Here is a 72,089-nt window from a genome sequence, read left to right on the forward strand (position 1 = left end):
AAAAAAAAAATCCTGCCATCACACAATCAAACCACTCCTAAACTGAGTGAATTATTCTAAAGAGGCTGAGGTGAAGTCCCGGCTGAGGTCTTAAATAAGATTGGTGGTCTTGTCCAATGCCTTATTTGTAAACATCACACATTGCTGGAAGCCTCTGCTCCAAGGAGGCCCAGAGCTCTTGCAGGTCAAGATTAAACTGTATTAACAGAGCTTCATGGGGGAACTTGCACTGCACCTGTTTTTTCTGGTTTTGCCACAAGCCAATGATTTTATTCTGTTTTATGAACACTAAATTTACTGGCAAAAAAGTGTTTAGGAGAATCAAATGGGAATGTAAACACTGTATGGTGTTATCCTTTGGGCTGAATAACTGTGCAAGATAAAGGAATTTTTCAAACAAGCACGTACTTGGCAAAGATCTGATCATTCCTGAGCAGCACACGTTGTCATGTAGCAGAAACAGTTCCCTATGCAGGGCCAAAGGTATCTTTTAAAAAACTAAGGACTTTTCTTCACCTCTTTGAAGAGGTGGGATGGGCCGTGGCTTTTTGCACTGCCTCACTGGTAAGAGAGGTACAATGGTTTGCTGCCCTGTATATACAATAATATTCTGCCATCCTTACTCCCGTAGAGTAGTAAATGTTTGGTGTAGTAATTTAATTAATTGGGATTACGGTATGCAAGAAAGGTGGCTCAAAGTGACCCATAATAACAATAATATTAAAGGTAAATAAATGATTGTTGCTATATTGTACTGTATTAACAGAAATGCAAAGAGATGAGGAATTAGAAATCTTGTAGGGTAGCGAGGGAAGTAGGGTAACTGGTAATTCAGGAAGTTATATCCGGCAATATGCTTGAGTTTTTATCAACATCCGTTGTCAGCAAGGGCCCATTCGCAGCAAAAGCACAGCTGATTTGATTACTAGCTTGGACTGTAGTGCGATGCGTGGCGCAACCAAGGAAGAGATCAAGATTTGAGGCTGATGCAGGAGCTTATTTCTGTGGATTAAAAATTCTCTCTCAAGCTTGAGTGCACCGGGCTCAGTTGTGTAACCATTGCACACCTGGGACTATTTGTGTCAGTTGGAGGTCACCAGTATGTGTAGAGATTGAACAATCAAGTCAGGTGGATGGACTTAAGATGGTACTGTTTGTTGTGAGGGAATTCACACACACTGATCTTTTGGGGACCCCATTTGATCCTGCTGCTACGGCTGGAGTATCAGTGCTCAGTAGGTGGTAATCAAGCTTCCTCTGTTTGTTACAGAAGCCACTGCAAAGACATCAGCTATCCAGCATATTGGCCCTTCAGCTGAGCTATTCTAGCAACCAGCTGGTTACAGAAAGTGACAGGATGGAGCAGCAATGGTTTTGTATGATTTGCTTCTTTTCACATTCCTACTTGTAAAATGGTACCTCTAGACATTTTATATTTTTATTCCCAAAGAGCCTATAATGTTCTTGGCAATCTAAAAAAAAATCTCTTCTGCCTGTGGAATAGCTGATGCGCTCTGGTGATGTGGGAAGATTAATTCTGTTGGGTGTGGATGCTGGTAACATTCCATTCATTATCAGTTTATTAAGTGTGGTGTTACTCCTGAGGGCATTCTGCACCAAAAATTTAAAAATTCTGTGCACAATATTTTAAAATTCTGCAAATTTTATTTGTCAAATAAATGTGGAGGTTCCAGCATGGCATTGGGGAGCATAGGCCACTGGCTGCCCAGAGGTGGGAGATCACTGTGTAGCTTTCCCCTTAGGACATGGACTCAGCAGTGAGGCTGAACACAACCCTGACACAACACAAGGACAAGGCCTGCCCCAGAAACACCCCAGAGCCCTGCCCCTCCATGCCAGGTGTGCCAGGTGTGGGCAGGCAGGCTCAGCAAGACAGAATCCAAGTGTGGAGGGGTTTAGTGTGTGGGGGATCCCAGGTGTGGGTTGAGAGGGTTCTGTGTGGAGCAGTCTGGTGTGGGCAGCTCAATGGGGTATCTGAGAGCACGGGGGGGGGGGGGGGAATTAAGATGCACAGGGGCTTGTTGGGGGGGTTCTGGGTTCAATGGTAATGGGACTCTGCAGGGGGGTCCAGGTGAAGGTGGTTGGGTCTTGGTGGGGAAAGGATCCGGGTGTGGGTGTTTCATCAGAGTGGTCCAGGTGCTGGGGGAGTGGGGCTCATTGTGGGGGTTCTGAGTGCTGGGGGTGAGGCTCGGGGGTAGGGTCTGGGTATGAGGGGATCCCATGTACAGGGATCCCTCCCCCTGCAGCTGAGCAGCGATGGGTGCAGGAGTTTGCAGAGCTTCCTGCAGCTGAGGGAGAAATCTGGGGGTGGGTCTGACCCGGCCCTGGATGCCATTCAGGGGAAGAGGAAGTCCCATCCTCCCCAGCCCAGCTGAGACTAGCAGCTGAGCCCAGCAGAGGGTAGGAGGCACCAGTCCGGTCTTCCCCAGTCCCGCCCCATGCCCCATAGTGATTTACCTTACTGCTGGCTGCTCTGGGCAAGGTCACATGATTATTCTTATGGCTTCCCTTTGCTTCCCCATCAGGGAAATCTGTGGGGATACAAATTCTCCACCTGCGCAGTGGCGCAGAATTCTCCCAGGAGTATAGTGTATATTGCTCACACCAGGAGTGAAGCTTATTTCTCCTTGATTTATGCTGTAGGGTCTGGTGCTGTGTGGAGAGTCAAGAGCCATACCCCCATATCCAATCTGCTCCTGCCTCTCAGCCTCTGATGACCTTTATTTTCCAAAACAGTTTGTTCAGACAAGGATCTCACAGTCTATGAGTAGAGCAAGGAACAGTGTGCTAGAATTCACAGTGTTGCCTTCTCGCTACAATGTACATTATTGTACAACTCAACACCTTTATTATAGAACTTTCACATTCTCCTTCTTTTTGGGACCATGCTGTCTCTGGGGATCTTGCCAGAATCTGAAGAGAATTAAATGAATTTTGCTGTGTGGCTGTAAGCGTTTGTGATGGGAAAAGCTTCAAAGCTACATCTCTGGAATAAGCCAAGCAGTGTGTGGACTTCTTCAGAAGCAAACCCGCCCACACCTAGTTATAATCAGGGCAGCATATCTGAGAACACCTGAAAGCTATTTGGCTGAGGAAAGTTCCAGGACTGTGTGTCAGAATATCTGAAAGATCGAGCACACCATGTTTGTAAACTGGAACTTAATCAAATCCAGTAGCCACCCACTACCCCACACTCCAAAGCCCTAAATATAAGGCTTCACTCCTAATGAGCTTTTAAAAAATCCCAAAGCCTTCCCTCCCTCCATGGAACCCTTAAGAGCATTATGAGAGATAGTTGCATTTTTTGTTAATGAAAAATAAAGTTTTGTTGAAAATGAAATTTATCATGGAAAATAGTTTTTGAGATATTTTTGGAAAAAATTTGAGAACTTTGCCCCCTGAAATTTTTCTGCATTGTTGAAATATTTTGTTTTGAAACTGAGGAAAACTGCCCATCTTCTGTTAGTGTTTTACTTCCCTTCCTATCTTTTCCATTAGAAGTGTGTGTGTGTGTGTGTGTGTGTGTGTGTAGTATAAAAGGAGTTAAAAAATCAAACCAAAAAAAAAAAAAAAGGAAACAAACCAGATGTGATAGGAAGTAACACTTTCACTTTTAAAATGAACGCTTTTCTCATTTTTGTTGTAATTCTCTCGCTTTAAGTGAGGACGTAACAGTTTGACTTTCCTACTAGTGGAAAAATTTTAAAGTAAGAAGGAGCATGGATTTTTGCCCACTGTTTTACTTTTTTTATGCCCTTTCCCTGTTCCTTGTGGAAAAAAGAGACATTTTTAAAAAGAAAAGAAAGTGGGATATTTCTCACAAATGAAAAATTTCAAAACAAAACATGAAAATTTTAAACAAAATCAAAGTCTTTTGGGGGAAAAAAGAACCAGTTTTGACCATCTTTAATTACCGTTGTACCGAAAGTATACACTGCATATGCATATATTGGAGAGACAGCTCAGGAGCTTTCATCAGTACTGCTGGGTGGAGCTGATTGGAAAAATTCCAGTTCAATGGGTATTTTGGGTGTCAATTTGTCAAAATCAAAATATTTTGTGGAGATGCTTTGATTTTGATGAAGTATTTCCAGAAACCAGGCAGGTGGATGGGTGGAAACCTGCCCGGTTTCTTGCCATTCACCCACCCAGCTGCTTGGCAGCCTCCCTAGAGGGCTGCTGTCAAGCCCAGGCTTCCAGGGTACACAGAAGCCAACTATGTGGATTACCTCAGGGCTGAGGACACTGGGGCACTAGGGCCTGTGGCTTTGGTACAGCCTACTAGGTGGACTGCCTGTGAGGCAGGGACCTCAGGAAGGTTCCATGGTTCATGGCTCCAGGACAACCTATCAGGTGGACTGCGCTGCTTTGTTCTCTCTCATTTTCTCAGAGAACTATGAAATTTTTGATTTTGTTCCAAAATGGAACAAAGTCAAATTTCAAAATAGTGAACTTTGCTGTGAAAATTACTCTGCCTAGCAAAGCTGTAGGGCTCTCGAATCCTCCTGGATGTTGTACTCCAACTAGTGTGACGGGAGACGGTGGATCGCCAGAAAAGCTCAAGCCATAGGTACAATGGAGACAAGACTCATATTAGCAACAGTATTGCCATACAGATGGAATAGCAGGGAATCAACACAAAGAGGAATACTGATTTAATTTATACAAGTGAACACACAAGTCACAATTTGATGGTGATGTTGGCAGTAGGGAATAAGGAAAAGAAGATGAGGAAATGGAGGTAGAGAGTCTGGTCAAACAATTTGTCCAAGGTTACACAGTCAGTCTGTGATAGGATCAAGAATGGAACCCAGGTCTCCTGAATCTGTTGTAATCAACAGTCTGTAACTGCTTAATCCGGTCTACGGCTTAGGGATACCCCCTTGGGGTGACAGTAGGCACTATAGGTTGTGAGCTAAAGAGCCAGCCAAAACTACAAGGTTTGTCTGTATCTATCAGCCTGCATGAAGAATCATCTTTGCATTCAATAAAACAGCTTTGTCTCTTCTGTACTGCAAGTGAATGCTGCACTAGTTTTATGCTTTAACCACTATATTTTATCGCCCCAGAAGAATAAAGACATCTTCACAAAGAAAAAACAGACTAAAAAGGAAGTAAAAATTATTTGGCAGAAAATATAGAATATAACAAAATGGTGCCTTTTTTGCGAAACTGTGTTAAGAAACAGTCTTGTATTGCAGAAAAAGGGCCGGTATGTATTTAATCCTTTGCCCTAAAGTAGTAGGCAGCCTGAAATTTAAACATTTGTAGAATTCCTTTAGGTACCTTCAAAACAAGGCCATACACTGCAGGATGAGAAGGTCGAAAGCTGTTCAAAGGTGAAATAATAAAAGTAGAACCATTTAAAAACAGCACAATTTTGACAAGCTACAAAAAAGCAAAATAATGCAGCCAAATAAACTGATTCAAATGGAGAGACACTGAATCCTCTTAATCTTCTTATTTCATCAGGGGAAGAATGTTGGACAGGAGGAAACATTTTCTGTGTAGCACTACAGTAAGTGTTCCGCTCCGGGCAGCAGGCTGAATGGTGACCTACTCAAATTACTTAGACTAAAAACCATGACAAGAATTTCACACTTTGTCTAAGAAAACAGCTTTATCAAGCACATGATCTAAAATGTGCTGAGATTTCTTTTTACCGTCCTGTTTCACTTGGGCTTCTACAAGAAAAAATAAATAGCGGTTGTTGCCGCTAATGTAGATAGTGTGGGAGGAGGAGAACAGATGAGATTTATATGTTTTGCTGTACCACATGTTGCTTTTTGAAAATGTGAATAATTATTTATGCTCTTAATCGAAAAATCTTCTTGTTCCCACCTGTTTATACCATTTTTAAGAGAAATTATACAGGAAAACTATTCAAAGGCAGTTTTCTGGTATTGTCATCTTGGCAGATCTGGCTTTATGTTGGTCAGTTTCATAAAAGAAACAGTGATACAGTTTGCCCTCTTTGTCTAGGCCACAAGAAAATGCTTCCCTAATGAATATAAGTATTTATCTTACATTGTGATATTACAAATTGTAACAATGTTACGATTCTGTCTCTTTAAAAGGATGGAGTATACAGCGTTCCCACAGTCATGCATTACAGGTTCCACAAAGTCTCTCACACACACCAGATTTGCTCATTCCCCTGTGTGCAGAGGAAATAATGGTAAGTAATTAGTGTAGGCAGTGATATAAAACACAACACCACAACTGGCAAGGATGACACAGAACTCAGAATGGAACAGCAGCCGCAAGGAGGAGCCCATGGTAGAGATTGCCACACTTTAGCAATGAGGCAATGAGTTGGCAACATTATCTAGCAGAAGGGAAGGCTGAAAAGAGACATCAGAGAAACAGAGTACAGTGGATAGCTGGAAGGAATGTGCATGTCTCAGAGTACAGGGCCTAGTGCACTGAAACCCAGCAGGACCATGGGATAAGCAGGAGCAAAGTCAGCCACTTAGGGGACACATGACTACCAGTTCTACTTCTTTCAAGTTGGTATACACATGCTTCACACCATGCTTTATTTCCTCAACCTCAGAGGCACAGTGGGATTTCAATAACCATGAATAAAGCTATAGGCTTGTATAGAAATGTAATAAATATCTATAGTAATGACTGTAAAAATATATAAAGAATAGATAGAGAATTATAACATTACTATACCCTTTGTTGAACCACCCTGTAGAATTCTATAGGGATACAATTTAATTTAAGTTCTATAGGCCCAATAAAACTATAGAAAGGATATAATTTTATGTTCAATTCTATATGACTTTTCCATAATGGGTCATGTAACTGGATGTGCTCACTAGAACAGGGTGAAATTTTTTGGCCTAAACTTTTTTTTTTTTTTGGTCAAAAAATGCAGATTCAGTGACATCTAAATGTTTTGCAAATTTGTATTGGTTTCACCAAATCTGTAGAAGAATAAACTAAAAGTGTGTCCAGTTAGGGAGAAAGGGAAAGGGACATGAGTAATTTGCGTGATAAGCAATTTAGAGAGAAATTTTGCCAAAAAAAAAAAAATCAAGGGTATGTGTCCAAGATCAAGCCTGCTCTACATCAGTTGTCTCTGGGTCAGATCTTGTGTTCTTTATACAGCTAAAATTCCCATTGAAAAAGAGTTGCAGAATGTGGATACCAGCTTTTAAAGCGAAGACCACAGTTCTTCACTTACAATTCCCACGTGGTATTCTCTGCTCTTCACATGGCCATATTATGACCCATGATACCCCCATGCACAAAGGAGTGAGTTATATTGGCATTGGTTGACTGATCTGCCCTAACTGATTATGTTTTTAATTGAAAATCATTTTGATTATCACAAACAAACAGTACTCTACACAAAAAGTCATACACCAAAAGAGAAATATATGAAGGACTAATGGTGCTCACCAATACGTTGCTAAGCATGATTTAGCAGTTTGTGAAGATGAGGCGAATGCATGTTATGTCTTAATCACAGTTAGCTGATATCACACTGGACACAGTTTGATCTGGTCTTCACTGACTGCTAAACCACCTTCATCATCCTGTCAGTAAACATGACTGCTGACAACTATGGTCAAATGTCCCAGTGTAGACTGGGCCAAATAGCAAATGAGGTGAGATGGAAAACAGAACCCAGAAGGAAAGAAGTAAGCTGTTGGGCAAAGGAAAGACTTTTGAGACAGTGTTAGTCATAGGCAAGTAGACCTAAATTTCTTTGCTATTATGTAAAAATAGTAAATGAAACCAATTTCCCACTTTCAGAATCTCATTTGATATTTATTTTAAGTAACTCTGGCCAGGCGTACATGCTTCAGAAACCAAAGGAAAATATTTTAGAAAATTTGACCGGCTTGTACATCAGGTGCATTCCCCCAATTGTTTACTAACGTTTGAGAATGTAAGTGAAAATACAGGATTCTCTTCACACTTTTATTTTGAAAATATGCTTCTAGAAGATTGTGTGCTTTAAACATAGGCATGATCCAGCAGTTGTCTACTGTGAAAATGTATTCCATAACACACTGAGCTGCTGTGGAGAAATCAGGGATATTATTTTATGTTCTCTGACAAAGCAAGCAAGGAAACTGAAATATTGGCTTAAATTGCTTTTTCAAGAAATTAATTACTTATTCCAGGACTGATGTTTGTATTACTTATTCCTGTGGATAACAGGGAAGTCCTCTTATGGATTGGTAACTGGTTAAAAGATAGCAAACAAAGGGTAGGAATAAATGATCAGTTTTCAGAATGGAGAGACGTAAATAGTGGTCCCCTAGGGGTCTGTATTGGGCCCAGTCCTATTCAATATATTCATAAATGATCTGGAAAAAGGGGTAAACAGTGAGGTGGCAAAATTTGCAAATGATACAAAACTACTCAAGATAGTTAAGTCCCAGTCAGACTGCAAAGAGCTACAAAGGGATCTCTCAAAACTGTGTGACTGGGCAACAAAATGGCCCATGAAATTCAGTGTTGATAAATGGCAAGTAATGCACATTGGAAAACATAATCCCAACTATACATATAAAACAATGGGGTCTAAATTAGCAGTTACCACTCAAGAAAGAGAACTTGGAATCATTGTGGATTGGTCTCTGAAAACATCCACTCAATGTGCAGCAGCAGTCAAAAAAGCGAACAGAATGTTGGGAATCATTAAGAAAGGGATAGAGAAAAAGAGAGAAAATATCATATTGCCTCTATATAAATCAATGGTATGCCCACATCTTGAATACTGCGTCCAGATGTAGTTGCCCCATCTCAAAAAAGATATATTGGAATTGGGAAAGCTTCAGAAAAGGGCAATAAAAATTATTAGGGGTATGGAGCGGTTCTCATATGAGGAGAGATTAATAAGACTGGGACTTTTCAGCTTGGAAAAGAGATGACCAAGGGGGGATATGATAGAGGTTTATAAAATCATGACTGATGTGGAGAAAATAAATAAGAAAGTGTTATTTACTCCTTCTCAAAACACAAGAACTAGGTTTCACCACAGTCAGACTGTGGAACTCTTTGCCAGATGATGTTGTGAAGGTCAAGACTATAACAGGATTCAAAAAAGAACTAGATAAATTCATGGAGGATAGGTCCATCAATGGCTATTAGCCAGGATGGGCAGGGATGGTGTCCCTAGCCTCTGTTTGCCAGAAGCTGGGAATGGGCAACAGGGCATGGATCATTTGATAATTACCTGTTCTGTTCATTCCCTCTGGAGCACCTGGCCACTGGCCACTGTTGGAAGACAGGATACTGGGCTAGACGGACCCTTAATCTGACCCAGTATGGCCATTCTTATGTTCTTATATTTGTTGTTGTACACAACAGTCATTTCCCTATTGTATGTATGAATTTACTTGAGCTCTAACTGTGGGTTGAATTTCGTGGACAGTAACACATTACAAAAACAAACACTCATTGTTATTACTTAAACGTCACAGTTTGGTAGTACATGGACAAAAAGTACACACATTTAGTACATATTAGCTCACTTTGAACACTGTTGAGTATGTAAGACTTGTGTGGAAAAAGTCTCCATAGAAATTAAATGAATAAATACATTTATAATGTCTAATCCAGCTCTAGTTACACTTTTTAATTTCGAATAAGGGACTGTGAAACATCTCTATTGATGATTCAAGTAGCCACAGCTGAACACTTTGATTCTGTATTCCAAAATTATCTTACTAAGAACAAATCTATGTAGGTGGGTACTGAAATACCCAATCTTCCTGAGTATTCAGCTGTGGGTAAGAGATAACTGCTCATAATGTAATATCCCAAATAGAAGGAGTGACTTGTGTCTTGGAATGCTTCCCTGAAAGAGATTTGAGGAATCTAAACTGTGTTTTATCCTTTGTATAGAGTTAAAGGATTTTAAATGTTCATGTGTTGCACTCAACTAAATTTCTGGAGCAAGAGTGTAAAAAGAAAGAGTGAAAAATGTCTGTGAATATTCTTTCTAATTTGTAATAAATTTGCTTTGACTGTATTTGCTTTCCATAATATTCTAGCCAATGAGTTTGATAGGACTCTGCAGAAACAGCTCATTTTAGGAAATTTTTGCAGAATATTTGTGGAAAGTGGATTTTGAATTTGTAATCAATTCATAGCCAAAATAACAATTCTCAGAGGAAACATCATTATTGGAGTTATGCTAATACAATAAGGAAATAAACTGTCTCCAGTTAAAATAATTTGAATTTCTAAAATCAAATAACGCAATTAACTGATTATGGATGAGGTACAGAACTAGATCCACCTAACAGGGCTATACATTCTGTTCATAGTTATATTATAGGGAGATAACAGTTACCCCCTATATTTAGGTAGCCTAATGTGTTTCATTACAGAGGATTCTCACAGCCTTTTCATGAGTAGCGCTAATATTTCCATGCTTTGCAGCAGGTCTTTGGAACTTGGCAAAGGGAAGGTTGAGCTAGAAATGTGCCTTTTTATTGTTCCTTGAAGTTATGTATAGGTTTTGCTGAAACTTTGGAAAATCCCCATTTATCTTCTTTTGTTTGTGTTCTTCAGGAACATTTTTGGTATCATGCCAAATGAACACACAAATGTTCCAAAGTACCAGGATCATGCTGCCACTAAAGCAGCAGCAGCAACACTGGGAATTCCGGGGACCTGGTGGAGCTGTAATGTGTTTGTGGAGGGAGAAAGAACTGGACTGGGATCCCTGCAAACACCCCCAGAGCCACCATGTGACTCCCAACAGTCCCTTTTTTGTGGGGTGCAATGGGTCAGAAGCTCCCATCAGAGGACAAAGAGTCAAGCCGGGCTACCCTGACCACTCTCCAGATCTGGCCTAAACAGCCCCATCCCCCTGAAATAACAGCCTTCTCTTTATGCCAGCTGACTTAGAAATCTGTGCTGTGGGTGCTCCAAAACCAAGATGTGGTGTTATCACTTATCTCAAATAGCTCCTCGGGAGTACAGGATGTTGACAGAAGGCATTACATCAGGAAGTGGTTTCAGTTTTCCCTGTCACATGGTACCTAGAACATTATACTCTGAATGTAGGGTTCTTCTGGCCCTCTTGATTGCAGGTGATGTGGTTTTGCAGCAGAAGAAGAGAGGCAAGGGGTTGAAAGGGCAGAGAAGAAAGCAAAGAGAAATTTCTGCTTAAACAAATTAATTGACAAGCAACTAATGAATACAGAAGAATAAAGAGATTAGAACAAAGGGGGAAGTTTTATTAGTTTACGTTGCTTCAATCAGTGTCCTTTTGAATATCATTTGGCTAATTAATTGCAGATTATTATGAAAATGATTGATAACACATTTTGTTTTCTATTCTATGATAGGAAGGTAGTACTGGTGATACTAGACCAGCCATCTGGTCCTTCTAGTTCAATATTCTGTCTCTGACAGTGGCCATTACCAGATGCTTCAGGAAGAGGTATCAAATGCTCATGTCTCCTGTGATAGATATACTGAAGTCAGATTTTGTATTATAAATATACTGTGTGCAAATAGATATTATATTTTATATTTGTGTTTGTGTATATAATATATAACATAGGAGTTGCCAGACCAGCTCAGACCCAGGGTTATCTAGTCCAGTATCCTGGCTCTGACAGTGACCAATGCCAGAATCTTCAGAGGAAGGTGCAGAAAACCCCACAGTGGGCAATTATTAAATTACATGGCCCATAGAGGAAGCTTCTTACTAGCCCTCAAGCAGTTAGTGGTTTATAGCCCCTATACATTTTAATCTTGTCTAAGGTACAGACACAAACAAAATGAGAATTAAAATGTTGGGCTCTGGTTTCATTATCTAATATAAATCAGTGTTGTCTTATTTCACCAAGTTGGCAAAAAATTACCTAAAACAAGAGATTACACATGAACATTTGCTTTCATTAGTAGGGAAGATGTGCTGAGTTCTTTTGAATGATATAACCTAGTGTGTAATGTTCTGAGAAACACTGCAAAATGGGACTGGTGGTATGTTAGTTATCAGTGAAAAATGTCTGGAAGTTCACACGCAAGCAAAGAATTAAAAACAGAGCCATGCTGTTTTGTAGGTCAATAATGAAAATAATAATAAACCTCTCTTCAGTGTTACAACTTTTTCAGTTGCATAAGATGTTGTCATTAGCTTTTTTTCTTTTCTTTTTTTTTTAAACCAGGGAATATCCTGGTGCTGTCCCTTTTCTAAATGTCACGATACTTTGCACTTATGCATTTATCTTTAATCTCTAAATCTCAGTAGTAAGTAACCATTATTATCCCTGTGGAACCCTTTCCCAGGTATCATTAGCAGTAGTAAGGGCCAGGTTCAATGAAGTGGAGGGCTCCTTTAAAAATAAAATGATTGGCTTGTGCCTCCACCTAAAACCTTATCTGCTTCCATGTTTTAGGAACTTAAAATGTAAAACCCCAGTCACCTTTATAAGGTGTTTCTTCCCCATTCACAAGGTCTTAGAGTCTCTAGGGATATAAAATCACTTTTTTGGGGGGAAAACAAGATAAGCATCTATACACATGTCAAAATTATATTAGCAAAACCCTAACTAACAGCGTCTGAAGGGTACTGAGTCTGAAGTCTCCATTATTAATTACTTGGCTTGTTGAGGCCCAGAACTGTTATTCACTAACCAAGTCCCCAGCCACCTGAACCCATAGGTGCTGGAATTAGGAGTGCGGGGGGAGGGAGGTGCTGCAGCACCCCCTGACTTGAAGTGGTGTCCGTCATATATAGGGTTTACATTTTAGTTCAATGGCTCTCAGCATCCCCACTATAAAAGTGTTCCAGCTTCCCCGCCTAAACCTCACTTATGAATCCAGTTAGCTTCAGTGATCACCAAGAGGTGGTTTCCCCTGGCTATCTGCTGCTCTTCAGTGAAAACCCATCCTAAAAAGTCCCTCTCAGGCCTGTTACTGAGAGGTTGGGTTCTGAAAAGTCAGTTCCTCCTGACCTGCTACCACAGGTCCTAGTTCAGTGAAGTCAGGTCTCCACCACCCATTATCGCCAAGTTTTGGTTCAGTGAAGTCAACAGCTACAGTCCCACACAATTAATTAGTTAACAGCTACAGTCCCACACAATTAATTCTATAAAGGAGCCAGAATCTCAGGGCAGGAAACCAAAGCTAAGCAAGAGCCCTGAACAGAGGCACTAATAGTTTCTTGTACCTTTTGTTGAATTTGGTTTCACTACACAATCAGAGTCCATTACTTGTTAGCAGAAGGTGACCCACATTCTTCAGGCTATGCCTTGCACAATTTCCCCCATTCCTATAATAACATTTACGTGCACCATTTACTATTATTTCCAAAAATGACACACAATCTTCAACAGTACAACATCAAACCTGTGCAGAACTGCACTAGGGCAAAATTTTTATATGTAAGTTAAGCCTGTCAGAGCTAGCTTTTCCTCTTTCGGTCTAGAACAGTGGTGGGCCACCTGTACCCCATGGGCCGCATGTGCCCCATCAGGGTAATCTGATTGCGGGCAGTGAGACATTTTGCTGCCATTCATCGTCCGCAGGCGTGGCCATGCTTTGCCGTTCCCTGCCAATGGGAGCTACAAGAAGCGGCGGCCAGCATCCCTTCAGCCCACTGCTTCCTGCAGTTCCCACTGGCCAGGAACGGCGAACCGTGGCCACTGGGAGCTGTGGGCGGCCATGCCTGCGGACAGTCAATGTCAGCAAAATGTCTCTCTGTCAGATTACCCTGATGGGCTGCATGCAGCCTGTGGGCCACAGGTTGCCCACCACTGCTCGAACGGCATCAGAATGTTCTTGTTTCATGTAAGACTTCTAGCTCTGGGGCTTACACCTATTCTACAGGTAAGGAAATAGGCAATTATGCAGTAGATGTTCCTCTTCCTATCCCATTACCAAAAGCTTTGACCCTTTCAACTGTACATATGGTTTAGGTCCTGGTCCTGCAAACACTTAAACATGTGCTTAACTTTACACATGTGAGCAGTAAAGTTAAGCACATGTTTTTGTGCTTGCAGGATAAAAGCCTTAATCCCCACCTCAGAATTTGCGACTGGTACTGCATTCCAATCCAAAGGGGGATGTAATAGTGTAACTTGAAATCCCACTAGTCTATCTAATCCCACCGCTGACCTACCTGCTGCTGCTTTTTGAAATGTGTATGGAAGACACACAGCACCTTGCCACATTCCCCTCTTACTAAAACAGATTTTAAGGTTTGAATTTGTGTGTTCTAACTGATTGAAGTTTTATTTTTTTTTGTTTAACTTTTATTGGTAAATAAGGGTCAGCCATCTGGCAGTAATGGGTCTGGCTGCCATTGATTCCATCTGCTAAAATATGATATAAAAATATTCCGCTGTTGCACGACATTGGAAAGCTATGACATCTGGGATTACACCAAATATAGGAGTCTGAAAGTGGAAAACTGACGGAATGATTTTCTGTCTGCGGAACAGGAGAAGTGCCTTTGGAGGATGAGGCTAAAGACAGTCTGATGGCTAGGAGTGTTCCTGAGGCAGTATTTCAATAAGCTGTAACACCTGTCTGCAGGTAATGTGTTCTACAGAGTATTATCATGCAGATTTCAATCCCTCCCCCCCCAGTCACCCACACAAGCAATTATGCAGGTTTATATTTAAAGACAGGCTTATCCTGGAATCTAAACGGGAACAACTGATTCAAAACTGGGTCTATTCAAATTGACAAACACTAAATACAAATATAGAATTACTATTAACTGCCTTCTTGTTTTATTTTAAAAAATGACTATCTGGCGGGGGCATGTTCTGCTCCTCTTCCTTTCCAGACAAACAAGCTATTTGGAGACCTTCTTCAGGTAATGCACCCAGTGATTTCTTTACAAAGTTTGTTTCCACCACCTTCACAGATTGTGCAGCGGCTCAAAGGCTCTAAGAGTCCTGAGCCCAGCAGGGCCCTACTAGCCTACAGCTCTTTTGTTTTTTCTTTCCCCCCTTTGTACTTCCTTGCTGTGCCTTTGTACCTTCAGAGTTAATGAGGTAATTAGGCTAGGGAGAGTTAAAAGCTAGCTTCAGTCTATCAGGTTGACACAGTTCCCATATTCAGGTGTGCACAGGGCAACTAAGGGCAGGTCTATGCTATCACTTATGTCAAGCTAACTTGCATTGCTCAGGGGCGTGAAAAAGACCCCTCCCCAAGTTACAGTGCCCTAAGCGCTGTCCATACCGGTGCTATGTTGGCGGGAGATGCTCTCCCGCGGATGTAGCTTCCACCTCTTGCGGAGGTGGAGTAATTATGCTGATGGGAGGGCACTCTCCTGTGGACATAGATTGTCTTCACCAGACATGCTACAGCTTCGCTGATGTAGCGCATCTAGTCTACACCTGCCCCGATTGAAGTTACAGTGTGCTGGATTAGCTCCTGTTGCCCAGCACTCTTTCACATACTAATAGAACAAAAGTACAAGTAGAAGTGCAGGTAATCCCATGTTTATTGCATAATTTTACCAGCTCCCCCTCTTTTTCCATCCAGGTCCCTCCTGCACAAATCCAGGTTTTCTCACCCTCCGCCCCCCCCCCCCAACTCACTCTCCTGCTGGTAATAGTCATCCAAAGTGACCACTCTCTTTACAATGTGTATGATAATCAAGGTGGGCCATTTCCAGCACAAATCCAGGTTTTCTCACCCCCCCCCCCAACACACACACAAATTCACTCTCCTGCTGGTAATAGCTCATCCAAACTGACCACTCTCCTTACAATGTGTATGATAATCAAGGTGGGCCATTTCCAGCATAAATCCAAGTTTAACCAGAACATCTGGGGGGGGGGGGGTGGCGTAGGAAAAAACAAGGGGAAATAGGCTACCTTGCATAATGACTTAGCCACTCCCAGTCTCTATTTAAGCCTAAATTAATAGTATCCAATTTGCAAATGAATTCCAATTCAGCAGTTTCTCGCTGGAGTCTGGATTTGAATTTTTTTTGTTGTAAGATAGCGACCTTCATGTCTGTAATTGCGTGACCAAAGAGATTGAAGTGTTCTCCGACTGGTTTATGAATGTTATAATTCTTGACATCTGATTTGTGTCCATTTATTCTTTTATGTAGAGGCTGTCCAGTTTGACCAATGTACAGAGGGGCATTGCTGGCACATGATGGCATATATCACATTGGTGGATGTGCAGGTGAACGAGCCTCTGATAGTGTGGCTGATGTTATTAGGCCCTGTGATGGTACTTTGTCACACATTCTACAAAAATATTCGATGGATAGTCCTTTTAGTTTTGGGTTCTGCTTACATTCACCCTTTGCTGCACTAATGTGAAGCAATAAAGCATTTATCAGTCGGATAATTACATACAGGAATGATTTTTAAAAAAAAATCATTCCTGAATAATTGGTTTAATGACTAATAGTAACAGACTACTCCAGTGGTCAAGAAGCTATTAAGTTCATATAGAATGTCTGTCAATATTGACATTGCTCGTTTGGAACCAACGTCAGGGGAAAGATTTGAATGTGTTTATGCAGAGGGCAGATGAAGCAGCTGTTGCTCTTTTCACATTTCTGTTAGATATAACTTTTTTTTCCCTTTGCTTGTATTTCATTGCCTTGTATAATGATGATCGGATTCCATGAGTAGTCGACTCTATCATAAATGTATTAAATATGATTTAATGAAAACTGTTTTAAGATTGTATAATAACCTCAGAAGGTTCCAGGTTAAAATGGAGAGACGTTGACTGAAAATGTATTTTCATGAGTTTAATGCCACAACTCACTACTATAATTTTTAAATGATCAAAACTGAACTCTATTATACATACACATTTAAGGGTAGGGGCTCCTAGAGAATATTTTTCTGTTAGGATTTTTCGTCCTTAGGCCCTGATCCATCAAGATTTGTAGGCATTTCAATAAGACTGCTTGCATGCTTAGAGTTAGATGCTCACATAAATACTTTACTGAATCAGGGCCCTACTTACAGTGGTATTATGTAGTGAGTTGATGAAAAGTTTTAAAGGAAGCCAGTCATTTGTTTTCACAGGTTTTCTGACCATGTGTGCCACTGCCCTTCACTTATGCTGTAGATTCCTTTTCATTTGTGTATTTATCTCTTTTGGTTTCCCCTTCTAACTTAGTGTGACCTCTATTCCCAGTGTCAGCATTGGCCTAGGACTTTGAATTCTTCCTTGCACTGAAGAATCAATATGCTGTGTCAGAATCTAAAAGCATTAACCGGGTTCCAAATATTATGATGCTGTCCCACAGTTATGGGCGAGGCTGATAGTCGGAATTTTGTGTGCACACACTGATTGATTTACCTCTTCATTTTCCACAGTATGCCTATAATCCCACAAAGCAGATCTATTGTGAATCAAAGTAAAATCACAAAGGCCTTAGTCAGCAAGACATTTAAGCCTGAGCTTAAAGCAAGCAAATGCATCTTGCTTAAGCGACTTGCTTAAGTCCTTTTTCTGAGTAGGGGCTTGAAAGAGCAAGAACAGTTATACAGAGAAAATCAACATTGTGTTAATCAAATGTCTGATGATCAGCAAAAACTTTTACCACCAACAAATTATCTGCATGGCAAATCAATTATGGTGTATTCCAGGGATCGGTAACCTTTGGCCCGCAGTCCACCACGGTAAGCCCCCTGGCGGGCCGGGTCAGTTTGTTTGCCTGCTGCATCCGCAGGTTCGGGTGATTGCAGCTCCCACTGGCTGCAGTTCGCCGCTCCAGGCCAATGAGGGCTGCGGGAAGTGGCGTGGGCTGAGGGATGTGCTGGCTGCCACTTCCTGCAGTCCCCATTGGCCTGGAGTGGTGAACTGCGGCCAGTGGGAGCTGCGATCGGCTGAACCTGTGAATGCTGCAGGTAAACAAACCAGCCCGGCCCCCCAGGGGGCTTACCCTGGCAGGTCCGTGGGACAAAGGTTGCCGATCCCTGGTGTATTCACTCATGCCTACAGTTCTGCTCTTTCTTACTCCCACTGTGCCAATCCTTGGCTTACAGCATGCTGTTCCACTCTATTGAAGAAGAGCCATTAGAGGTAGACCTGCTTTTTCTTTTTAATCACCCAGCGCTGCTAAGTGTCAAATAGTTATTTCATCACAAGTGGCCAAATCTCACCAAATATTCCATCATCTTGTTCACTCATGCTAGTCTGCCAACAGGTTAACCCATGTTTAATTTACTTTGTGCTGGCAGTATACGTTTATGGAGAGCATTTGCTTTTTGTAATTTGTCTCAATTTGCTCAAGTGGTTGAGAATGGTCCAGATGGGAAAATTAGGACAGTGACAGTTTATTAGGGAATGTTTATATTGTTGTACTAGGAAGCAGCAGCTATTTGTTAACACATGTAGAATGCATTTTGCTTGTCTTTTTGGGATCAGAAAATTGAGTACAGTCTTTACCTTGGACACCTACATTTCTCTCTGAAGGTTAAGCTGATGCAGCAGTTACTTCTCTTTTAAATATTTATGGGTGAGTCATGTGAAATGCCTGCCAAAGGTAGCAGAGAGAAAATAATGGCTAGTATTAAACATTTGACCTTGAAAGCAGCCCTGATTGAAAATAATTACCACAAGTTTTAAAACCTTTATTTCCTGTTCTGGTGGCAACATCCTTTTGGGGCTCTAATAAATTGCCCAATCATCATATCATCAGATTAACTTGACTCAACTGTTTATTTCACATTAAGCCTCAGCATTACTGATGCACTATGTAAAAGGATATTAATTATCTATCATTTTTTTTATCCAGATTTCTTTGGTGGTATAAATTCTTGTTGAGTTTGCCCTTGATGTTCCACTGAAGCCAGATGAAAACTTACCATGTGAAAGGCTGAAAATTATCTCTGAATTTTCTGCTGACCTCTAAGATGTATTGGTATTGAGCAGGTGTGACTGAATTCTCTTAGACCCCTTTCTTATATCTATCTGTGTTGTCAATTTAGTTTATATTAACATCTGGGAACTGGATATGGGGACATTATTGGTCTTGTTAATTATAATTAGCTGTCAGTCTCCTCAATGAGAGGTATTTTAGTCATTAGGTATATAACACTGGTTCATGAATATACCTTCATATAATGAATACTTTAAAAATACGTTATCAAATATTTGCTTTTAAGTATGACAAAGATTTTCTCCCATCCTCAGCTTTTATTTACTTGTGGTTTGTGTTTCACCAAAGACTTTGCCTCAAGGATACCAGGTATAGCTTTGTAAGGTCAGTTGATTAATGTAGTCTTGTAGAATATCATTGGCTGTTGGGGGCAAGCAGTTCTATAAAAGGAAATTTTGCTTACATAGAAAAGAAAATTGCAGCTGTGGAATGTCAAGAGATTATTATCACAATAAACAGCAAATAAACAGGATTATTATAGAAGTGCATTTGCAACACTAAAATTGAAGTGGTATCAGCATTTTGTTTTCAGACCGTAATATGTCCATAAAATGTGATTTGAGCTAGACCATGATATCTTTTGAAAATTCAGTAATATACATTTTTAAAATATCTTTTTAACATTCGGTTGTTTTTTCTGAGGGACTAAAAGGATCGTCTAGATTTTTATGGGTGTGCTCTTTTGTGAAAAAATTAGTTTTAAAAATATTTTGCAGTGCAGTTCATAAAAGGTCCAATCCTGCCAGCCAAAACTCCTTTTGAATGGGAATTTGTTTCACCTTGGGGAGTTTGTCTGGCTAAAGATTTTATGTCCTTTTTTCCCTCCTTTATTTTTGTTTGAGCTCAAATTGAAGAACCGGCTGCTGTGGAACTGTACTAAAGTTTTAAATACCTTCGTTAATATAGTTCTTATAGGGCTCCATCCTGTTCCCATTGAAATCCACTTGACTTCAGAGGGAGCAGAATTTGAACCCCACATTAATCAAATTGGTTGTTATAACATGATTAAATGCTGAAAGATTAATAAAGACACTTGATTGCTTAGTATAACAGGAATTCATTCTCTTGACATGTCTTGTACTTACTAACTGACACTACATCACTCATAAAAACAGAAACATATTTTATTTATTTAGATTTATATACACACTAAAAAAGGGCACATAGTCACTCTAGTTGCCCTTTTGACATAACTCCAAAAGACAACTAAATTAATATCCATAAATAAATAAGGTGTAGGAGTGTAATTCAGTAGAATCTATCACAAGGTAACCAAAAGCCCCAACTCCCTCTTACATCCTTTGTTCCACTGCATCCTGCCCACTTCCCAGTTGCTGACAAAAATCTTGGTTTCAGTTGGTAAGTGAGGTGAGAAGCTCATACAGACAATGTCTCTCTTTCTGTGTCCTCACTAGGCCTCTACCCACTATTTCCTGCATCCCCACTGGCCTTTAGGAAACAGATGGAAAGCATGTTGAAATAGCTCTATGCAGTGGACTCAGTCTTATGATGTGCAGCTATCACACCTCTGGTGTCAATGATGTAAGACGGATATTGCATCCCACAATTGACAGGAAAAGGAGAAACTAAATCCTATTCATCTTTAAATGTGTTTCATTTGTGACATCAGCACAGGGTATTTCCTGTGGATTATGGCTGAAGACACCAGCTGCTGAGTGCCATTAGCTCCTTCAAATCTTTTGGATCAGATGTGATTTCTTCTTGTTTTGCTTTTGAAGAATGGAATTAATTAATCTCTAATTTAACTGACAGAAAAGAGTTTATAAAACTTATAAGGAAAAATACAACCATCATAGGATTTGGACTTAATGCTATTGAAAAATGAAGGAGGCACTTTATTCACTAGACCAGTGGTTCTCAAAGCCGGTCCGCCACTTGTTCAGGGAAAGTCCCTGGCACGCCAGACCAGTTTGTTTACCTGCCGCGTCTGCAGGTTCGCCCGATCGCTGCTCCCACTGGCCGCGGTTCACCACTCCAGGCCAATGGGGGCTGCAGGAAGGGCGGCCGGCAGGTCCCTTGGCCTGCGCTGCTTCCTGCAGCCCCCATTGGCTGGGCACAGCGAACCACGGCCAGTGGGAGCCGCGACTGGCCGAAGCTGCAGACGCGCAGGTAAACAAACTGGTCCGGCCTGCCAGGGACTTTCCCTGAACAAGCGGCGTACCGGCTTTGAGAACCACTGCACTAGACTGCATGGTATTTTGTGATAATCAGGCACATTTTATGGGTATGAAATTCTCTTCCTCTCCGTGGCTGGGGGACCCTGATATTGTTCTTTGGAAACAATGGCAGCATAATGAGTGTTTCAAGGAAAAATAATTAATAAAAGTATATATCAGGCCCAATTTAGCACCAGAATGCATTAACTTCTGCAATGCCTGATGAAGTGAAGCCCAGGGGAGGGTAGTGGTGCACAGAGTTGCCTGCCTTCCCATATGGGTGAATCTTCTGTGGGACGCAGCTGCTCCTGGTGGGGCAGGATATAGCAATTTGCACACACCCTTCCTATCAGTGAGGGTGAATGAAGTCAAAGGCCTATTCACTGTCAGAAAACATAAGGTCTAATTCTGCCATCTTTGCTTTCCTTGGGTAGTAGTTTACAATGTGTGTGGTCCCATTGATTTTAGTGGAAATTGAACTTTATCATCTTACCTAAGACTAGGCATGATAGTCAGTGGTCAGAACGTATCAGTTGCCTAACAACTAAGACAAAAAAAACATGTTTTTTTCCCCGCATTTTAGTGGCATATTTATCCATCAATAAGGTACCTCTTAATGTCTTTAAATATATGATTTTACAGCAATTAGAGATGGTATAGGCAAGAAAACAAAAGGAAAAGCAAAATTTAAATGCTTGATATTGTTGGGACAACACTTCAGATTTCACATCATGTTTGCTCTTATATAGGCAATAGAATTAGTGGGCTTTTTCTAAATGGGCTTCTGTGTTTATTTATGAATTATTATAATTGTTGTTGTAAACAATAAATAGTTACCAATATAGCTACAGAGTTACGTACATCAGATTATATCTTATGAAATTGCATAATTACTAGAGCTTGTTTTCCTGTGGAAAATTTTGAATTTTGACTAAAAAATGGAAAACCCAAAACTTCTGTCTGAAACCTAAACATTTAGATTAGGAAATGCTACCTCTCCAGCAGCCATCTCAAATCACATTCTTTAATATATGATGTTTTTATCATAAATCTTATTTGCTGTTTTCCATGTTCCCTGAAATTTGGAGGCATTTAATATAAATAAAGAGGCTATTATTACATTATTTACCCTTTCCATCTCAAGACCAGTCTTTACTACTGTTTAAATTCAGGAATGTTGCTAAATATATTTTAAATCAAGTTATATCACTGCTCTCTGGTCACTCGATTTCTGATCTCAAAGTGACTATCCTTCAACAAAAAAACTTCAAAAACAGTCTCCAACGAGAGACTGCTGAATTGGAATTAATTTGCAAATTGGATACAATTAACTTAGGCTTGAATAGAGACTGGGAATGGTTGATTCATTATAAAAAGTAACCTATTTCCCCTTGCTTATTCCTCCCCCCCCCCACACTGTTCCTCAGACGTTCTTGTTAAACCCTGGATTTGTGCTGGAAATGGCCCACCTTGATTATCATACACATTGTAAGGAGAGTGATCACTTTAGATAAGCTATTACCAACAGGAGAGTGGGGTGGTGGCGGGGTGGAGGTGAGAAAACCTGGATTTGTGCTGGAAATGGCCCACCTTGATTATAATACACACTGTAAGGAGAGTGATCACTTTAGATAAGCTATTACCAACAGGAGAGTGGGTTTTTGGGGGGGAGAGGGGTGAAACCTGGATTTGTGCTGGAAATGGCCCATCTTGATTATCATACACATTGTAAGAAGAGTAATCACTTTAGATAAGCTATTACCAGCAGGAGAGTGGGGTGGGGGGAGAGAACCATTTTTTCATGGTCTGTGTGTATAAAAACATCTGTATTTTCCACAGTATGCATCTGACGAAGTGAGCTGTAGCTCACGAAAGCTTATGCTCAAATAAATTGGTTAGTCTCTAAAGTGCCACAAGTACTCCTTTTCTTTTTGCGAATACAGACTAACATGGCTGTTACTCTGAAATTTGCATAACTATAGTTCACCATTAACCTCTTTATTGATGTGGGAAGCTACCTGGTAGGGCTTTTTGCTTGGAAGTAGTTAGTTTATAATCACATTTCTGACTATGGCTCAGATATTCTGGAAATGGTTGAAATGTCGATGAACACTATTTTGCAGTCTGGTTCTGCAGAAACAGCTTGTCTGCATGTAATTTAATCATTCTTTTATATTTCCTGTTCTTTTGGTCATAATGGAGAATGTGCTGTTTTAATTCCCACATCTTTTCATTGCTGAACTATTAAAGTTAGAGAAAGAGTTGGTGCAACCCGTTTAATTTAATCAAAACACAGAAGAACAAGTACTGTCTTAGACAGTAAGTCATCGTTTTCCATTCTGTGATGATGTGAAATGTGCAGAAATCAGTTTTCTATTTTGTTCTGTGTATAACTAGCACTACCATGATGACCTTTGATGCCCAATTTCAGGATTTTTATAATATTATTGCTTCAAGGAAAAATTGCCCCTCTAAATCCTCCCAAATCATTTTTTTTTCACCTAATCCAGTGCACCACTTTTTTTCTCTGTTCATCAGTCATTTACTGAATTAGATGATCTATTTTGGTGCTTTATTAGAAAAAGAATCACTGTTATTCGGATGATCATCGTACCCTTCACTGGCCTTGACCATCATCCTAATAACTTTGGCCCTGGCAATTCTTTAATTTCTTTTTCATCGCTGTAACAGGATTTTTGGAGTTTCATTACTGACTCTTGATGACAGGGTGATGAGGATTTAGTTTCCCATTTGATCATAGATCCACATCATTATTAAAGTGTAGTAGACATCTTGGATCCTAACCATTATGACCCAGTGAATATTTCACTCATATAGGGCCTGTGATAGGGTAAAATATCCAGGACAGGGTTAAGGTCTACCTGTCTGTCACATGACCCAGCAGATGATTTAAGGGAAGAGGGCATGCTCTTTCCTGGAGCTGAGTGAGACAGTGGAAAAGCTTCTGGGGCCTGCAGCTTGCAAATTGCTTTGTTTTTGTGTTACTCATGAGTTTTTGTGTTTGAACAATAAACAGGGCCTGAAAGGGACATGGGCATGGCACTAGCTCTTTTCTGTGTTGGTGATGTAGCCCATCAGTATACAGGGCCCATTGCTATCTCATTTAAAGATGTAACCACTTGTGCCTCATCTTTAAAATAAACTTTCAGCTGGTTTTCTTCTATCACTTTTCTTCTTTCATTGTCAATTATTAAGTTTGCCTAACAGTTCCCATTGTAAAACCCTGTTTTCAGTTGCTTATAACTTTGCCAGTCTTTAACTGTTTGGGCTGAAATTTTCCATGTCTGCCTCAGACTGAAGATTTTTGGAAAATTTCAGCCAAAATGATATAGCTGTTTCCAAGAACAAGGGTAGTTGAAAATGTTATTTTGCCCATGTTAAAGAATTCTGGTAACCTTATTTCTAATTTGGTCCCATCAAAGATATAACCTCTCCCACCTTGTCAGTCTCATATCCTGGGACAAACACAGCAACAACACTGCAAATATCTGTTGGAGTAATTTATAAACAAACAGAAAACAACAATACCCCCAAACCCCTTTAATCATGTGATTACATTATCAGCCTTTCCATAAGAAATGCCTCGGGACATCCAGCTGAAACCTGTCTTTCACTTATTAATTTGCTGACATATTAATCTATACTTATTATTTCTTCATATGACTCAATGATCTCCCATTTATCTGCAGCAGAACCAAGCAGGGGGATTGGGATCAGATGCAAACCCACTCCACCCTAATGGCAGAAGTAGGCTCCATTACTCCTAATATAGTCCTCTATGGGGCATAGGGCAATGGTGGATATCTTGGCCCTGCTCCTCCCCAGTCCACTAATGCTTCATTCATCCCTTCTTCCCCTTGCATGCTGCTCTGCAGGAGGCCCCTGGAGGAGTTTAGCTCTTTTCTATGTAGGAGATATGTATCCCTTCCCCACAACCATTCTCCACTAACCACAGCAAGGAGGGAAGTTTCTGTAAGTGCTAGGTAGAGGCTAGCGAATGTAGAATTCAGCTACTGAGTTAAGAGTGAGAAAATACCCAGTGAGTAACCTATCAGATTTGCTTTGGTTGAGCTCCCTATTTGTCTAGAACACCTGTTTATTATTTGCCTTGGCTACGCTTCTCATGGGGTTTCATCTGTAGCTTACTCTGTTGCATGACTAGTTTTTATGGTGCAGAACTTGCAAGGACCACCCATTAGAAACTGTATGAATGTTAACCAATTTATTTTTTCTTTTAAATTTTGTTTTAATAAGTTGAGTGTTGGCATGTTTTAAATAATGAAGTGGAGAAGGCTGAAACACCATCCATAACAGCTCTGCATTACAACTGCCAAGTATACGTATTGCAAGATCCAGGCACAACAGAATAGATAAATCATGAGGAATTAATTCAAGATATTGCCAAGCCTCTTGGAAAAGAAGAATAATTAAAGCTTTACCTGATTCACAATGGATCAGGGTCAAACCATCTTGGAAATCCAGGTATTTAGTGGTGTTCTTACAATTAAAATGCCCTAGGAATTAATTTAAAGTCCTCTGTGCCCCAATGGGAAAGAAAAAAATTGAATATAAGGAAGTTTTGAAGTAAAGCATATGTAATATTGCATGACACACTAGTCTGACTATATACATAGACCTATATAGGGTCAATGATAGATAGTCCAAGTACTGGAATGCTTATTATCTTATCAAAGCATATGTCTTATTCAAGCTATTTTCTAAATGCATAAGACTTGGAATGTCTAATCTGTTAGGCCGTTCCCTCATTCATAACCCTTGCATAAACTTGGGTATATCAACACATGTGCACTGTAAGACATACCACAAGGTGGCTTAAGGATTGTCCAGAGCTTCAGTTTTACTATCGGAAGTTTCAATAGTCACATTTGGAGTTAATGGCCAAAATTCCACAACAATATGTAATCCTCAAGCAATAAGTTAGTGATAAGATAAAGTACACAGAAAAACTGTTCTCTTGGTCCTTGCTAATTGTTATTGAATGGTGTGAGCTACACATTGTTATGAAAACAAAAAATGACAGATTCTGCAAGTGCTACAAATAATGTTTCACAATTATTTGCATATGCTCATCCTTGGCAAATGTAATAGAAGTAAACTCAGTATTTATATGTAAAGCATCCTCCCATAGGTAAACCTGGAGTGGTTATAATAACCAATCCAGATAATGAAATCTGCTAGGTATCACCCGTTTACTGTGTTTGATTTTATTTGAATTTTTGTCATCATGATAATCAAGGAATCATTACAAAAACTTAATCTAAATTGTTATTAACATTTTCAGTTTGTTACTTCAAGGTCACCATGCTAGCACACAAGCTTTTCTCTTCCATCCCCTCATGACATTCCATCTCGCTATGCTAAACATTTATCGCTCAGATTGATAAGACTTTTGACCTTTAGACTCTGAGCTGTATCTGAATCCTGGTTGCAGCAGGCAGGAAAATTAATGAGAGCATCACTCTGTCTCATATTCTAAGATCTCTTCCTTTAATGGTAATTATAGTGGCACTGTTCATGCTGTTATGGTTAAGATGGTGTCAGCATTTCCATTATTTAAACCCTGTTTTTTCAGGGGATGGGAATTCAGTGATGAAAACGCTTTGCATGCTGGAATTGGTTGGACCAAGTTCTGGCTGTAAAGAGCCCAATAAAAACACCCACTAAAACATTAACCCATTAAAAACAAATGATTTCTTTTAAGGTTTATAAAGCTGCCAGCAGTGGTGCCCCACTTGGATTCACAGGAGGAAGAAGATACAAGGATCCCTCCACCCTCCCCTGGTTTGCCTGCACAGGAAATAGCCCAGATCTTGGTCCTTGTGCTCCCTGAGGGGTAGTTTGCTTCTCCTTCCACCCTCCCAATGGGTAAACAATTAAAAGTAATTGACCAATGGTGGAAACTGTTCCTGTGCAGTTACAAGCTTTGACTAAGATGTTCAAAGGTAGGTGCCCAAATCCAGTTGATATTAATTGGGAGTTGGGGGATAGATTTCCAAAGGCATCTAAAGATATAGATAGGCACCTAATGGGATTGTCAAAAGCCCCTAAGTAGATGAGGAGCTGACTTCCAAGTCACCTCTGGTCCTAAGCGCTTATTTCCACAAAACTCAGCGTATATTATAATAAGTATAAAATGTCATTGTAGTTTATGACAACTGGCAGCTAAAATCCTAGTTTAAGAGGCTGAGTAAAGAAGAAGTGCTGTAGTACTGGCTTTATACCTTGCAACAAAGAACTCATATTAATCAATTGTATTTGCAGCCAATATTGCTTCATGTATACTTTCCAATGCAGTTTAATTTGAGAGTATATTGATCATAACATGGAACTATTAGAATTTTGGGAATTTGTTATAAGAAAGTGTGAGAGCCCTGCAGGTGGGGACAATACACAGAGAGATGAATGGGTAGCAAGTAAGATAAGGCACAGGTGTGGGGACAGCTGATTGCTTGCAGGATGTACAGAAGTATTTGGGCTGTTCTTTAAAAAAAAGATGGGAAATTAGTGAAGTGGCTGGAGAAGGGTGGACACAAACACACATGTGTACACGAGGAAGCTTGAGGAAAGATTCTGAGGCCAGGTCTACACAACCACTTACTTTGGTATAAGTTCTGTTGCTCAGGGGTGTGAATAAGCCACCACCCTGAACGACGTAACTTACACTGACCTAAGCGCCAATGTAGACAGCGCTATGTCGGTGGGACAGCTTCTGCTTCCAACATAGGTACAACCTCTCGTGGTGGTGGATTTATCATGCTGACGGGAGAGCTCTCTCCCGTCGACATAGAGCGTCTTCACCAGATGCGCTACAGCAGCCTAGCTGCATCAGTGCAGCTGTGCTGAGTTAGTGCTTCTCGTGTAGATTAGCCCTAACTCTTTCAGCACATTTTTTCCGCCTAGGATGATGAAGCTCGGCCTCATCCTCAATGCAAGTCCGTGCTTAAATAGAGTTTGGATATATCCTTCGGTACTTATCACATAATTCGTATCACATTTGATGTTGGGGGAGTCTACTGTGTATTATTTATAGCTATTAATTATTTTTTTCACAATATGTGTTATTTATTATTTTATTATTTATTTGTTTGTTGTTGTTGTTATTGGTTATTGATTGTCGTTTGTTTGTTTATTTGATTACAGCAAAGTGTCCAGAAATTCCGATCAGGACTAAGGGTCCCATTGAGCTCGGCATTGTACAAACATATAGAGAGAGTACAAACTTTTTTGTCCTGTTGATGCACATGTGCATCTCACCACCACTGAAAGGTAAAGTGCATGATTCAATGGCAGGCCTTTAAATATTTTACTCCAGTTCTTTTTGAATGTAATGCCACGGTCTTCCAGCTTTGTCGTGAATTCTGGCACAGTATAACTCTCAGGTTGTCATTCATTGGGAGAGATTTTACGTAAAGCAGAGAGGTTCATGTTCATAAATGCTTTGAGAACTTTTGGACAGGAAATGCTACTTATTTTGCTAATACTGACCCTGTTGAAATTCACCTCTAGCTAAAAATCTTTACCCCCCACTGAGTGTCTGCATTTTATCTGAATAGTTTAAGATAAAGTGCTTAGAGTATACGAAGCAGCTTATGCCCTCTCTGCGTGAGCTAGGTTATGATTTATTTTGCTGGTCTACTAAACTTTTTAGAGATGATGAAGTAATATATTCTTGGTCAGTTGTTCTGGATCCTCTTAGCATAATGACTTTTATTAGTGACTTGCATCCTGAATCACTGTGGAAGCACTTACCCAAAACATACCAGGAAAAGATTGTTAGTGGGTTTAGGTGGCATATTAATCAAATAAATGTAAAAAATTGAACAAATCAGCTGAAAGGAAGTGCTATAGCAACACAGCTATAGTGCCATGCTTTTAACCAAATTGCCAGGACAGAGATGGCATAAGCTGCTTTTCTTATATTTATTCTGATGATCTGTTAAATGCAGCAAAGTGCAAATAAATTTGTGAGCCAACATTAAAGCTCACTATATACTTTTTGTTCAGCAGGACTTTGAAGGAGATGTCACATTTTAGAATTGTTTTAACATAACAAAGCACATTTCTCTTGTTTTACTGCAGATTTCAAATTAATGGATAAGCCTGAATGAAAAATAATACCCTGGGTGGACTGCTAGATATTATTAATGCAATTTCCAGATAATTTTAGTGTGCACACTGCCTGGACACATTTATTTGCCAGTGATTGCTAGTTCAGTGATGATTCTTTATGAATGCTGTTTTTGTAGAGTAAGTAGTTATTTTGTATAATCTCATGGTATAATAAATTTTGCCGGTGTCCTAACAAACCTGTTTTAAACTATACAAGAAAAGTTCTCCATCTCCTGGGAAAATCCTTACCTTTATACATCCGATGAAGTGAGTTGTAGCTCACGAAAGCCTATGCTCAAATAAATTGGTTAGTCTCTAAGGTGCCACAAGTACTCCTTTTCTTTTTGCGAATACAGACTAACACGGCTGCTACTCTGTTACCTATAACTGGAATCTTGCTCTTGATTAGAGAGGTGCCAATTTCTTTCAATTGTGATAATATGACACTTTCCCATCTGAATGTAGCCTAGGTCAATAATAACAGAAAATCATTACCAGTTGACAGTGGGTTAGTGGACTGGATAAAATGAGCTGGTGGTCTTAATCCAGTATCTTGCAGAATAGGCCTCTGTAACACACAAACACTGTCACACTTTTCACTAGTCAATGTTCTCAACAGAGAGGCCAAAGACAGTTGAAGCTTGGAAAATGAATTACTTTGCTGCCGTTCAAAGCAGTCCATTGAGGTGGGACCTGGTGCATTCAGGTAGGGCAAGATGAGGAAACTTATACGTGCTGTATATTTATTGGGTTCTGCAGGGAGTCAGGCTCCAGGGTCTTCATTCTGGCAAGTTGCATTATCGTTCCATTATAATTTAAAATAAAATAAAAATAGCTCCATTTTCCTTGGATTAAGAATAACTGGAGTAGGGGAAAATGCAGGACTATATCTATATTTGCTTCCAAGAGACAAATTTTAATATTCGGATCCTAATAACAGCAAAAATAGTGCTGCTGACCGCGCATAACTCGTGAAGTTCTTGGGAGTAACATGTGCAATGGGAGGACTGGGCCCCTGGACTTTGTGTGTGTCTAACATAATATAAATGTGCATGTGACTTCCTGTGTGTTGCTGCACCCCAGGGGCTTTCAAACTGTAGGGCATCGATCACTGGTAGTTTGTGGAGCACTTGTTGATGGCCTACAGAATACTTGATGGTTACATGATGCTGAGTCTCCGCATTTCCAGATGCTACATTATACTCAAAGACAGCTAACAATGTTATATACACCTATAATGTTTTTCCATGTGAGCTAATCACTGTAGCTCTCATATGCAAGTTATACAATTGCAGATGGGAAGGGAAGTGGGCATATGAGACAAAGTCTCTATTAAACTGTAGGTGACATATGGAAAAAATTGGAGAACTCCTGTAATCTTTCCCATTTTCCGCAAATAAAAATTGCCAAACATAGCCGTCAGGCCAATATTTTAGGTGAAATTTCAGATACACAAAATGTGGAGGTGAAAATGAATTTTGCATGCTGCCTTGTGAATAAATTTGGGAAATTTGGGGGATCTGAAAAACTAAAATTCAAGGGTTCAAAAATGTGAACAATAATTTAAGAGATTTTTTTTGTTGCGATTTCATGAATACACTCACACCAGTTTGATTAATTCTCTAAACAATGTGTTCTGTCTTGTCCTAAGGTATACAAGGTATGCAAGAGTGTCACCTAATGACCTCTGATGACATTAAAAGTGAAGGAGAAGGAAAGCATGGGGTCAAAAAGAAGCATTATTTTGTAGTCTTGGCTGTTTCACTTTCAATTTTCAGATTTATTGTACCATGAAACTCAGAATGAAATTTGGTACATGAAAGATCCCTGTGGAGGGACACTGAACAAAAAATTCACACGAACCTGCATGACATAAAAGCACTGAGTTTTGTACAACTTGAGCTAAGATTTTACTGATGCCTGAAGCAAGGTTTAGAAAGTATAAAAAAACTAGAGTGCACTAAGCTACAGCACCAGATAGCTTTATTTTGTTTTACCTCTTTTTAAAATTGCAATGTTTGTTCCTTCCCCTAATTTTAGTTGATTGCAACCAGGGCAAAGGGCCAAATAAATATTTTTACGGGGTTCATATTCATTATTGTTTCAAAGCCCTTGTTAACTTTTCCCATTTTATAACCTTTAATTTGGAATGATTTTCAATGCAGTAAACAGGATGAGCACTGTGGAATTAAATAGAAAGGGACTCATGGGAGTTTTTAAAGGTTGACAAATGTCTTTATTTCTTAAATACTTATCCAGTATTCGAAGGTTTGGGTTATACTTTGAAGGTTGGGTTATATGGGAGTTTTGTAAGAATGATATTGGCTATTAATTTGAGCTGTTTGTTTTCTCTAACCTCTGTCCTTCACTGATCTTGGTGCCTTGTTGTCTATCAATACTTCAGAGGTCCAGAGGTGCCTGCAATGTTCTGTACCATCACAGCCCCATTGTGCTTTTCCTCCCTCACAAATGTTCTGTACACTAGCAATAACAGAAGTCAAAATCATGCGTCACAAACTATTTTGACTTTTGAGGGTCTGTTCCTTTTCCCCAGCTCCTACTGCTGTCTTTTGTTTAATTTCAGAGGAAGATGTGACAGCACAACGGTGTTTGTTCAAGCGACGTTCTGAACTTGATCATAGGAAACTTTGTGGTTTAGAGAATTCTAGAGTACAGAATGTGGTAAACTATAGTACAGGGTGTCAGCTTCTTATTTACGGCTAGCTATTTTTTTCTGTATTACTATGGACTTCTATATAAGAACTCAGTTAACATATTTATTTGAAAATATTTTCATTAACCTTGTACATTAGATTCTTTCATACTCTTTTTCCAAGTACTGTGCTGATTTAAAAATGAGCTGTTTTTCTTTTTGTATAATCTGTTCTCAAGGATATAACTTTCTAGAGGTTATTCAGGCCCAGTTTCTGGTAGCCTTACTTATGTTGAGTTGCTCTTTGTTCCAGAAGTAAATACATGGTCAGCAGTGATTCACTCTATGGGGTAGAAGATACATTTACTCCTGTTGATTTGTATCAGAATATGCCCTTTGGTAGTATTTTCCTTGTTGAGGACAGTTTTTGTGCTTCATTAACACTTCTATTAAGCCAGTAAAATTTGCATTTTATGACCAGATCCTTATAAAAACTGTGCAAACTATTTGCAAATAAATTATGCTTATGTACATGAAATGTTTATCATTTTTTTCTGTTGTTTTGCCCAAGTCTGCTAATGATAGCACCAAATATGGCTCATATTATTTTCAATGATAGGCATGATGTGTTTATTGCTACATTTGAGATTGTAGGTTTTTTTTAAAAAAAGTATCTTCATTAAACCTTTTTCACATCTTGTCTATTTTCTGTTTGGTTTCCAAAGAGGACCATAAGGTTACAATTCAAGCATCATAATGAGTGTTGGACATATTGGGTCGATTTCTCATTCTTGTTACAATTATTGTCCTGAATGATGATTTATAATGGACTATTTTCTTTTCTTTATATGCTTTTTGTCACAAAAATAAGGTTTCTGAATGTTGATGACTCTTGTATTTTGTAAATTACATAATTGAGTGCTGGACTGCTTTGATCTTTGTAATGCTCCATCATTTGATTGGTTGACTATTTAAGTTTTTTTCTGTTTTCAGAGTCACAGACCCATGGGAAGAGATGGAATACACAGTCAATCACAATAAGGAATGCTGAAAAGTCAAAGCAGTATGTCATGCTACTATCTTTTGCTGAATGCTTTAATCATTAGTATTTATACACTTCATACTTCATTGTAGAATTTGTATCAAACATGAACAATGACAGAACATGTTCAGCATCAATTCTCTTGGCAAGATTGAGACACAACAATAAAAATGAAAAAAATTATTGTTAGATACGTAAGTTTGCATTCCAGGTGGCCATTTTAATACCAAAAAGTTGTGAGTTCTATATATTTGTTTTTCTTTACATGCTGTATGTAGATTTTATTGATCTTATGACTTGCATGCACACACATAAAAAAGCAAGAGTTAGTCAAACAAAGCAATAGCAAATATCTTTAGGATTTCATTCCCAACAGTTAACTTAAGAATCCAAATATAACAGAAGCCATGCCAAAATATTTATGCTTTCATTGTTCACATATAGAACACTGTATACCCACCAAACTAAAATTATAAATCTTCTGGCCAAGATTATCAATAATAGGTGCTTAAAGTTACACTCCAAAATCCATATTTAGATATTAAATAAGTGACCTGCTTCTTCAAAAGTGATGAACATCCATCAGCTCCTCTTGTGCTCAGATTTGAATTCTGTATCCCACAACTTCCGTCCCCTAATGTGTTTGTTCATTTGTACGTGTAAGAAAAAGGAAGCATGACATTCTAGAAACTTTCATGCCAGCTGGGAACTAGGGCTTTGATCCAACAAAACACTGAGTGATATGTCTACACTACAGTTGATTGCTCTAGCTAGATCAAAACTAGTTTGAGTAACAATAGCGGTGAAGCTCTGGGAACGTGGGTCGTTGCACTGGCTAGCGTAGCCCACCAGGACCCTGTGTACATACTCAAACAGCCACTGCTGTTGTGGCTTCACTGCTATTGTTACCCAAGCTAGAGAGGTTAAAGCTACCTCGGCTATGTCTACAAGCTGCCATCTCGCATCCCGACTTCCATCCGGGATGCCATCATACATCCCGACTGCAGTGCACATATACCTAAAATCATGTGCCTAAATTTAAGCATTTTCTTGAGTGCTATGCTGGTCCAGTGCCTCGTTGAGGGCTCCATTGCTTGAATGTTCACTCATTTGCAAAGTTGAACTACATTTGAATGTTGCAAAAAGAAAAGGAGTACTTGTGGCACCTTAGAGACTAACCAATTTATTTGAGCATAAGCTTTCGTGAGCTACAGCCCACTTCATTGGATGCATACTGTGGAAAGTGTAGAAGATCTTTTTATACACACAAAGCATGAAAAAATACCTCCCCCCACCCCACTCTCCTGCTGGTAATAGCTTATCCAAAGTGACCACTCTCCTTACAATGTGTATGATAATCAAGGTGGGCCATTTCCAGCACAAATCCAGGGTTAAATAAGAACGTCTGGGGGGGGGTAGGAAAAAACAAGGGGAAATAGGTTACCTTGCATTATGACTTAGCCACTCCCAGTCTCTATTCAGGCCTAAGTTAATTGTATCCAATTTTCAAATGAATTCCAATTCAACAATCTCTCACTGGAGGCTGGATTTGAAGTTTTGTACATGGCAGAGGGGCATTGCTGGCACATGATGGCATATATCACATTGGTGGATGTGCAGGTGAATGAGCCTCTGATAGCGTGGCTGGTGTTATTAGGCCCTGTGATGGTGTCCCCTGAATAGATATGTGGACACAGTTGGCAACAGGCTTTGTTGCAAGGATAGGTTCCTGGGTTAGTGGTTCTGTTGTGTGTTATGTGGTTGCTGGTGAGTATTTGCTTCAGGTTGGAGGGCTGTCTGTAGGCAAGGACTGGCCTGTCTCCCAAGATTTGTGAGAGTGTTGGGTCATCCTTTAGGATAGGCTGTAGATCCTTAATAATGCGTTGGGGGGGTTTTAGTTGGGGGCTGAAGGTGACGGCTAGTGGCGTTCTGTTATTTTCTTTGTTAGGCCTGTCCTGTAGTAGGTGACTTCTGGGAACTCTTCTGGCTCTATCAATCTGTTTCTTCACTTCTGCAGGTGGGTATTGTAGTTGTAAGAATGCTTGATAGAGATCTTGTAGGTGTTTGTCTCTGTCTGAGGGGTTGGAGCAAATGTGGTTGTATCGCAGAGCTTGGCGGTAGACAATGGATTGTGTGGTGTGGTCAAGGTGAAAGCTGGAGGCATGTAGGTAGGAATAGTTCACCTGCACATCCACCAATGTGATATATGCCATCATGTGCCAGCAATGCCCCTCTGCCATGTACATTGGTCAAACTGGACAGTCTCTACGTAAAAGAATAAATGGACACAAATCAGATGTCAAGAATTATAACATTCATAAACCAGTCGGAGAACACTTCAATCTCTCTGGTCACGCGATTACAGACATGAAAGTTGCGATATTACAACAAAAAAACTTCAAATCCAGACTCCAATGAGAGACTGTTGAATTGGAATTCATTTGCAAATTGGATACAATTAACTTAGGCTTGAATAGAGACTGGGAGTGACTAAGTCATTATGCAAGGTAACCTATTTCCCCTTGTTTTTTCCTACCCCCGCCCGCCCCCGCCCTGACGTTCTTGTTAAACCCTGGATTTGTGCTGGAAATGGCCCACCTTGATTATCATGCACATTGTAAGGAGAGTGATCACTTTGGATAAGCTATTACCAGCAGGACAGTGGGGTGGGAGGAGGTATTTTTTCATGCTTTGTGTGTATAAAAAGATCTTCTTCACTTTCCACAGTATGCATCCGATGAAGTGAGCTGTAGCTCACGAAAGCTCATGCTCAAATAAATTGGTTAGTCTCTAAGGTGCCACAAGTACTCCTTTTCTTTTTGCGGATACAGACTAACCCGGCTGCTCCTCCGAAACCTGCCATTTGAATGTTGCTAGTTGAAAGCTAGTAGAACACTCTGGCTGAGTGCTCTATTCATACTTTTCATATATGTGAGTGGAGTGAGGATGGGAAGAGGGAACTGGATAATTCCAATTACACTCATCAAACATTTATTTCTCCTATCCCATGTTCTGTAATTTCCCTCACAGCCCTACAGTAAGGGGATGAAATTGGATGAAATTTCCTAACATTAAACTGTACTCCAAAGATTCACCCTGTAATATGTGTACTGTGAGACGGAGTTTTAAAAGCATTCAGTGTTGGTCAAGGCAATGGGAGTTTTAGTGTTCACTTAAATGGGGGACGGAGTTGGGTCAGTACGAAAGGCTTCTGTGTATTCAAAGGTTACTTTTATTTGAAGAAAATTGAATTGAATGCTTATGCGGTGTAGGAATTGCCACAACCTGTGTTCCATTTAGTCCAGTATTTTGTTGAAAAAGTCAAAGAATTCTAGTATAATAGAGGCATGATTTTCCTTTGTCGAAGACGTGCTGGTTAATCACCGGTATGTCGAGCTTCTCTGAGTGTTTTATAATTTTCTTTTTAATTAATTTATCTAGTTTGGGAAGTAAGGCAGTTAGCAATGATTGAGGATATCCTTTGAATTTTGGTTTAAGATAGGAAGAAAACTTATCACCTTGCAGATCTGATACAGTAGCTGATTTTGTTGAAAGATTGCCTGTTTTGGTTATCAGCCCCACCACTTCAAACTTAACATATTTTAGTTTGCCAATTAGTCACTTCATTCTGAATTACCTAGTGAAAGAGAGAGAGATTACAAAAATCCTAACTCTGTTGCAGCAGGCAAATTGGAGATTTAATTAGGGGCAATGGATACATCAGATCAGAGTAGAGTTATTGAGCCTTTCACCAGTATTTCACTTTTTAAAATGAGATGCAGTAGTGATTTGAAAGTTGTTGCTCTGTGATGCCCATTAGTGGCTTATGTGAAACAAGTTGATGATCTCAGTGCAACAGAAAAGTGGAGGAATTGATTGATATGAAAACCTTTAAAGTTGGTCCCTACAGAACAATGTTTAGGCTCACTCTCACAATGTAGTCTAGGGAAGCTTGCGCTGTTACTACCTGTGCTGTACTTGTTCTTTGGATGAGTTGAAGATTTCAGCTTTTAGTGCCATATTCTACAGGGAGTATATTAATTTAAGAAAAAAATGGAAGAATTTGATCTTAATTGGTAGCCTGTATCCTGGTGTTCTGCAGCCCTATATTGGTTGATGCTCTTTATATAGGTTGCATTGAAGCTAGTAGTTTTATAAGATAAAGCTTAAAAGCCGCACACATGCATATAACTTCCCTAGGTCAAAGTGAATGTGGACCAGGCAGTCTGATCATTTGAAATACATATTTGCGCATATTCAGTACATAACTGGAAGACCGTTATTTCAAAGAGTGAATTATTTTCCTGTTTTCCTGCTTGCAAACCTTTTGATTGAATAAACAAAACAGGCATACACACACTAAACAAAAATTCAGACTTAAACTGCTGCAGGGTTATGAGGGCTAGAAGCAGTCACTCAACTTCAGTGCTAATGTTTTGGACATTGTTCCAACCAGATCCTAGCGTATGCAGGAGATAACGAGACTCGTTCTGTATTTTTTCCCAGATGTTTTTGCTAGTGGGAAGTGCTGCTGCTGTTACAAGGGTAAACTCTATGCTTGGCAGCACCGTATGCCAGACTCTGGAATGGAATTTTGTGTGTTTGTTATTTTTCCTGCCTGGCAAAGATGTTTTCTGACTTTAGGACATGGAGCATTACCATGTCATTTGGCTGACAACTCCAATTCCTATGAGAAATTATGGCACTACAAAAACACTGGCATGCATCATTTTAAATTTTGCTTTACCCTTGTCATAGTTATAATTTCTTACAAGTCTACTCCATGAATCATCCCCCTTTTTCAGAGGACAGGCATTCATAGGCTGCCTAAGTGGACTCAGATGCAGTGTGGTACATGATGAATTAAGACATGGATAAATGAACTTCAAAGTCAGTGCAGTCTGAGAGGAATTAATATTTGGAATGTGGTTATTTCTCTCAAATGGCTCGTGATGAAAGAAACAAAGGACTTTCATCATGGCACCAATCTTCACCTAGGAAATGTTAACCCATAGTGTCCTTACAGATATTACTCAGTATGAATTATGAAATAACAGATGTTTTGCTAGATGTCAAGTACAGTATAATACTTCTGGGACATTAGTGCCTAACAAGCTTTATTTATACTGATGTTGCAAACTTTAAGATTTGCTCAAAAACCATTTTAATTTTTACAGGGTGCATAAGGGGAATTTATGAAAAAGTAGCAAATTACAGATTTGCATATGCTCTTGAAGGTTGCAGAGTGTCAGTCAATGGAAATTACATCTCCCTATTTCTTTGTGAATAATATACAATTATTGGTTTTTTCTTTTAATATTTTTAACGGATCTGGGAGGATTTGACTATTTATTAGAGAAGGGCAAATTGGTTTACATGAAATAAGAACTGACCTGAAATTTCCCCCAACTCAAACCAAACACTTTTCTGTATGCATGAAAATGTTGAGAAAATTCTCACTTTTGTGTATCATAGCACTTCCAGCTTTTGGTCTAGACTGGATATGCTGCAAGAAATATGATATATCTGACCCAATAAATACTTGAAATCTTGCTTGAAAGCTTATTTTTTGCCCTATTTTGAGTTTTATCTTGTCCACTTGGAAGATTGTTATTCTAGAAAAGGAATAGAGAAAGTCTCAGTGGGTGCTATAGGTGGGAAAGGGCTGTTAATTTGGTATTATTTTGCTTTTTGGACTACTTATTTTGCTCTTGGTGTACCTAAAAGGAGCAGATACCATGGTGTGACGGGGTGTCCACCCCACCCTGGCCTCTAAAGATTAATATAGCCTTAAAGAGACTGTGAAAATCAGCCAATAGGAGAGGGGCTGCAAGAAGCAGCCAGTCAGGGCTGGGCAGGCCCATATACAAAAAGCTGCAAGGCAGAGCAGAGTCAGTGGCACCCTGGAGCTTGAGGAGGGAGAACTGGCAACCCTGCAGAAGGAAGAAAGCTAGTATCTGGGGCAGAATGGTGTTGGGCAGAATTAGGGAAGAGAGAGAGAGAGAGCTCCTGGATGACTCCTAAGACTGGCATGCTGAGGCCTTGAGATAAGGTTATGGGGCTGTGGGGAAGTGGCCCAGGGAAGTAGACTGAGAGACTGGAGGTATGCACTGGGTGGCTGCCATCTACTGGGTCCCTGGTCTGGGACCCAGAGTAGTGGGAGAGCCTGGGTCCCTCCTTCACCCCCACTCAGCAGTGGGGAAGTGGCTGGACCACATGGCGGTATTCTTCCCCCGGAACAGGGAAGAACAGAGCAGGACACACTCACTGTGTCCTGAAGAGAATGCTGTGTTCCTTGGAATAGTGCGCTTCCAGGAGTGATGGCGGGTGAGGCACCACCAAAAGTTGGCATACCGACCTGTGGAGCTGATTGGCATGATGACCAGCAGGGGGCGTTAGGATGTGGTGAGTTGCACCCCATCACAATTACCTTATCAGCATTTAAACTTTATCACAGTGTGTATCTTTATCATAGAAAAATGTGATATTTCCCTAAAAATGTAATGTGATCTCTAGAGATGAACTGAATTTTAGAGAGCAGATTTGAGTGAAATTCAGCAAGTGTGGATTCAAAGAAATATATGTGAATTCAAAGCTTTGTTAGTTCACTGATTGAATTATGTTTTGGATAAAATCCCACAACTTTTCATTTAATCTGTTTTGATGTTTGATATAAGTATCTCCAGCCCAAATTTCTCCAGCCCAAATATCTATTTCAAATAGATGGAAATAGCACATTTTAATGGGCTCACTAATACAAGTTATTCAGTGTCCCCGCTAATTATCTCATAATGATCAGATCTTATTTTGATAATACTGTATGATAAAAATATGGTAAATACTGACATTTTAATGTACTTTAGTGTAATTCCAACTTTAATTTAAAAAAAAGAGAATGAGAGAGAGAGAATTAATAGATTTTAAGGCCAAAATAGACCGTTATGATCATCTAGCCTGATCTCCTATATAACACAGGTCATAGAATTTCATGCAGTAATGCTTGCGTCAGGTCCTTAATTTTTGGTTGAGCTAGAGCATAGCAAGACTATAGATGGAATAGTTTCTTTTCATGGGACATCAGAAAGTGATGAAAAAAATCAAACCTATGATCTTGCCTCATCTGGAAAAGAGTTTTTCTGGAGTTTTTCAGTTTTTCTGGAGCTGGCATGTTCTGCTTTGTGTAGTGCACTAAATGCCCCAATAACAACTATGTGAGTAAAACCAGACAATCACTATGCTCTCGAATAAACTCACACAGGAAAATGTTAAAAGACTAAAACACTCTATCAGCTGTAGGTGAACACTTTTCACAAGTGATCACTTTACATCTGACCTATCAGTCCTCATCCTCAAAGGAAACCTGCACAACACTTTGAAATGATGAGCTGTTAGGGGGCTTATTCCTTCACCCACTTACTTCCCTGGTCCTTTTCACATGAACAGAGAGCAACAATACCCGAAGTCCAAAGGTGCAAACAATTCGATGTTTATTGGGGTGAACTTCCAGCAAGCATGATTCCAGTTTCCTTCCTTAGTATCATCCTTCCCAGCTCTGACACCACAGAGCCTTACACCTGTGTCCCTGTTCCCATTCCTACCCTTAGCCAAACATGATTCCAACTTCCTTACTCCCATTCCCTGTTCCCATTTCCCCCTTTAGCAAAACACGATTGCAATTTCCTTACCCCCATTCCCTGTTCCCATCTCCCACCCCCACACCCACTCCCCCCCACACCCACTCACTTCCTCATTGACTACAGATTATATAGTAAAACTTGAGTTCTGCTTAGCTATACCTTAACCAATAATTTTCCTGAAATTTAACTAACCAATCCTAACATATTGTAACATGATTATGTACCCAATTATATCCCACCACCTTAATTAGTTTACACCCAGCAAAATTAATTATACAGCAGACAGGAACAATCACAGAACCAGACAGAGATTATACAGACAAACAATAGCAAAGTGGGAACTATAATGACAAAACAATACAGAAGTGAGGATTTCACATCCCAGCTATTGATAAGTGAGTTCTTGCCAGACAGGATGCTATCAAACTAAGTTTTCTTTTACATTTTCTAGGCACTTCCCTTTCTCTGGAGGTGATAGGAATACAATACTGTCCTGATAGTGCCTAACAGCCCAATAGCACCTTATTTCAATGTGACTAGTTTGGAATGTGAGGATGTGACTGTTCGCTTCCCAGCTTATGGCTGCCTCTGCTGCTTAGCCAAAGGCCTTAGCCTAAGAACAGGGCCTCAGACTGTCACAGTAAGAGAAGGCCCTTACACCAGCAGACAGTGATTTTGATTCTTTCTTTTATACCTCTAGAACTAGGCAAATGATAAGAATACACCTAAATTCTTAAAGTACAGGCCTTTGCAGACAGGCCTGAATATCTTTATCCTAACATGAGCCTGGGAGTTTAAATGCATAATTTTACTAGACACTAAAAATCATGGTCTTAATAAAGACACTGGATTTATGGCTTTTTACAACAATCTGTAACCCACTAGCCCCACCCCCTTTTTCGTCCTACCACTACAGGAGTGTTAACAGGCTACTTCACCTTGAATGGTCTCTTAGAATGTGTGTTAACCATTGATGCTAACATATCTGTTCAGTCTTGCATTTAGCTATGACACTCTGAGTACCTTTCCCAGACCAGAAGGAGAACTCTATATAGCTCAAAAGCTTGTCTCTCTCTCACCAACAGAAGTTGATCCAATAAAATATATTCCCTCTTTGTCTCTCTAATGTTCTGATTTACGATTTTGGACCTTTCACAGTATAAATTGAATACATCCAGATGGTTTGGTAGAGGCCTTCTCATTGGACCTTTTACAAAATCTCTTTTAAAACTGTATTTTAGTTGAAGTGAGAGGGTTGAAGTGAGATTTCAAGTAATCACATATTACTGTATGTCCAGTTTGTACTTTTCACTTGAATATGAGCTAAAATCAGGTTTTTATTTTCATCAGTTTGGCAGCACAGAGTTAGGAGTAAACTAAAACATTGTTGTTGTTATTTCATTTTTACCTTTACATATGCTTTTGCAGTAGTTGAACTGTGCTAAATAATGAGGCTCAGTGCCTCAGTGTCTTTATATTCGAAAGGCACAGCAGGTGCAATAGTGCTACAAATCAACTATTTGCAGTAATATACTGTGTGTAGATAGATAATTGGTAATGATACCTGGCACCTCCATAGTGCCTTATAAATATGAAAAGTGACATGCAAAGTAAAAAATGTTTGCCTGTGACTGCTTTTTTTTATGATGTATTGCTCTGACCTTACAGGTTTTCCCTGTTTTTCTGAACCTGCCCTCTCCCCTTAACATTAGATATAGCAGGTCTCCATTTCTCCTCTCAACTGCTTTGGAGCTCCTGAAATAGTGATGTCATAAGAGTGAGGAGAACGGCAATTCTTCTTTCCCATTCATCTTAATCTGACTTCACTAAGCAAGGCGAAGAAGAATTTCAATTTAGCTTGGAGCTCACACTGACATTCTTCAGGTCTTCCAAAGTTCTATGATTCCTTGTATAAGAGAGACAGACAGATAGTTGGCGGTATCTCTATATATCATAAGTAGGCATTGAAATACCCAGACAAATGTTGCTGAATTTTGTTTTTTGTTTCATGGGCCACTTTTAAGATACACACCTCTGTATTGTTACTCCCATTCAGCAGATGTGGAAACTGAGGTACTGCAAGGTTGGGTCACTTATGTCAGTACTCAGGGGATTTCCACAGTACAATATAAATCCAGGCCTTCTGACCCCCAGTCCTGCTGATTAACCATTTTACAATTGTGTAGTTCAAGTACTGTTATGTATTAAGTAAATCCTTGTTTGACATATCTAAAGATTAACTAAAAGGGTGGATTTTAAGAATAAATAACTATGGAACCTGAGATTGGAAGAGCCAATCTCAAAGTTAGTTTAACAAGAAAAAAACCCTTCAATTATTTAGTTTCAAACCAATCTACAGCACAAATGTAATCTTCCCACCTCAGCATGATTTACTAAATCAAAGGTCTCTGTAATCTTCACAAACAAAAGTCCTATCAGTTATCCATTGCCATAAATCATTTCCAGAACCTAAGAATAACTCTGACATTAAAATGCCTGAGTTAAAAAAATAGATTGTCTTCAATTTATAAAACATGAGTCTCAGTAAATGTCATTAGTAGCTTCTGGAACATCTTTCCAGAAGCACATTTATCATGAACAGTATAAAGACAAGTCTGCAGCCTATCCAGGACTACTGGGTCAATTTACACAGATTTTTTTTTTTAAATAAATACTATCCAGAGAGTGAAAGTAGAACCAGAAAAGGAGTGGGGAAAGAAATTAATTTAGATTTGTCAATGTAGAACAACAGCAACATTTCTAAAACACAACTACTAACATTGGCACAGAGTCCTGTGGCACCTTATGCTCCAATACATCTGTTAGTCTATAAGGTGCCACAAGACTCTTTGCCGCTTTCACAGATCAAGACTAACACGGCTACCCCTCTGATACTTAACTACTAAAATGTTCTTTTCATTTAAAATAAGCATAAGTTCCTCTGCCTATAGGTTGTCCTGCAGTATAAGGGGAAAAAAATTGATTTTAAGTACGCTGAGGAAACAACGATCCTCTAGTATACAACAAGCAATGTAATGATCATCAAAATCTGTAATGTGGGAAACCATAGAAGGAACCGGGATAGAAGAAGACCACTTTGCATGACACAGGGAAAGGGGATGGTGCCATTTCAATTGCTTTTGTCACTAGACTAACCAGGAAGGATGGCAAGTACCATTAAAGCATCAAGAGATTTTTTTTCACATATATCCTTCTAATTTGCTAGTGGTTTGTTGTAAAAGGTAACTAGTTGAGTATACATATTACATACAAATTAAACAGGTCTAATTGAAATAAACAAATGTAAGGAAAATTCATAAATCATACTGGTACTACCTTTTGGGATTTTTACATAATTTAAGAAGATACATCGCTCTGTTACCTTCATGACCAAGGCTCAGTTGGAAAAATCCTCGGTTTTGGTTTAAGTTAAACCCTTGAATAAATGTTAAAAAATTGATTTTTTTTTAAATTAATTTTCCTGCAATCCCATTTGATGGCCAAAGGGGTGGACTGACTGCTATTTAGTAATCTTAAACATCTTTCAGAATATGGTATTAGACAGTGGCAACTGGTCGAAGGTTGGCAAAACATGAGCTATTCTTACAAAAGTATTTAAAATGGGGGTTTGGATAGCAATTTTTTTTCATCTTCCAAGAAAATGAAGAACCAAAGGTACCATTTGGCTAAATATGCTGGCCTCCGGACCTATTTCTTTAATTTTATTCCAGCTTCAGAAGGTCTTATGGAAATCATCATCTTATAATTGTCTATGTATTGTATGTCCATGCCAAAAAAGGATTGGCTTCATGGCTTTATAGAGCAGGAGAACTGACCCATCACAGTCTGTTCATGATAATGTTCTTGCTGCTGCCACTTCTGTCGTTATAAAAGCTATGGCACCAAGCTCCACTTGTGCAGATGCCAATGCACACTCTTGATTTATTGGTCATAGAACATGGTCTGAACCTGGGAATTCTTGCCATACAGTAAAAATACCAGTACATAAAATAACAGATAATGCAAGCAGCTTCTCCTGAAAATGCCAAAAATACATATATCAATATTAGTGTCCAAGAAAGTCAACTCCAGCTGCAGCAAGTTACTAAACACCACCATTTGCTCTACAGTCAAGGAAATGTGAAGGCAGATCGTATTAAAAAAAAGAGTATAATCAAATGCCAGTGCACTTATGTAGCACAGTAATCCTGGCTGAAAGGTTATAATTCCCCACAAATGAGGTGGTACAGCTTCACTGAATTATGTGTGTGACATTCCCCAGGGTGCAACCTGAACTACTGTGTCCCATTAGCTGTCCAGCCTGGGATGCCTTTTAGACTGCTTTGCTAGTGAACAGCAAACCTCACCAAGCTTTGATCACTCATAGCCACCAGCATGCCAAGTTACTCCTAGCTAGTACATGAATGCTCTGCCCAGCCATCCATAAATTACATACAGGATAACACAGGTATAGCCCTCAGTCCCAGCCTTGCGCCCCCAGAAATGTGCGCCTCATACTATTTAGTAGCCCACTGGACCATACAAGTTCATAAATAGTCATTCCAAGAATAGGAATGATTTATGCACCAGCCTTATTGTCTCAAGTGGAGGTTTCCAAAGACTTCAATAAAACACACAATAAACAATAAAACAAGTTTATTTGCTACCAAAAGATAGATTTTAAGTGATTATAAGTGGTAAGGCATAAAAGTCGGAATTGGTTACAAAAGAAATAAAATGATAAAACCACAAGCCAATTCGTAAACTTTACCAACCTAAATAAGATGTGAAGCAAATATAATTCTCACTACACACAATGCTGCAGGAAATTCTCAATTCACAAACTGGATTTTCTTTCAGCCTAGGACAACTCCCCTTAGTTCAGTGTTCTTCAGTGTTCTTCAGGTGATGTTATGAACAGAGAGATGTAAGGTATAGAGGAGAGGGGCGGCTAGAGGTATTTTCCCCTCTTCTTATATCCCAACTCTTGTGTTCTGGAAAAATCCTTTCTGGGTCATGTGAGTAGGCAGTTCCACTGCATATGCCAGCTCCAGACAGTCTTTCCAATGAATAGTAAATTTCCTGTTTACAGCTCCCCTGCTAGTGAATCTCCAATTAAGCAGGTACTGGCTCTGTCACACTTTGCTGGTGTTCCATTGTGTCTTTGTCTTTGAGGAATTGGTTTATCGGAGTTACTCAGAATTACAACATATTTCAGTAACAATTATACAGCAAAATCCCATAATTTCACATGTATTGTTGTTACACACATTTCAACAGGATAACAATATTCAACTGATTATGAGTTTTCAAATGATACCACTTTGTACAAAATATATCATAACCATGTGAAAGTGGTGAACATGGGTACAGAGTATCAAATGCTGTACAGGATGTCACAGTGTAGTTATGTTAACTGACGATATTAACATACTGTAAGCTTCACTTCTACGGAGATATTTCTAAAAATGCACCAACAAGTGGGACTATAACTAATGCATATTACTTACATTCTAGCAGTTCAATAACTACCCAGTATTACTTCAAAACATGAAGCATCAATTTTAAGGCACCTTCTTATTTGCTTGTATGTGAACTGAAAATGCTGTAGTCTATATTCAGAGGTTTGTGATGGGGGAAGGGATGGTGACTGGTGGTATAATTTGCCTTCCAAAGTTGTAAGGGACAAAGGTTGCCCCTCTCATAGTAAAATGAGGCTCTTGGCAGTTATAAATTCCCTTTTGCCCCATCCCCAAATTAATTTGGTCCTGGTTGTCTTATTTCAGCCTCTCTCAGGCTCCTGGGATGTCTGGGGCAAGATACAACAATGCATCTGAAGAAGTGAGGTTTTTACCCATGAAAGCTTATGCTCAAATAAGTCTGTTAGTCTTTAAGGTGCTACCAAACTCCTTGTTGTTCTTGTGGATACAGATTAACATGGCTACCCCCTGATACTTGAAACAATGCAATATATCATTCTCCTAGATGACAGCATAATAAGAATCACAAACTTTCATATTCCTGTAATACAGTAAATCATTTTAGTGCTAATTACCAAATTAAGCACTATATACGTGTGTGTGTGTGTGTGTGTGTGTAGGGATCTAACATCACTACCATTTTTTTCAGTGTAGAAATTTGTTAATTGTTACTAAATCTGTATCTGTTCCGTTACTTGAATTGGAATGTTGTTTTTGTTAACATGTTTTTTCTCTAAAAGCCTTTCAATTTGGCCCAAATGTTGTTGCTTATTAATATTTCACATAATAAATGAATACTCATTTGTGCTCCAAAAAATTCTCTTCACTTCAGCAAATTAATATAATTACTTAGACACTGCTATATATTTGTCTCTTTAAAAATATAAGAATGGCCATTTTGGGTAAAACCAATGGTCCATGTAACCCAGTATCCTGTTTTCTGGCAGTGGCTGGTATGAGTTGCTTCAGAGGTAATGAACAGAGCAGGGCAATTATTGAGTGATCATTCCCCTGTCATCCAGTTCCAGCTTCTGGCAGTCAGAGACTAGGGCCTCCCAGAACATGGGGTTGCATCCCTGACCATCTTGGTTAATAGCCATTGATGGACCTATCCTCTATCAACTTATCTAATTCTTATTTGAACCCAGTTATACTTTTGACCTTCACAACAGTGAATTCTGTAAGTTGACTGTGTGTTGTGTGAAGAAGTACTTCCTTATGTTTGTTTTAAACCTGTTGCCTTTTCATTTCATTGGGTGATGGTTGGTGTGCTATGTTGTCTTTTTCTGTACTTTTCCCAATTCTAATATATCTTTTTTGAGGGCAGTAAATACACCCAGTATTCAAGGTGTGGGCATTGTATGGATTTTATATAGAGGCAAATTAATATTATATTATCTGCTTTATTTTCTATCCTTTTCATAATGGTTCCTAACATTTGGTTAACATTTTTTACTGCCACTGCACATTGAGCAGATGTGCAGTGGCTTCTAAGCAGATTCTGACCCTCTGCTTAGAATACTGGCAATGTAGAAAAACTAACATATGTGGGTCATTCTTGTATCCCTGCAGCATCCAGAATTTCTGAGTTTGTAAGCTGTACACAGATCACTGCTCTACGCCGAGTATTTACAGCACTAGTTCTCAGCGTGGAAATTAAATTATGAATAAGACATACCATAACCCTTGTGATAACTGTCTATTATAAAGCTACCTGATGAAGTACAGTATTTAACATTTTTATTAATAACCTGGAAGAAAACTTAAAATTATCACTGATAGTTTGCAGATGACAAAAAGTTGGGGAGTGGTAAATAATGAAGAGGTCACTTATACATAGTGATCTGGATTGGTTGGTAAACTGGTCACGATCAAACAATGTGCATTGTAATATGGATAAATGTAAATGTATACATCTAGGAAGAAAGAATATATGCCATACTTTCAGATTTGGGGGAGACTCTATCCTGGGAAGCAGTGACTCTGAAAAAGATTTGGGGGTCATGGTGGATAATCAGTTGAACATGAGCTCCCAGTGCGACACTGTGGCCAATCCTTGGATTCATAAACAGGGGAATATTGAGTAGGAATAGAGAGGGTTTTTTTACCTCTGTACTTGACTGTGGTGTGACCGCTGCTGGAATACTGTGTCCAGTTCTGATGTCCACAATTGAAGAAGACTTTAGATTAATTGGAGAGTTTTCAGGGAAGAGCCCTGAGAATAATTAAAGAATTAGAAAACCTGCCATGTAGTGATAGACTCAAGGAGCTCAATCTATTTAACTTAACAAAGAGAAAGTTCAGGGTGACTTGATTACAGTCTATAAGTACCTACATGGAGAACAAATATTTGATAATGAGTTCTTCAATCTACAACACTATCCTGTTCCTTGAAGTTGAGGCTAGACAAATTCAGACTTGAAATAAGCTGAAAATGTTTAACAGTTAGAGTAAAGAACCATTGGAATAACTTATCAAGGCTCATTGTTGATTCTCCATCACCAACAATTTTAAAATCTAGATTGGATGTTTTCTATAAAATATGTTCTAGGTATTATTTTGGGGGAAGTTCTATGGCCTGTATTAGACAGGAAGGCTGACTAGATGATCACACTGTTCCTTTCTAGCCTTGGCATCTGAGAACCTATGAATCGATTATTGTGTTTTTCATTCTGATTACTGGGATCATTTCCTAGCAGTTAATCCATCTGAACAGGAGGGGGAGAGCTATTATTGATTTTTTTAAGTCATTGATTGTGGTTTATCATAGTAATAATCCTCTTAAAGCTGATTGTTACCTGAAGGTCTGATCCGGTGCCCATTTGCAGGGGGCAATGAACATTGCTCGTTAACAAAGGACATGTTCCAATGATATGCAGGTGCATGCTAACGAGTATACTTATGGTAATTAATTGACAAAATGTTTATATGGACTAATTGCAAAGAGCTTGTTCCTTCAATAACAAGCAAAGGATACTTTGCATGAAAATATCTCAATCAGAATTTTAAAAATGGTAACACATCCATTCAAATTATGGGATAATGTTACTACTCCTAAATAAAATATGGTATTTTCACACATTATGAACTGAACATTGTGCTTAATTTCTAAATAAAGTGCATATTTCAAAAATACCATTAATTTCTTATTAATAAAGGTGTATATTGTAACTGCCTTGTACCAGAAGAGGAATTGAGAAGACATACATTATAACACACCTAGAAATTAGCATAGGAAACTTCAAATGATGAGGGATTTCTCTCTTTAACACATATATAACTTTGGTTTCATGATTAATCTTGTAAATAATTTACACTACTAAAAAGTGTACTGGGAAGGTACTTTCATATGTGTGGAAAGTATTGTATTGAGTGAAACACTACCAAAGAGATTTCTGCCTATCACTTGAAATATATTACAGTAAATTATAACTGAATACAAATATATGATCCAAAATTATGTGAAATTTAAAAATGTTTTTACACGAGTTGCATTATTGTTCCCCTCAGACTTGCTACATTAAGTTCATTTCATATAATGTTATGAATATTACAATAATGGTATGTGCATTCTGTTACCTTTAAAATATTAAACAGGTCTCACTCAGTGTTTTTATAATAAGTAAACCCCGATTTGTATGTTAATTCAATTTGAAGGATCTGATGATATTTTTTGCTTCCTCTAGACAAATATATATTTGTTTTAGAGAGGTCATGACATAACAAGATGTTGCACTAAATCTATGAATCATAAACAGTTCTATGGATATTTTCACTCTAAATATGTGGCTGCCTTCATATTTTCTATTTAAATGCTTGGAACCTAAAATGAGTATTGCCTTTTGGTTCTCTGATGCTGGCTATGCAACAGGCTCTCTTATTCAGCATGTAAAATGACAGGATTTATAGAGTGAAAATTTAAATGAATTTTTTGTGCAACAAACTTTCTTGTCTGGGAGCCATTTTCCTCCTAATCCCTATGAACACAACACATATTATAGTCATAGACCATTGTAGAAAGAGTTTAGGTGCTAGGGTTGGATTACTAGCCTAGGCTTCCTAATGTGTATTAGAGACTTCAATATGAGATAAATTCAAATGGCAAATTCGTTATCTCTGTCATATTTACAGTATAGATGAAACACAAGCTAGAGTGACTTCAAAGGAAATACAAACTGCACGTATACTTATTATTATTATTTATTACTTATATTATTGTAGCACCTAGAAGCTCCAGCTATGAACCAGGACCCCTTTGTACTCAGTGCTATGTACACACACAGCAAAAAAGAGAGTATTTGCATTAAAGATCTCACAGTCTATGTGTAAAGTAGGAGACAACTGATGGATACAAACATATGGCAGAGGACAAGGCAACAATGAGATAACGTTGGCCAGCATAGTACGATGTGGTCTCAGCACACCAGTAGCCTAACAGTTGTCAAGTTTTTGTAGGCCTCACAGCAAAGGAGAGTTTTCAGGAGGATTTTGAAGGAGGACAATGAGTTAGTTTTGCAGATGTTTATGGGGAGCCTCTCCCAAGCATGGGGACAACATGGGAGAAAACAGAAAGGTGCTTGTTTAAAAAAGTAACAAATGGATGATGAAGGCTGGTTGGAGGTAGGAGTTGACCTTTTGATAGTGAATGAGAGATTATAGATTTATATGAGACAATACTTATTTGCTGTACTTAGCCCAGTTAAATTTATAACTTTTGTAGATGCTATTGTTCAGAATCTTTAACATCTCCTGTGGTAGATATGCTAACCTCTTTACAAACATTACATAAGTAGCAGCACAAATCGTTTTGTAAATTCCCAGGTCAGTGGACTCTTGATCTTGCCAATTGTGATTCAGGGATGAGTTCAGTAGTAACACTTAGTTAAAGTTCATTATTAGCCTACAGGCAACCTTCATTGCCCATTGCATGTACTAAGAGGTTCAGTATATCTGGTTGCATATTTAAACTTCCCACTTGAAAAACAAGTATGAAAGCTTTTAGTTGAATGAGGTGCACTTAGCAAAAATTGATAGCTATAGGAAGCTCTTTGGTAAATTAACCGATAGAAGAGATGTGATTATTTGATGTCTTTGTTCTATTTCCCTTTACGATATTTTAAACTCTTCATTAACATAAAAGTACAGATGGGAAAAAGCTGTGAATTTTGGAATGCTTACAGCTAGCTATTTTATTATCCACAAGTAACAGTAACTTGATGGTACTTTTTAGCATACTAGACAGTAGAAACTATTCCTGACAATGTATACTTTTTCTTACAATAGATAGAAATAGTAATATACTGGTGCAATCACAATTTATCCATCCGTAAAATGACGCTAAGAATAATTTGCACTCCTCTCATGCTTCCCATCTGACTTTCTGAAAGTACTTTACAAACACCTATTGAATGAGATTCTCAGCACCTGGGTGCATATGGGATAGGGAAGTATTATTCTCATTTGAAATTTTTTTGAGGCACAGAAGGTACATGTACACAGGGATAGCAGACCTGTGACATGGCTGTGGCTGGCCAGGGTCAGCTGACTCAGGCTTGCAGGGCTCAAGCTGCAGGGCTAAAATTTGCTCTGTAGACACTCAGGCTTGGGCTAGACCCCGAGCTCTGGAATTTACCACCCTCACAGCTCTCCTGACTCCCAGTTATGGGCTTTCACTCCCAGACCACATTTTTTCTCTAAAATGCTGTAGAAATATGCACGTTTCTCAGAAATGAGCAAACCAATCTAGTAAGGACAGTGAATAATAGGCGGCAGGTTTTAAATAAACATAAGGAAGTACTTCTTCACACACAGTCAACCCATGGAACTTATTGCCAGGGGATGTTGGAAAGGCCAATAGTATAACTGGGTTCAAAAAAGAATTACCTAAATTCATGAGGAATAGGTCCATCAATGGCTATTAGCCAGGATGATCAGGGATGCAATCCCATGATCTGGGTGTCCCTAAACCTCAGTCTGTCAGAAGCTGGAACTGCATGACAAGGGATGGATCACTTGATAATTGCCCTGTTCTGTTCATTCCCATTGAAGCATCTGGCACTGGCCGCTGTGGAAGACAGAATACTGGGCTAGATAGGCCATTGGCCTGACCTATTCTTATGTTTTTACGAATAGCTTCAGAGCCTTTTAAACTCCTCTTTCAAACTCCTCCCCTAAACTACAATTCTTTTTGGCCCAAAATTCACCTTTGCAACTTCTGCCTAATGGAAACCTTACAAACTAACTTTGCTATACCATCACACAGACTGCACTTTATTTCACAAGGGTTGGAGCCAAGTTCTTCCTTATCTGAGTAGAAATTTCACATGGACTAAAGGCTTAGACATGACCTTTCCCTACTTGAAAGTTCCAAAATGGAGCTCAGGCAGGGAGATCATGAGACATAATCTAGCAAACTGAAGATTCTCCCTCCATCCCTCCCCAAACAGTAACAAACAGATGGGGACATCCGCCAGTCTTTGTTGCTATGATTGGGGGTAGTAGTGTGAACAAATCCATGTTCTGCAGACAGCAGACTACTATTAATCCTAAGGCAAAAGACCCCACCTTTCAGCTCCAGAAGCGCAGACCCCAGTCACTTGAACTAAAGAAGAATGCTTGCAGCTTTTTAGTAGTAGTAGATCCCTTATGCTCCCTTTGAATAAGAGTCTGGAGAGCAATGATATAAACTCATACAAAGCCAGCACATTACTGAATGGGAACGTCTCCTCCCTTCCTCTGAAAGGAAAAGGTTGACATTTCAGACGGCCCTTATGAAGGCTGCACAAGAAGCAGAAAATCCATAATCCATTCTCCACCATGGTGTGGCTATGAGTTGGCCAGAGTCTTGCTGAAAATTTATTACAAACAATGAAGCAGCAGACTGGGCAAATAGTTTGCGAACAACCCAGGAACTGAAATAGCTTTTTGTTAAACCATTCCTCAAATAACTTTGAAAACGAGCAAATTTGTTGAAACCGAATGTTTGTGGGTATTTTGCAAAGTGAAAAAAAGGAGCTAACTCCGTAGAATAAATTAAGTGTGAATTGTTTGTCTAGTTCTAGAAAGGAGGTCAGCTAGAATCACTTTTTATAAAGATAGGAGATCAAAAGACACCTGGAAGGAGGAAAGACATTTCTTGTTCTGGTTTCACCCTGTTAGGATATGCATTGAATTACTAAATGTAAAAATGCAGAGTATTTCTGATTCAGCTCTGTACTAGTAAGACTCCTGCTGTCTAGAGGCCAGATTGTGACACCTTCACTCACACTGAATAGTACCATAGCCCATAAGCAGTACCATTTACTTCAGTGGGACCAAACATGGAGGAAAGTGCTACTTCATGTGAGTTAGAGGATGCATGGGAAAGCACCCCTGGAAAAAATCCATACATTCAATAATTTGCTCTTAATAACCACTACTCATTAAGACAAGAAAAAAAAAAAGACAAAAAAGCCAAGACCTAAGCAAATCAAAAGACAGTTTGAAGTCAAATTTATTGAAGTTAATGGAAGTTATCAGGTGCTCAGCATCTCTGACAATCAGGCTACTTATTTAGGTGTCTAAATATAAGCACCCTAACTTTAATCCCCCATTTTTGGCCAAAGAGATTAATTGATAATGAAGGTAATGCACTGAAGAAACAGCTGGGGCCTCAGAGAACACCTGATTTGGATTGGTGTATATGTTATCACCTTTCCTTTCTGTTACAATATTCCTTCATTTAAGAATCGTTCTAGGTAGAAGTGCTTCTCTACGGTTTCTATTTCCTCTGTGGGTTGTAGGAGCAGCTTTTTTCTTGTATATATCTGCAAAATAAATCATAATATTTTAATACATAGATAATAAATGACCGAGTCTAAGTATTGTGCCTTGTCTGATACTCCTTGGTGGAAAGGGGGCACCACCTTAAGTGCTCATCTTTAGTGTCTCAAAAAGTAGAAGGTTGCATTTTCAAATGCAATTGCTGAGCACCTGGTGAAGTGTAGCTGAACCACAGTACTGAACATAGATCAGGTCACTGAGTAGAGATGGAGGGCAACAAAGTGCCTGTAACAGGCCAGCTGGTCAGGGAGGGGCAATGCATTTCTTCAGAAAGACTACAGAGCCCCTTTCCCGAAGCAGGTGTTTCTGTATTTCAGTGCATGCAAACTAATCACTATGCAGGGAAAGGACAAAAACTAATTTTGAGCCTCTTCGAAGGCAGAGCCTGTTTAAAAGATAAAAACCCATGCTGCAAAATATCATTTGCTAATAGTTGGAAACGGAGAGGAAAGCTGCATCTGTTTGTAAACACAGGCTCCCACAGGGAGAAGGGAAATAACAATGGGGATGCTCAACTGGAAAGAGCAGAGCATTTTTTATTAGACTAAAGGAGGGAAAAAAACATATAAGGCTTCCTACATCAATGGTACCTGACTGGTGCACTCGGAAACAATACAGAGTATCAAGGAGTGAGGAGCAAATGCTTTTGGCTGTGGGGAGGCAAAGATGATTTTTTAACATATTGTTCACTAATACCGAGGGAAAAAATCAGCACAATCACTGACTGATTTTAATGGCTCAAACAGTACTTAGCCAGATCAGTGTCATTTGTCCTTTGCAATCCACTGTGGTTTTTTTAACCTGATGTCTCTTGTTTTGATACTGTACTGCATTATTGTGTGACATCCCGCGCAACCAATGCCTGGTTGACATTTGTGTCCTGATACTGTCCCAAAGCACAGACCATGGTGGATTTAAACCACTGTCCCCACTGTGTGGATTTCAATGGGAAGCAGATGGGAGACACCTGTATTACTTTGTGCCCATCTGTTTTTGTGTGGTTTGCTATATGATTACAAGGGCCTAATTCCAACAGAAGCAGACTGTATGTAGAAAGTGGACATTAGCTTCAGGTAGCCCTATTTGCCGGTACGTTAAGGACAATGCAGGAGTCAGTCCTTTTTGAAATTTTACCTCCACCATTCTGAGGTGAACAGTTTGGTTGGTAATTACCCAGGGAAGGGAACTGGATTAACCAGGTTCGAGAGACACAGGGCAGAACAAAGAATTTACAGGCAGATAAAAGGATAATCCTTGAAGAACATGGAGAGGGACAGAGAGAGGCAGAGATTGCAGTGGTGCAGACTGTCCCTTCCCTGAAACAGAGTTGGGGATGTCTGGATAAAATAGGTCTACTTAACCTTCAGATAAGATAGAGACTCATGTACATTGCCTTTTAAACATCAACATTTCCCCACAGTTACTAAACAGCATTGTCTGTGGTACAAAAGAATTTCAGATAACACTGTGTGTGGTAAATGTGGGTAAAAGCTAATACCTTAGTTGCTATGAAAAAATTATCCTCTGTGTTCAGTTAGGGAGTTTTCACAAGAAAAATTGCCAAGTGTTATAAGAAGTTTTTCAAAATTTAGGTGGATTAACACCTCAGTACTTAATACTGTAATCTCCTGTTGCGGGTGGCTCTCTTTTTTAAAAGATGAAAGTATATTAAATCTCTGTCCAGTGGTGCTTTTTCTTTTCTGGCATAAGTGTGAAGGATGCGTGACATTTATTATCAGCGGGCTAAAGAGAAAGATCTTTGAAAGTGCAGATGAAGTTAGACGATAATTCTAAATATCTCCTCACATGACTTCTAGGCAATGCTAAAAGAAAGTTATTTTTGTCTCCATTTTAGCATAAAGGTAAAGCCAGATTATTTTTCTGATTGTTGCAGTGATTTCTAGCTTTACAGGTGACGATATTTTAGTACCTAACATTTCTTATGGCAGATGCATAATTGTCCTTAAAGAATCTATTAGAGACTTAGATGACTTTTCTGAGAAAAGTCAGTAGGGAACAGTCTTGCAGACTGGTGATTTATCTTGTCTTATAGGCATGGCATGGCTGACCATGCTGTGAACACTTCAATGTCTGGGCTGGTGGGATGATGATTTCAAAGCCCCTTTGAAGTTTGCACAGCCAGCCACAGTGCTTAATATCTACTCAAAAGGAACCAGCTTTCTTTTATCAGAATAGGAAAAGGCCATTGACATAAACAAAATAGTTTAGGCACGTTATCTTACGATCACATTTTTAAATTTTCGCTTTACACTTTAATCCAGCAGTCCCTTCATTCTCCAGACTTTTGTTCTTGGAAACATTGGTCTGAATCAAGCCCTAATGTAAGCGTCTTATGGCTTCATTAAAACTAAAGGAATTCCACCTGCATATATCAGGGCTGAATTTTATCACGTTTTTGTTACCTTTGGCCAAATTATTTGTACAGACGTTATATACAACCTATGTACTAAAACCTACCATTTCCAGTGTTCTGCTCTCCATAACTCCCTTCCATCTTAACAGTTTCTGTGTTTCCTAGTTTTCTACCCAGCACTGTATTTTACCCCCTTTAATTTTTTTTTACGTGAACATTTTCAAATGTTTTCTGAAAATCTAAATATGTTAATACATATACTGAAATTCACCTAGCAGCCATGGGAATAATGTCTCCATGAAGTTAATTATGCTGCCTGACCTAGTCTGTCTGAATCCATGGGGCTAACCTTAATCAATGTATGCTTATTCAGGTGTTCTTGTGTCACTTTGCAGCAAATAGTTTCCAAGATTTTCCCCATGGTAGATGTTAGAACAAACACATTGGTTTATAGTGTCCTGGCTTGTCGCTAGACTCCCTTAAGAATAATGGCATGACATTTGCCACTTGCCAGTAAGTTATAGATTCACTGATTTCCTTGTTCACTTCCTTGTAAACTCCTGAATGGAGTTGGACTGTCCCTTTAAATACAGCTGACACGTTAATATTTTAACTCCTGTTACAATAATCAAATCAAAGCAGAAATGGCAGATTACTCCTGGATTGGAGTGGGGCTGGTGTTGTCGTTGTTTTACTAAAAACTAAAATTTGAAATAAGGCAAGCCATTTCCAAAGTGGTTTTGAGAAATGCTGGGAGCAGAAGGGGTAGTGTGTATGTATATATGTGTTAGGCACTTTAAGGCTTAGTCTATATTTGCTGCCAAAATCTGTAATAAACCTTTGAAAAGACCTATTAAAATAGTGAGGTCACTCTTTGTAGTATTTTTATGCTATTGTTTGTTTATCCATCGTGTGTGTGTGTGTGTGTGTGTGTGTGTGATATCATGCAAATAAATTTAAATTGTTGTGAAGTAGCTAATCTCATTGTATCTCTGTCTAATCAGTGTATTTAAACAAACATATTATCAATAAAATTCTAAATCTAATCTGAAATGTTTTGCATTTTTGTGATCTTAAATCATTCTTAACTTGGCTATAGTATAGACGTGGTTGGTTTACCATATCTTTTTTTATACATGGTCAAAAACACAAAGCAATGCTCAGACATCCTATAAGGTTCTTTTGAACTGTTCTAATGTTTCTAGACTGATTAAAATATGTGAATTACAGCAGGTTCAGAAATAACTACTATAGTTAAGGTTGCATATTCGTTTCTATCCTAACCCTGTTTTCATTCACTTTTATGGTAAGATTCTGTACTTCATCTCTAAGACGAGGGAAGTGGGTAGTCATAGAGGCTTCAAGACACTTTTGTGCCTTCCCAATTCTGGCCTGTTCCGGGATCCCTGACACAATGTAGCCCTGGGAGCTAGCCCCCTGCATCAAGGCTTTTAAGGGGGTTCTTGGGAGGCAGCCATATGGCAGTCTACCACCATGCATGCCCAAGGGTAATTCTCGCCCAGAAGATTATGGGGCTTTTAGGCTCCTATAGGCTGCTCAGCCCTTTCATGCAGGGCAAAGGAGCCCTGCTTAGTTATGCCTGAAGGTGAATGGTTTGGGGTAAAGAATTCTGAACAAAAGGAGAGAGTGGAAACATATACTTTTATCTGTTATATATAAAATACATTCTAGTCCACCTCTTTTACACACATTTACCGTACAAAGAGTTGGGAGTTAAAATCCCATGAGGAGAAAGCCATTTGCTAAGGTTTGCAGGAAGGAGACTCTCTGTTCATGTGCATAGGAGAAAGGCCCATAACTGCAGACCTGCTAAACTGCATGGGATGGGTGCTTACAACCAAATAGTTTGATTATTGCTTATATCATAGTAATGTCTGAAATGTTCCAGGCACTCTACAAGCATACCGGGAAACACAGTTCCTTCCCAAAGACCTTTTAATATTAGGCCCTAATCCTTCAATAGATTGTGCATGGGTTTCCGCATGAAGACAGTCTTAACTCTGCCCGTTGTGTGAATGTATTAAAACTAGAGCTGTGCAAATAATGGATATTTTGGTTCACTGGCTGTTCCAAAATAAATAAAATAAATAAATGGCTTGGGGGGGTCAAACAAAACATTTTGTTCAACCTGCAATACAAATGTTTCATTTTGATTTCAAGTATTTTTTCCAATTTAAATTTTTGTTGAAAATGAACTGAAATTTTGAAATGAAGTCATTTCAACTCAAGAAGGCTAAATATTTCATTTAGTTAAAGTTGAAATGAAATTGTTTAGGATTATTTTTGACTGGAACAACTCAGAAAAATGATATTAATTTTCAAAATGTTTCAGTCACCAAATCTTTGTTTTTTTATGGGGAGGGGAGATGAAAGACAGTTGTGTTAAAAGAGTTTCACCCTGTTGTAATTACACCATTCTTTAACTATATGAACACATGCAATTTTTTTTAAGTAACATAAATAATATACTATTTTATTTGTTTACCAACATGTATATGTAAGCAGAGTCAGGATGAGCTCCACCCTGACATCTGGTGGTGAGGTGTGGCAAGTTGTGGAAAAGAACTTCAGGGGCTGATCTCATTTGCATAGGCACACCCACTCTGCCTAGAATGAGGCCATAACTGCCCAAATGGTCACTTTGGCTGTTGTGGGATCCCCAGTGTCTCTGTTATTGGGGCGGAAAGAATAAATTGTTATTACCCTGATTATGGGAACTGTGCTTGAACTGTACTTGGCTTTTTGTTATGATGGAGGGACTCACCATCAACTAAGTAGCACTCGCTAGGCAAGGGACATGGGTTCCAAAACTCTGTGAATTGAGAGAGGCTTGAGACAGGTATTTGTACCTGGTGGTGTGGGCCCCTTTGTGAGGGCCTGAAACACCAATTGCACCTCTGTCTCTCTCCACTGTGGAATGTCAGAGCTAATTTTGGGTCTATTAAGAGTCTTGCTACAGGTACTGTGCTGAATTCACTTTGGCCTTATGGTGCACCAGCACTAAGGCTCCCACTACTATGAGCTGAAATCACTGAGCACTGTGTCAAGTAGTGGGGAGCTGGAAGAACTAGAGTGCAGTGGTGCTGTTCGTGGATAGGCTGGCGGAGTGTTCGTGAGATGGCAAGGCAAGCTGTGCAGGGCGGGGCCGTTCGTGAGACAGTGATGTGTTTGTGAGATGGCGAGCTGAGCAGAGCTATTCGTGAGACGGCAAGCTGTGCAGAGCGGAGCCGGTCGTGGTGGAGCGGAGCTGTTTGTGAGACAGCAGAGCAGAGCCCTGTGGGGCAGTCAGCTTCAGGACACGTAAGGTGCCCCTTACCTCTTTCCCCCCACACACAGGCACATTTTAGCCAGACTGGGGAGCAACACCCTGCAGATGAACTTTTGAACTCTGGGGCTGGACTTTTTGAACTTTGGGTGATTTGTGGATTGCTGGACTCAAGAGACTTTTGGGTTCTGGGACTCAAGAACCCTAGGGAAAGGATGTGGCCCAATTTTCTGGGGTGGGTCTTTGCTCATGGTTTGGTTAATGAACACTAGTTGTGGTGTTTCCCCAATTTAATGCTGATGTCGTTTACCTCATGTTATTAAAGATTCTCTGCTACACCGAGACTCTGTGCTTGCGAGAGGGGAAGTATTGCCTCTTTGAGGCAACCGGGGGTGTGTAAGATTTTCCCAGGTCACTGGGTGGGGGCTCGAGCCAGTTTTGCATTTGCTTTGATGAGAGGGAACCCCTGTGTACTGAACCCGGCCCTTGCTGCTATCAACTTGGCCTGGCAGAAGGGTTACATATATGTCATCTGGTCTTGTTATTAATAGTATTTATCTATTTGCATTTCAGCAATGTCTAGAAATCCCAGTCCCATTGTGCTAGGTGATATACAAATGTATGATAACAACATGGTCCCTGCTCTGAAGAGATTAGTTTATTATTCTGTGTGTTGTACAGAATATCTGAAACACTGTAAATCATGCTTAATAATTATAAAAATATGCAGGTATATTACATGTTCTCAAAGGAGCAAATCTAGCTCCCAGCTCTGTCCTTGTGGAGGTCACCTAGGCCAGTGGTTCTCAAACTAGGGGTGCTGCTTGTTCAGGGAAAGCCCCTGTCGGGCCGTGCCGGTTTGTTTACCTGCCACGTCCACAGGTTCAGCCGATTGCGGCTCCCACTGGCCGCAGTTCACTGCTCCAGGCCAATGGGGGCTGCGGCAGCCAGCACATCCCTCGGCCCGTGCCGATTCCCACAGTCCCCATTGGCCTGCCGCTGCGAACTGCTGCCAGTGGGAGCCGCGATTGGCCGAGCCTGCGGATGTGGCAGGTAAACAAACCAGCCTGGCCTGCCAGGGGCTTTCCCTGAACAAGCGATGTCTCTAGTTTGAGAACCACTCACCTAGGCAGCAGAACCAATGCATGGCAAAGTGCGCTGTTGGGGCTTCTTGTAAAAGAATGTGCAGGGGTCAGGGAAGGGCTGGAGACTACAGATATTCTCATCATCCTATCCCAGTGTAGTGCTTCATTCCAATGAATAAGGGTGGTTCAGAAGTGGTCCTTCAGCCACTCTGTGAAGTTGGTGAAAGGAAATCTGTCTTTTTGTTGCTCTCCCCATATCTGCCCAGTGTCTAGCCTAAATACTCAGGGCTAGGTTCTGGGCCAGAGATGTAACTCTATGTGAATAAAAATGTACCTGACATTAGTATAAGTACAAAAGAATTGTCAAAAAAATTAAGGGATGTTACACATGTGCATGTAAGGTTATAGAAAAAATTGCATGATATTATCTTGTATTCAAGAGAGAACATCTGATCATGTAGTTAAACAATGTATCTTAATACAGACATAGAAGGGCAAAGTTAAGGCTGTACTTCTGAGCACTTACCCATGCAACATTTATTAAGCTTAATGCAGTTATTAATATATAATCTAGTTATGCACTGTTGTTAAACTTTGTAGATATGTCTCAAGTTATTTTAAAAAACCCTGTAGCTCTAGAGGAAGGGTGGTTATGTGAGTGAGGAACTGAACTCTCAGTTGGGGGATCTGGCTTTTTTTCAGGCATAGTCACTCAATTTCCCTCTGCCTAAGGTTCTTCATCTGTTAAAATGGCAATAAAATACTGCCTGACTATACAGAGGAGTGAGGATAAATTAATTGTTTGTGTAGAGCTGAGGAGCTCCAGTGACAGTGTACCTGAGTGCCATTGTCCTACTGAATTCAATTAAGTGAGCAACAAGGGTGATATTGTGGTGGGAGTCTGCTATAGACCACCGGACCAGGGGGATGAGGTGGACGAGGCTTTCTTCAGGCAACTAACAGAAGTTACTAGATCGCAGGCCCTGGTTCTCATGGGAGACTTCAATCACGCTGATATCTGCTGGGAGAGCAATACAGTGGTGCACAGACAATCCAGGAAGTTTTTGGAAAGTGTAGGGGACAATTTCCTGGTGCAAGTGCTGGAGGAACCAACTAGGGGCACAGCTCTTCTTGACCTGCTGCTCACAAACTGGGAAGAATTAGTAGGGGAAGCTAAAATGGATGGGAACCTGGGAGGCAGTGACCATGAGATGGTCGAGTTCAGGATCCTGACACAAGGAAGAAAGGAGAGCAGCAGAATACGGACCCTGGACTTCAGAAGAGCAGACTTTGACTCCCTCAGGGAACTGATGGGCAGGATCCCCTAGGAAAACAGCATGAAGGGGAAAGGAGTCCAGGAGAGCTGGCTGTATTTTGAAGAATCCTTATTGAGGTTACAGGGACAAACCATCCCAACATATAGAAAGAATAGTAAATATGGCAGGCAACCTGCTTGGCTTAACAGTGAAATCCTTGCTGATCTTAAACACAAAAAAGAAGCTTACAAGAAGTGGAAGATTGGACAAATGACCAGGGAGGAGAATAAAAATATTGCTTGGGCATGCAGGAGTGAAATCAGAAAGGCCAAATCACACCTGGAGTTGCAGCTAGCAAGAGATGTTAAGAGTAACAAGAAGGGTTTCTTCAGGTATGTTAGCAACAAGAAGAAAGTCAAGGAAAGTATGGGCCCCTTACTGAATGAGGGAGGCAACCTAGTGACAGAGGATGTGGAAAAAGCTAATGTACTGAATGCTTTCTTTGCCTCTGTCTTCACGAACAAGGTCAGCTCCCAGGCAACTGCACTGGGCAGCACAGCATGGGGAGGAGGTGACCAGCCCTCTGTGGAGAAAGAAGTGGTTCGGGACTATTTAGAAAAGCTGGACGATCACAAGTCCATGGGGCCGGACACGCTGCATCCGAGAGTGCTAAAGGAGTTGGCGGATGTGATTGCAGAGCCATTGGCCATTATCTTTGAAAACTCATGGTGATCAGGGGAGGTCCCAGACAACTGGAAAAAGGCTACTGTAGTGCCCATCTTTAAAAAAGGGAATAAGGAGGATCCGGGGAACTACAGACAAGTCAGCCTCACCTCAGTCCCTGGAAAAATCATGGAGCAGGTCCTCAAGGAATCTATTCTGAAGCACTTAGAGGAGAGGAAAGTGATCAGGAACAGTCAGCATGGATTCACCAAGGGCAAGTCATGCCCGACTAATCTGATTGCCTTCTGTGATGAGATAACTGGCTCTGTGGATGAGGGGAAAGCAGTGGACGTGTTGTTCCTTGACTTTAGCAAAGCTTTTGACACGGTCTCCCACAGTATTCTTGCCAGCAAGTTAAAAAAGTATGGGCTGGATGAATGGACTCTAAGGTGGATAGAAAGTTGGCTAGATTGTCGGGCTCAACGGATAGTGATCAATGGCTCCTTGTCTAGTTGGCAGCCGATATCAAGTGGAATGGCCCAAGGGTCGGTCCTCGGGCCGGTTTTGTTCAATATCTTCATAAATGATCTGGAGGATGGTGTGGATTGCACCCTCAGCACATTTGCAGATGACACTAAACTGGGAGGAGTGGAAGAAACGCTGGAGGGTAGGGATAGGATACAGAGGGACCTAGACAAATTAGAGGATTGGGCCAAAAGAAATCTGATGAGGTTCAACAAGGACAAGTGCAGAGTCCTACACTTAGTATGGAAGAACCTCATGCACCGCTACAGACTAGGGACCGAATGGCTCGACAGCAGTTCTGTAGAAAAGGACCTAGGGGTTACAGTGGACAAGAAGCTGGATATCAGTCAACAGTGTGCCCTTGTTGCCAAGAAGGCTAACAACATTTTGGGATGTGTAAGTAGGGGCATTGCCAGCAGATCGAGGGACATGATCATTCCCCTCTATTTGACATTGGTGAGGCCTCATCTGGAGTACTGTGTCCAGTTTTGGGTCCCACACTGCAAGAAGAAAAAATTGGAAAGCATCCCGCGGAGGGCAACAAAAATGATTAGGGGACTGGAACACATGACTTATGAGGAGAGGCTGAGGGAACTGGGATGGTTTAGTCTGCAGAAGAGAAGAATGAGGGGGGATTTGATAGCTGCTTTCAACTCCCTGAAAGGGGGTTCCAAAGAGGATGGATCTAGATTGTTCAGTGGTAGCAGATGACAGAACGAGGAATAATGGTCTCAAGTTGCAGTGGGGGAGGTTTAGGTTGGATATTAGGAAAAACTTTTTCACTCGGAGGGTGGTGAAGCACTGGAATGTGTTACCTATGGAGGTGGTGGAATCTCCTTCCTTAGAGGTTTTTAAGATCAGGCTTGACAAAGTCCTGGCTGGGATGATTTAGTTGGGGATTGGTCCTGCTTTGAGCAGGGGGCTGTACTAGATGATCTCCTGAAGTCCCTTCCAACCCTGATATTCAATGATTCTACGTTACTTATATTGGCATAGTTACTCATCTGGTCAAGTATTTGCAGGGTTGGGCCCTTAGATTGTAAGCTTGTCTCCTTGTTTGTGTGTGGACAGTGCATAGAACATTGTGGATGCTACCAGACTACAAATGATTAATAATAATAGGAAATAGTTGCTTCTCTTGAGACTTTCCTGAGCTAGGGCATACTTTTTTGTGTGCCTTTAGACAATCAATGCACCAAGTACGTGAGAAGTTCCTTTTTCAGAACATCTTATATAGCTAGGTTTCAGAGTAACAGCCGTGTTAGTCTGTATTCGCAAAAAGAAAAGGAGTACTTGTGGCACCTTAGAGACTAACAAATTTATTAAGCTTTTGATGAAGTGAGCTGTAGCTCACGAAAGCTTAATAAATTGGTTAGTCTCTACAGTGCCACAGGTACTCCTTTTCTTTTTGCTTATATAGCTACTCGTTTTTCTCGAAGTTGGAGTTCTTGGGAATAGCTATACCTTAGAAATTAATATCCTCTCTTTCTTCTTTGTGGTACTTTATGCAAAAACCGTTACCTTGCCCTTAATTCTTTTCACTAAGACTTAAAACTCCCATAAAATATTGAAATATGGAGGGAGGAAAAATTTATTAAACAAATATAATACATATATATTAGAGAGCATGACCTGTATGAATTTATACAAGATGCAGTTTGCTTTTGGAAGTTACTTAGCTTCTTGGGGCTATTGCATTCGTTACAATTAAGAGAAAATTTAGAAGTTACATCATGTATTTACTATACATTTTTGGTTTTATATTGCTTAAGATTAGATCTTATCATAGAATCATAGAATATCGGGGTTGGAAGGGACCTCAGGAGGTCATCTAGTCCAACCCCCTGCTCAAACCAGGACCAATCCCCAAATAATCATCACAGCCAGGGCTTTGTCAAGCCTGACCTTAAAAACTTCTAAGGAAGGAGATTCTACCACCTCCCTAGGTAACACATTCCAGTGTTTCACCACCCTCCTAGTGAAAAAGTTTTTCCTAATATCCAACCTAAACCTCCCCCACTGCAACTTGAGACCATTACTCCTTGTCCTGTCCTCTTCTACCACTGAGAATAGTCTAGAACCATCCTCTCTGGAACCCCCTTTCTGGGAGTTGAAAGCAGCTATCAAATCCCCCCTCATTCTTCTCTTCTGCAGACTAAACAATCCCAGTTCCCTCAGCCTCTCCTCATAAGTCATGTGTTCCAGACCCCTAATCATTTTTGTTGCCCTTTGCTGGACTCTCTCCAATTTATCCACATCCTTCTTGTAGCGTGGGGCCCAAAACTGGACACAGTACTCCAGATGAGGCCTCACCAATGTCGAATAGAGGGGAACGATCACGTCCCTCGATCTGCTCGCTATGCCCCTACTTATACATCCCAAAATGCCATTGACCTTCTTGGCAACAAGGGCACACTGCTGACTCATATCCAGCTTCTCGTCCACTGTCACCCCTAGGTCCTTTTCCGCAGAACTGCTGCCTAGCCATTTGGTCCCTAGTCTGTAGCTGTGCATTGGGTTCTTCCGTCCTAAGTGCAGGACCCTGCACTTATCCTTATTGAACCTCATCAGATTTATTTTTGCCCAATCCTCCAATTTGTCTAGGTCCCTCTGTATCCTATCCCTGCCCTCCAGCGTATCTGCCACTCCTCCCAGTTTAGTGTCATCCCAGTTTAGTATCAACCTTGTGGTTTAAGGTGAATAAAGATGTGGCTTATTTGCATTTTGTAGAGTATTAGTGACAATATCTTGTTTTATAGTCCTAGTGACATCTACTGTCGTTGCCAAATCTTTAAGCAACACATCCTAGAGTTATGCTAATGCTCAGAGATTATATAAGCATTGATTCAGGGGATTTTAAAAAATGTTGCCTATACTGCAGATAATCGTGAGAGGGAAAACTGATCAGTAGTGGGGTATTGGACTTTTCTCCTTAAAGTCACCCTTTCAAATCTGACCCCGGGCCAGTAGTGACTGAAAATTGTTATCATCTGATCGATGTTCAGTGACTTTATGATCTCATTACAATGCACGACTGACTACATTATAAAACAACCATAATGAATGGCATTAATTGGCAGCATCAACCCAGGCAGAAGTGACCCATGTCAGCCAATAGTGAGGAGGCAGAGTGAGGGCAGCTGGCTTCAGCAGTGTTACTGAGCATGCACAATCCATGTGAGCATGCTCAGTAAAGCCAAGCAACAAAGCTGGGGGTGGGCACATTACCCTGCGAACTCCCGCCCCCTCCTCCCCCTAACCACCACACATTGTCTCTGCCAGAGCCCAAGGAGTGACTGTCAAGTGAGAGGCCTGGTGAGCGAACTGCCCTTTTGCTCTTACCCAGAGAGTTGGTTCTTCCTGCACAGAACTGAAGCACAGTGGAGATTAAGAAAGCTTGTAAGAGGTTGCCTGTTCTGTACAACTTCTATGGATAAATAGAAAAGTCTGATCTTCAGGGTTTTCAGTCCAATACCTTTTATCGAGCATTAAACTTTACTGTAGGAAAAAAAGATAATTCTGTGTGTGAAATCCTTGTGATTTGATTAGTGGCTTATTTCTTTTTGTGCTGTCATTATTATATGACCAACAAGATAATACAAATGCTGTATTACTAATTATATGCAGTGTTTCTTTCACTGTAAAACCATTTAACAAAATAAATCTGACTTAATAAAATTTGCTGTATTTTATTGAAACGGAACACTTCATAAGAATGATTTCCCCCTCTTAATAATTTAAAGTAATATGGAAAAATCAATATTTAATCTCTGCACTACCATTATACTTTGGTGGAGCACCAGAAATATAGCTCAGTCTCATAAGCTGAGCATGCACATGGTCCAGATTGCCATCAGATCTTGATTGGTTGCATGTGAATTATGAAGTAGCCGCCTTTCTGCTGTCAAGTCAGTTTTTCTGGTTGCACTAGAGGGGGCGTACCATTCATCCAAGAAAAAGAAACCACAGAACAGAGGGGGGCAAAAGAGATGTTTTAATGAGGTTTTCAGACAGTATACAGGGCCAGGGTCTCAGCTCAGGTTGGTGCAGCTCCATTGTCTTCATTGAGCAACACTAGTTTACACCAGCTAAGGATCTGGCTCAGTGTTTAAAGTTGGAACCTTATTAAGAATGTGGCTGGAGAGAGAATGACACGTTGTAACATGGGTAATCAGTGTGGGGAAAAAAAGGTCAGCTGTGAATTCTCTAGATGCGCAAAGAAGCCAACAGCACCAAAGCTTTTAGAGTTGTTTTCAGAATCTGTCAAAGGATGTGAAGGCTAAAAATTTAATTAGCCTCCAGAGTATGTTTGAAAGATCCCCACCAGTGTTGCCAGGCACTTATTAATTTGCAAAGCTAAGGTGTGAAGTATCATCAGGAGGATTCCAAAGCCCTGTTGTTAACAAGGGTCTTCACACAGGCAGCTCAGAGTCGCCTGTAATTGCCACATTATTTAGGATTCCTGGGATAAATTTACTGGAACTGCTTTTGAAGGACCCAGGTGCTATGATTGACCCTTGTCCAAAGGGTTGCTCTAATTAGACAGTTCTGAGAATTACTGTTGTTCGAATGTTCACAGGTGTTCCTCCCAATAGAATATGAGAGTTAGGGGAATCATTAAAATATTTCCTTCAGTTTATGGTTCAAAGAAGCAGGTGCAAAAATTACCCCCATATGAAGAGGACTTGTGAAAGTGATACTGTAAATAAGACAAATTGACTGACCAAAAGTCCCACAAACTTGATCCTAGTGAACAGGAACTCCCATTGCAAAATAAACTTTGTCCACTTATATAGGATAGTTTTAACATGGCAGACAGAATGAAATTGAAAGAGACTTCTATTGTACTGAAGAGGAAGTAGTAAGGGAAAACAGAATCCCATGAAGTATGCGTATGGGCGTCAGGACCGGCTTTAGGCACCAGCAAAGCAAGCACATGCTTGGGGCGGCACATTTCCAGGGGCGGCGTTCCGGCCATCCTTTTTTTTCGGAAAAATCCACCAATGTACGAAAACAAAACAAAACATGAAGATCAAAAAAATCTCCAATAGTGAGATTGGAGCGTGACGTGAAAAGTATCGTGTCATGTTGTGACACTGTCACTCATAATGTGAATGTGCATCAATGTGCAAACGTTAACGGTTATTGATTAATTAAATCAGGAATCACGATAACTTGTGTGTACTGTTCCACCCTATTGGCGCCATTTGCACCTATTTCCGTGTCACGTTGGTGCCGGTGGTTATAACTTCCATTGAAGAAATATTTTGTCAGTTGCATGGTCTTTGTGAAACTTTTGAATTTTTATGAGATATTGGAAATATTAAAAATCAGTTTTCCAAAGAAGACCTCATGAAGCACTACCAAGACCTACATTTAGCACTCAGTACTGATAACGCTGCTGACATTGATGGAGTAGGATGGTATGATGAATTCATAGCTTTATCTGAGCTAATAAGTCCTAAAACTTCTCCTCTAAAAGTATTAGAATTTATAGCAAGAAATGATTTTTTCACTCCAAACACTGCTATAGCATTATGCATTCTTTTAACATTACCAGTATCAGTGGCTTCTGGTGAGCTCAGTTTCCCAAAACTGAAGTTACAAAAAAGTTATTTGAGGTCCACCTCAAATCTCAAAATCGTTTGTCAGGAGTCGCATTAATTTCAATTGAAAATACCATTGCAAAAATTTAGATTTCACTGAATTATTAAAAGACTACGCAAGTACAAAAAACAGAAAAATTCAGTTCATATAAATTCTTTTACATTATAAGAAACTTGGGTGACCCGGAAGACACTAATGTTTTTCATTAGTGTATAGTTGAACCCAAATTGTTTGTAATTGTGATTTTGTTAAAATTAAATGAGTACACTAGTAGGAAATTGTTTTATTTCACTAACTACAAATTCTGTTTTCATTTTTTTTAAATTTTAAACAGTAAAAAAAAAACCCCAACCAAATCAAACCAAACCACACTGCAAAGTGTGAACATGTGTAAAAGCCAAAAAAAAAAAGTGGGGGGGGGCCTTGCAAGAAACCTAGAGCCGGCCCTGCTGGGCGTCCAGGGCCTGATGCAGCAACCCTTTTGCATGCCAGACATTTTTTATCATATGAGTCATGTAGTCAGTGGAACTACGTGCATGAGTAAAGACTACTCACTTGAGCAAGACTTGCAGGTTTAAATCCTGGATGCCCTGTTCTTCGGTGAATTAAAAGTTAAGATTCAGCTGACTTGAATAAATGAAAATCTCAGGACCATTCTCAAGGGAACATTTTATAAGAACATATATGAAAGTATTTTTTTGCTATAGGGGAACTGGGTGCACAAAAGGCTGTATTCCTCAGAATACAAATGATAAAGTATAAAATTGATTTATTTATTTTTTACTATAAACTGTTTTGATCATAGGTTATGTGAAGAATTCAGGTAGTACTTCAGTCTCATAAAAAATAGAACCCAAAGATTTGAAGGGCTTGGACTTTTCACATATACTACTTGTTTCATTACCCGCTTCTCTACCACAAATCAAACCTATCATTCCCCAAGGTAGGCATGCCATTACACACAACAGGCCAAATCACCTGAAAGCAATGGAACTACTCATGTGACTAGGAATAGCAGAATTTGACCAATGTAAATCACTAGCATGGACAATGTAGTTAGAATTGTGAAAGCTCAGCACATTAATAAAAGGTCTGATGAAGACCAATAAAAAATGGTTACCCCAGTGTCTTACTTGGTAGATGTCAGCTTACCTGATGGGTGTAAAATATTTAGAAATTGAATGTAAAACTAATTGAAATTCAGTGGGTCTCTTTCATACAAAGAATTGCTTGGTTATACAACCTGGCACACTGAAAAAAATTATAAAAGGACTTTGTATGTTTTAATGTGAACATCGCTAGTTCCCTATCATTTATTATAACATCATTTTTGTGAGTACAAAATTGCCCAAAGTGAAACATTTTGTGCAAAATTCTGCAAAATAATAATTATGATTGTTTTTAAACAGCTTGTATCCCTGTTCTCATTTAGGACACAGTAATACACTGGCAGAGAGGGATGAACTAGATAACTTATTATATAATTTCTATATTTAACTTCTCTGGCTTTAGCTGCATAAGAAAGTTCTTACAGACTACCAGAGCACAGCCATCTCTAAAGACACATTCACAGCCTTTAGCATCACAGAACCCCAAGGAGTATAACATATAAATACTTCAATTAGATCACAATGATGCCATTGCTGGTAAAATGTGTTATAGGGACTCTGTCTCTAGTCAAAGATGGCTTATCTGATGTTTATGGGAAGACGTAGGTAAAAAGAGATAGGAAGCATAGCAGTTAGATATACAGATCTGGGTTTCAGGAGTTCTGAGTTCTATGCCGGCACTGTAATGTAACCTCCATGCACCTTACTTTTTCCCATCTATAACTAGCAAGGATGTTGTGCAGCTTAGTAGTGATGAGACCCTTTCATGGAAGATCTTTTAGAAATGCAATGTATTGTATCGTATCATACTGGCAAAAAAGGCAGTACTGAATCACTAGAGAGAATGACACGTTGTAACATAGGTAATCAGTGTGGGGAAAAAAAGGTCAGCTGTGAATTTCTCTAGATGCGCAAAGAAGCCAACAGCACCAAAGCTTTTAGAGTTGTTTTCAGAATCTGTCAAAGGATGTGAAGTCAGCTAGAGTTGCCCACTACTAGCTTTGTCACCATAGTGGTATTCAGCAGACTCAGAGTTACAGTGCATTTGTGCATAGCTAATTCACGTAACCATGCCTGGCTATTTATAATTTGTTGTAATTTGTTATGATACAGACATCAAGTGAGAGTTTGTGAGCAGAAAATAAACAAGTAGCCATTAGCACTGCATTGCACTCCTCAGAAATTGACATTTGGGCCAAACTGTGGCATTAGCTACATGCCCAAGTAGGGGGCAGTGAAGAACTGCAGAATCCCAGGAGAGTCTTGTTCCTTCCTACCCCGCACTCAGGCAAATAGATAAAGCCAAGTGGCTAGGTGCACAGGCAAAATGCACGAACTGTACACATTTAACAGAGATTGCTCCCCTTGGAGCTGCTAGTGCAGAGGGAGTGCATGGGGCCATGTCCCCCACCTTCTTGTCCCTCCCTGCCTTTTTTGCTGAGGGCAGAGACTGCAATTGTGACAAGCTACAATGAGCTACAAAAGGGTGGGGTGACTACGCATGGAGGCTAGATACAATCCGGTCCATTATATCTCTGCATCTAAAAAAACCCAATCAAACAAAAAAAAACCAACCTGTAGTATTTACAATATATTTGTGGAATATAACCACAAAGGCCAAAATTTGCCTTCCATTTTTAGTCATGCAACTTTCCTGAAATCTTTGGGGTTATATTATACAGCTATAATTGAGGGGAAGATTCATCCCTATCTTTGTCTTCCATTTGCCATTGGCCTAACTAGCCTGGTGTCACTGCTGATTCAGAAAATAGCTGAAGAGCATTTATCTTGCAACACAGCCCTTGACCTCAAACTAGTTTGGTTCATCTTGTGTACACAGAGTATTGACAAAAATATCATTTTAATTTTTTTTAAGACCAAGTCTGTGCATCAGTTAAAAATAATACAACTCCTTTCTTCTTCAGTCCTCCCTCATAAGTTTATATCCAGGCTGATCTTTAATGTGCTGTATTGAAAGACTTTGGAAATAATGAGAGCTTCTCTGTGACCTACAGTTATGTGTTCTGTAAGTTATAAACTAAAAATGCAACAGCATCAAAATTTCCACTCCCCATGGATTCCTCTAAACAGCCCTAACTCTCAGCCAGTAAACTCCATTATATTTTAATAATAATCTTGGCAGTCCAGCCCTTTACTAATTAATTGCACAAACTCAATAGGAATGGCAAAGTGTGTAAAATGCTCTGTGATCCATTTGGATGAAAAGGATAGTGTAAATACCAAGAATCATTATTATCATTTACAGTACAGATCAGAAATAAATATAAATCTGATTAGCAGATTATATTTTGTTAGCAAATTCATAGAGTTGAGGGA

General features: G+C 39.7%; 1 long non-coding RNA gene across 1 annotated transcript; it reads left to right on the forward strand.

Moving 5' to 3' along the window:
- Positions 1-1,285: 1,285 nt before the first annotated feature.
- On the forward strand, positions 1,286-33,051 carry LOC125638678 (uncharacterized). Its single transcript, XR_007357276.2, has 8 exons — positions 1,286-1,376; positions 5,494-5,539; positions 11,349-11,443; positions 25,339-25,566; positions 26,807-27,047; positions 28,246-28,371; positions 29,185-29,352; positions 32,861-33,051. It is a non-coding gene; the product is annotated as an uncharacterized LOC125638678 (long non-coding RNA).
- The last annotated feature ends 39,038 nt before the right edge of the window (positions 33,052-72,089 follow it).

This window comes from Caretta caretta, chromosome 1 (genome assembly GCF_965140235.1).
Source record: "Caretta caretta isolate rCarCar2 chromosome 1, rCarCar1.hap1, whole genome shotgun sequence".
In the NCBI taxonomy this organism is placed as follows: Eukaryota; Metazoa; Chordata; order Testudines; family Cheloniidae; genus Caretta; species Caretta caretta.